This window comes from Populus alba, chromosome 1, assembly GCF_005239225.2.
Source record: "Populus alba chromosome 1, ASM523922v2, whole genome shotgun sequence".
In the NCBI taxonomy this organism is placed as follows: Eukaryota; Viridiplantae; Streptophyta; class Magnoliopsida; order Malpighiales; family Salicaceae; genus Populus; species Populus alba.
In genome coordinates this window covers 37,993,535-38,065,623 of record NC_133284.1, presented here as the reverse complement: position 1 = coordinate 38,065,623, position 72,089 = coordinate 37,993,535, and the positions used below count along the sequence as shown (strand labels likewise).

Sequence of the window (72,089 nt, the reverse complement as noted above, 5' to 3'; positions counted from 1 at the left end):
GGACGGACTCAAAGATTAAATTAAATCATATAATTATTTAAAGAACTACTAATATTAAATCTTTTGTTGAAAACCTTGTGGAAATTGTCATAAGTATAAGGTTATTTCCTTTTTCCCCTAATATTATAGCAAATCTACACAAGCATATGCTTCATGACAGTTTTAATATAATATTCAAATGATGGAATTCTCATCAAAACTTATGGGAATGTAATTGACCATATCTTCAAATTGAAGATCAACAGAGTTAGGACGAGGATGATAAGTACTAGTTGGGGTTGCAAGAAAAATCGTTTGGAGGTCTCCTCTAATGGAATTGAATTAGTTTCCATGTTCTATTCAAATATTGATCAATTTCATCCTTTTTATAAGATGTTTATAACAATTTTATTTTTATGATCAGAAATTTTTAGCTTTTGTAGTCCCAGTTCATTTTTATAAAATGTTCAATTTTTAAGATATTTATATTTTTAGTTAAATAGATTATATTAGTTAGTGGCTCCCAAACTGTCATGAGATTTTTTAGCATTATTATTAAACTCAATCAAGCATATATGGTCAAAATGGGATCCTTCATCTTGTTCTTTGGACCGAGCTGAGTTTCAAAATTAACCATGTAAGAATTGATATAGTATGGCCCATTCGATTTTGTGGGTGCACTTGTAGCTCAATCAAAATCCAGTATGACTTTTTATCCAAAAAAAATTAAAATCTATATTGATTCAATTTTTCTTCAATAAAAAAAAAATAGAATAACGTTTTGGATAGACCTGAGTTAACATGTCCAGCCCATGATCTAAGTCATAATATTGACCAGGTTTATAAACCTTCTTTTTGGAATCCATTTTAATTTTATTAAACAATTTTAAAAATAAATATTTGAATGAAATAAAACAAATAAGACTACCGAGAATAAATGTATTTCTTCAACTTAAATTTCATTTCCTTATGCATCTCTTGAATGTTTGAATGAAGCATGTTTTCTTAATTGTAAGCAATACTTTTTTAAATAAAAATAAATCATGATCTAAAAAGCAAGTTTATTTAAAAAAAAAATACTAAGTCAATGTCTCAATACCTTGAATGAAAAAACTAATAAAAGGGATAAAACAATCCAAAACACCCACCAAGAAATTTCAAGAAAAAAAGAAACATTTTCATTGAATTTTCATTAACAATCTTTGGTTCTTATTCTTGTAACCTAATTTTGACCCATTGGCTTTTAATTTAATTTTACAGGGTTTAAAATATAAAATTAAAATATCAAATATTTATTTTGATCAAAAGTGTGATTTACCAACTTGCGTGAAAACTAGGGATTACAATGTACTTTTGTCATTCTATCTTTATCTTTAAGATAATCCCTATATTCAAGATAATCCTTGTTTTTAAGATAATGATAGTTATCCGCTTTAAATTTGATTCTTAATCAAATTCAAACTTTAAAGAAGATAATGAGTTTGATTGAAACTTAGTTTCTCACACGTGATGAGATTCTGGCACTATAAATACAGATCTCAGTGTATGCACAAGAGGGGGGACAATCAAAAGAAACCTGGAGAGAGGCCATCACAAAATAATCGAGACCAGATAAAAAAGAAAAACCATAGAGGGGGACAAACACAAAAAAACAAAAACCACAAAAGGAGGCCATTACAAGAGAGAACCAAAAAAAAAATAGAAGGAGAAGAAATTGAAAGAGGAGGAGGAGAGCATTCTCCAGCCGGTACCTGCACTGTTACCTTCACCTTCGCCTTCAACTTCACCAAGTAAAGTCTTCTTTTTCTCTCTATTTCTGTGTAATTATTGCAAGAAAACAGTGCGAAGGTAATTAGTGGGCCGGATCTGGGCTTTAGGCCCAGCCAGCCCAAATTATGTTTATTAAGGGCGTGCTGGGCAAAACACACCCTTATGCCTTGGCCATAATTTTTATGTCTATTTTAGTCTGATATTTGGCCAAACAAGCCTCTTTTCGATATCAAAAAATTCCAAAAATATTTGGGGGTCTTTGTTGATTTATTTGCAGGCCCCTCGTACTTTGATTTATTTTTTTCTTTGCGTTTTGTATTTTTTAAAAAAAAGTTATATGCTCAATCTTTGGCCTATTATTGTTAAATGCAAATTTGTCGTGCAATGTTTTTTTTTTCCATTTTAAAAGAGCAAATAATAATAAAGGATAAACAAGAAAAAAATGACATAGAAAATTTCTTCTTCAAATTCATTATTTGCAAAAATATTCAGTGACACCAGAGTTAGGAGTATGATATTTTTTGGATTTGTGCGATATTTACCAACTCCAGAGTTGGAAATATTTGTAGGAATTGTTCACTGACGCTAGAGTCAGGAACATGAAAGGGAGAATAAAAAAGAAAAAAGAAAAACAAATTCTTAGCAATTTTAAACAAAAACAGCAATGCAGCCTACCTCAGATAGGACTTAGGGGGTGATAACATCTTCACTTTTGTGTAACTAGTCCCGTACCATAGAATATCTTTTGACCAGTTACGGTAACTAGTGACCATAACACTAGGTGACGACTCCTTGAATAAGGTATTTTTCTCTAAAAAAATAAAATGTTAAATATCTGTTCTTGTTTCCAATCGAGAGATAATTTTTTAATCGATCGCCGTAATATCTGGATGTAACACTTATTTTGGTATATTAGGTCCATGGTAATTGACAAACAATTGTTAACATTCTCATATAAAAACGTATAATTTATTTTAAAAAAAAAACAACGGAAATATTGGAAGATTATTAAATATCATGCTAATCCCCTCCTTGAAAAATCCAGAAAAAAGTATTTGTTTTAAAAAGACTCTCTTTTTTTTTTTCTTTTTTTTTTTTGGCTCAAGGCATGTTGTCCTCCATTTTCTCTCTTTTTTGCAAAAAGAATAAATAAATTGATGACATTTAGTTTGTTTACCAAGATTTCAATCACCAGAGAGGGAGCCTGAAAAATTGAACTATGGATTTATTTATCTAAGAATTCATTTAGTAACTTATTTTTATCTAAAACCAAAATACTTTTATAACCTTAATAAACTAGTTTATTAATTCAAAATATTTCTAAATCAATTTAAAAGTACAAATTTAAATCGAAGAGAAAAATTTCTCTAAATCATTATTTATTTTTTTCAACAAAACAAAAGCTCAAAAAGACTTTAATGACCTTCCTCTAGTCATGAAGACCACATTGACACTAAATGTGGCTTTTTTATTAATGTAATATTGCTAACTAATTATTTTCTCTTTTCTTTATCGTTTTTCGACAGCTCTCTTTCCTTTTACAATTAAGGAACTGAAATGCGAGGAAAATAAAGTTATGGATTAAAATGTAAAAGTCTCAAAGTAAATGAAAAATAAAGAAGCAAAGCAAAAAAAAATTCACAAGCCAAAATCTCTATCAATTTTGGTCACTATATTTTCATTTTCTTGCATGCAAGAAAATCAATTAAAAAAAAATAAATCAAGTACCAACCTAATATTTATAGAGAAAAATAAAGTTATGGATTAAAATGTAAAAGTCTCAAAGTAAATGAAAAATAAGAAGCAAAGCAAAAAAAAATTTCACAAGCCAAAATCTCTATCAATTTTGGTCACTATATTTTCATTTTCTTGCATGCAAGAAAATCAATTAAAAAAAAAATAAATCAAGTACCAACCTAATATTGGGTATTTACACAATATGACCCAAAATATAACAAAACTAGCAAATCATATGGTATAATTTATAAAAAAAAAAAATATTAAAAGATAAAATTAAAAAAAAAATCAATGTTCCAATTTTAAAAAAATACAATTACAATCCAATCCATAATAATTTGAATTACATGCTACAGTACACTCCACAGTAAAATTATCTTCTCTTATATTTCTGTTAGTTAATTAATTAATGATGCTTATGTGGGTACAATTACAGAAATTAAGTTCATAGCAAGCTCTGAAGAAACCAAGTTCCCTTTCCTGCTATATGTGGTATCACCGCTCCGTGGGCTTCTTTCATCTTGGTAGCGGCTACAATAGGGGATGCAAGATTGGCGTCCTGCACGACGCCGCTGACCAGATATTTTTTTTGTTAAATAAAAAAAAATTAAATAAAAATATTCTGAAAAAACTAAGAGAAAGATATAAATCAAGATATTTAATATTGTAATATAGATAATTTATCTAGTTATGTTTAATGAATTTGTTTATCAAAAAAAATTTGTAATAGAAACCGACACATATATAAAATTTATATATAAAAAAAAACAAATATTATACAAAATTGCACATATTAAAAATCTTACAAAAAATCAATATTATTTTAAAAAAAATCTATATAAAATTTTAAAAAATCACAAATGAATCAGACCAACCTCTTAAAAAATCAAACACATCTAATATAATTAAAAAATAATTGCAAACTAAAAATACTAAATAAGAGAAAAAAAAATCATAGAGAATGGGCATTAATTGAATCATATAACAAAATATTATTTCAAAACACACATATAAAATAAGACATTAATTAAAAAAATCATTTTTAAAAAAGAAAAGGATTAGGCCACACGTATGAAGCAATGACCTGCACGCGAGCTTTAATTTTTTTAAGTTAATCAGGTGGGCGATATGCCATAATTTAAAAAAGAAATGACGCATCACCTATATTAGTAGATGACACGCCTTTTGGGAATCCCCATAATCCAGCTATTATGGTGGCTCAAATAATGGGGTTCTGGATGTATTTGAAAAAAAATATTCATTTTCAACCATTTTTTACCTAAAATACTTATAATACACTTTAAAAACCTTGTTAAACCAATCCATGACCTTTTAAAATGTAAAAACACGATCCAATACTCAAAATTAATTCGGAACCTAAAATCTTCTCGAGTTTAGATAGCTCATGGTGAAAAAACACCTAATCTAAATTCTCATCATCAAAAAGAACAATTTGATACAATAAATTTTGATTTTAATGGCTGGAATCGTCATTAACAACAACTTTTTCTCCTCCCATGAAAAAAAGAACTAAAAAATTAGGAAAATAAAATTCAGGATCCAAATTAAATTTTAAAAAATTACAGTGATCAACTTCCTTATGGATAAAAAAGATAGGGGGATGTAAATGAACTTTTAAAAAAAAAATTTCAAATCCGCCACCCATTCAACATGTCTTTTTCACTTCAATCCCCTGTATTTCAATTCAACTCTCCCTCCTAAACAAATATGTAATTTGGTGCTAATTTGAGCTGAAAATGATTAAATCGCACAAAATAAAAGTTTGAGGATCAAATTAAAAACAAATATTGTTCCAATCTATAGTGTTATATGTGTAAGTGAACAATAGTAACATAAAAACCTCTTTTAGTTTCTTTTAGGACCTACTTGTTTTCGCGTTTTAAAAATGCTTTTGAAAAAAATTAAAATTTTATTTGCTTCACATTAATATTTTTTGGTATTTTTAAATTATTTTTGATATGTTGATATCAATTTTTTAAAAAAAATATATTATTTTTATGTATTTCTAAACAAAAAACACTTTTAAAAATAACTATAATTATATTTCCAAACAAGCAAACTTCTCGTTGTGCTTGAAAGAAAGATAAAAGAAAAGAAAGTAAATACAAGTATGTATTTACGTGGGGAAAAACCCATCATTTGACTTTGTTCTTTTTCTCACTGAACATTACTCTTTTACCTCTTATAATTAGCTAGGCATGAAGTTTTTTCCATAGAAAACCAACATTTTCCCATCATGAAGAGTGTTTTGAACATTAGTATAAAACGCATTTTTCTTCATAGTGAAAGGAATAGTAAAGAAGTAAGATCTTCCTTGTTGCATGTTGCCTGACCATTTAAAAATCCCATTAAAAATAGCTAGTTTGCTATAAATTTCATGTTAAAACTAAAAATGGTGCCTTTCGAGACCACTTGTCTGATTTTCCCTCTCACCACAACCACTTGTCTAATTTTTGACCCCTAAAACTCGGTCAAACAATAGCCCCTTGTCCTTTCATTGGCAAAATGAAACCATGGTTGCCAAGAAATGGCGAAGCATCCACCCCTTTCGCTTTCTTCCTCTCCATGCAACTCGCTGACTTCTACCCTTCCTTTAATCTATATAATTCCTTTCAGCTTCCTCTCTTTCCTTCATTCTATAACTGCGCAGTGTTTCTCTATATTGCTTTAATTGAGAAGTGCTGCATAACTTTATAGAATCCTATCATATTTTTTTCTTATCAAAAACCAAAACAAAAATAAATCACAATGGCACGCCAAGTTCTTGCTCTTGCACTCATCTTTGTTGCCGTTGTTGGGGCATTTGCTGCTGAGGCACCTTCCGCCACCCCTTTGGCTTCACCATCACCAAAGGCCTCCGTGGCTGTGGCTCCCGCTAAGGCACCCACAGCCGATACCCCAAAGGCATCGGCCAGCGCCCCCACCATCTCTGGAGCCCCGAATGGCTCCGCCTCCTCCCCTGTTGCCGACGAGGTTCCCGCTGGAGCCCCAGAAGAGGAAATCTCTTCACCTCCGGCCCCAGCCAGCCTTAGCGCAGAAGGACTGCAGGACCTGCTGCTGGACCAATAACCGATGTTGTCAGCGATGCACCAGCCACACCACCAGCACCCCTGAAAGACGGAGCTGCCACTATCAAGATCTCTACAGCTGCCGTTGTCGCTGGCCTGTTGGTCTTCTTATCCTTCTAAGCTTTACAAGCACTAATGCAATGGAAGGCTCTTGAGATACTGATCATGTTTATTCTTGTGTTTTACTAGAATACTTACTTGACTTGAATTATTCAATTATTTCAATTTAATAAAAAGGTATGAATTTACCAAGCCGATCTGTAGAGGAAGGTGTCTCATAGACCAGGCATTTATCTTATATGTTCGTTAGCTAATTGTGGGATTCTTGTTTGGGTATCCTTTCAAACCTTTAGAACAGAGCAAAAAAAGCTGATTGTTTTGTTAATAATCTCTTGCATGCCTCTCAACACAATTAATTTGTTTACAGAGCCAAATTAATGCTCTTCAGCACCATTCAAATTAATTAACATAGCTCGTATTCTCATTTATAGGACAACAGATTAATATTAACATATAGCAAGATTGCAAACTCAAAATAATTAATAACTAGAGAGGGGGTCGGTCACTGAGGTGAGCATCAGCAGCAAAAAGCATAAAACACAAGTGAATTCACAAAATACAGATGTGAATAGCTAATGTTGTCCTGAATAACCAACCATAGATGCAAATATTCCGGTGCCTGATAATTCCAAAGCCCAGCCACAAGTCTGCCTGAGTAGCAATATGATCAAAAGCAAATTGCTTCAGACACCAACAAAACTACTTTGGCAGATAAGCTACGGAAGATAAAATTCTCATACAGCTAGTCGTTCTTGAATCCTAGTGGTTCCCTGCTTTGCATGGCGATCTGCACAGCAGTTTGCTTCTCATCTGTGCGAGAAAAACTAGGATGACTTATTTCTAAATGTGGAATTGATATTTAGAAATAATTACCATCTGGGCATGAAAATCCTCTCATCATTTCTCAGTACATAGATCTGTTTTCCTATAGGAAGATCCATAGACAGTTTCTGCTAGGATTGCACGCATAGATATACAAAAAAACACGAAAAAAAAAATATTCACACAATTTAATATTGTACTTGTTTCAGCTGTGTTTACGTCTATGGACTAGTAGGAGGAAATTGCACCATGATCAGAATCAATATAGTTTGAAATTTTATCACTATTCTCAAGCACAGATTATTTCTCATAGATCACAAATAATATTGTCTAACGTTCTCTTTGAATGTTCTTTACACCTATAGTACAAAACAGAGTTAAACACTATTTAAAAGATTTTGGCATGTGCATTATTTAAATTGCTTCAAAAAATTTTATTATTTAAAAGCAATAAAAAAATATTACGTTGAAATAGTTTAGATAACACTAGATAACTTTCCCATTGTGCTATATTATAGATCAGATTACATTTTTTTATTATAAAAAAATTTCAAAATAAACTTTTTTTCTTAAGATTTAGATAACCACATATTGGATTGACCTTAATTAATTTGAGTTAAGTTATGAAATTTTATGATCCAGAAAGTTAAACTCAATTGAGTCCAATAACTCTTTTTTTAATTTAATTATATCATAAAAAAAATATAAAGACTAATTTAAAATAAAAAAATATTAAATTGATCAAAAATTCAATGTTCAAATCAATGACTTTCTCCCTTTTCATTATTTTTATGTGACTTTAACTCTTTTCTTTTTTCAGTGATTGAAACATAAAAAAAATGAATTTTTGAATTAAAATTAAAATGTTAAAAAATAGAGACTACAAAGAAAGAAAAAGAGAAAGTATGAAGACTAAAAAGAACTTTTTCCAAGAATTTTTGACTGGCCATATTTTTTCTTCTTATTTTATACTTTGGTATCTTTTTGTTTAATTTTGTCTATCCTCAACAAATATAGACAAATTTGTCATCAAATTAGATATATAAGACTATAATTGACAAAAAAAAAAATAAGGATAAAGATAAAAAAAAAAATATATATTGTGGATTAGTGTAATGTTTTACCCAGTCATTTTAGTATGTTTTGTAATGTTTTATGCAGTTAGTTATACAATGTTTTACCTATTTATATGTTATAAATTGATATTTTTATGTGATAAGTCAGTAAAAACTGCATCCTATTACTATGCTAGTTAGCAAAAATCAAAACAACAATGATAATAATTCATTATCATTGTTGTCCTAATTTTAGTTCAAAATGTTCATTTGTGTTTCTTAATTTGATCCCCACTTGCATCACCACTTAACAATATGCTTTGTATCATTTAATTTTGAACATTAATGGAATCTTTGAAAATATATGCTCATATAATTAAGTACTAACCAAATGCCAGAATATTTTCTCAATAATGTGAAAATCTCATGAAAATCAAATCAAAATAAATTATGAAAATCATTTCAAAATTAATCAAATGTTGAAGGATAAAATTGATTAAAAAAAAGCCCAAAAAGAATTCAATTGAAAGAAAATAAAATTAGAAGATGGAATTTACAAAAAGAAAAAAAGAAATATATTTGACATTGTTATTAAATCGAACTTAACAAGTCAACCTTAAACCTCTCAATTCAATTTCTTGCCTAGCCCGGTTTTAAATTAACTCGCATGAATTGACTCTACTTAAAAAAGTTGACTTAACAAGATCCAAAGAAAAATTAAACAGCAGTAAAAGCTTGGTTTGATTTTAAAAAAATTAAAATGATTTTTTTTTATATTGAGATTGTGACATATTGAATTGACCTAAACTTTACAACTTGTGCAAAGGGATAATATGGTGAATTAAAGTGTAAGAATGAAAATAAAGTCACCATCTAGTTTATAGAAACTAGAAACTCCAATCGATCTTCATAGTTTTAGGGAAGGGGCTTCCTTAAGATAAATTGCTTCATACTTTGTTTTCATGATAAAAGTACATATTATATCCCTACACAAAATAATTTGCCTAAACTTACTTAACATTGGAGATAATAAACTATTAGGACTTGGGAGTGATTTGGGACATATGCTTGGCTATAAAGCTCAATCCTCACTCTTGAAAAGTGGGCATTAAACCTAATAGGATAGAACTTATGAATTGGGATTTTAAACCAATTTTAATTAGTTATAATTTATGAAATGGGATTTTAAACTAATTTCTTAATTATATCCCCAATTAGGTCACAACCATCACAAAAATTTTGGGATTAATACAAATCTGGAGGGTGAGAACCCTTGAACTCACAAATAAGATAGAAAACTCAACGGAATAATTAGTTCAACCAAGAAACCAAAATTATTAAATGAAAGACCCTACCCCTTTGATTATAAAAAAAAACCAAAGAACTAAAATATAAGGATGAATGCCACAGGAGACAAATTATTTGATAAGTTTTGAATAGTTAAATAAAGAACTAAGAGTATAAGTAACCTTGCACATGCATAAAATATTATTCTAAAATAAATCAAGTCTCTAAAAAAATATAAATACAAGATAAATAATCATATTTATAATAAAAAAAATGTCTTAAACAAGTCTGAGAAAATAAAAAAAAATACTACTAATTCAAATAAGAAAAAGAATCATAAACTAATTAGTAAAATAATATAAATCATGTATAGTAGCTTCTAGACTATATTGCAAGACATATCCAATGTCAGATCACTACAAGATTTTAACCATTTAGAAAATAGTGCCTTAGCGTCTTCTAGTAAGATTTTATAATAATCTATGGTCGGATTAAAAAGTTATGTTTATTACATAAAGTTGTGTAATAGAAAAAATAAAGCTCAAAACCATTTTAAGCTTGTTCGACTCTTGCATAGATCAAATTAATTAAAGCTTAATTATTTCTTATTGAATTCTAAAAACTTAACTTTGCCCAGATATTCTAAATAAACCCATTGAAAGTCATTTTAGGCTTTTTTACCCTTGACCTTGTAGTTGCCCAATAATCACTTCTAATGGATTTTTTGTGGTGCTTGTTGATTCTCATCATAGGTCAAATTAACTAAAGTCCAAATCAAGTCATCCTATGTACAAAGAAATAAATCCTGAAACAAAAAAAAGAATCATCACATGCATTCTCGCAAAAAATAAATAAATAATGATTGCTAGCATGTATCCACAAACAAATATTTTAACCATGAATTTAGAAACGTTTGCATATTGAGCGATATTTTTATACAATATTTAGATGGAAACACATTGAAACTATATGGGTCAACTCGGGTTAACATGTGACAATTATGAGAATAATCTTGGAAAAGACAAACTTGGAAGCTAAATATCCAATTAACTTAATTTTGAAGGAATAAATTGTAAAAAAAAACAGCACTCAATTTTTATTTTTATTTTTAAAAAAAAAAAAAAAAGAACAAGTGAACTCGAGTCAACCAATCAAATTTGCAACACAAGTTATGCACACCATCAAATTCAATAAAAATTTTATCCTAAAGATTATTTATCCTTTAATAGATTTATATGAAAATAAAACGCATGTGAAATTCTTTTATATGAGATATTTTTTTAAATAAAAGAAACTTGACTAGTGTGTGGGACTAAGATAGCACAAGCAAATTATTGATAACAAAGGGTAAAATTTATTTTTTATTTTCTAGTTTTAAGTTAAATAAAATAATAAATCATCGGTAAAAATAGTGAAATTGATTTTTTAAAAAAACATTGGTGGACAAAAAAGACATTAAACAAAAAAAATAAAAAATAAAATTAATAATTTGAATGTTGTAGCTTTACTTATCGAACATGCAATTTGGTAATGGATTTAACTGAATTCAATATATTTTTTTATAAAATCTATATTTAACCTAAATAAATAAATAAATAACACCCAAAAATGCCAAAAAAGACCCAACACCCTGGCCTTTGAAAGGAAAAGCCCATATACGCAAGCCTTCAAGTCCATACTCGCAATTTAAGCTTTTTTTTTTCTCTCTCATTTGGAAGGGTAGTTGCCCTGTTGTCCACCCTTCATATATATTTATATATATATATATATATATATATATATATATAAAAGGGCAAACAACACGTCACCCACTATGGATGACGACGTGTCATGTACCAGCTCAAATTTTGATCACTACTATGGTTGACTAGAAAATCAAGGCTATAATTTATTTATTTTTTTAAAACTCATTTCCAACTCATTTTACCCAAAAATACTTTAAAAACACTTTAAAATATCTATAAACCATCTTATCAACCCAATAAAAAAAAAAAATAATAATCAAATTGAATGAAAATTTTAATCCATTTTAGGTATATTTGTAAGTAATATTAAGGCTAAAAACAATCTTTATAAAACATCCAAATAGACCAAATGTTATTAATTTCAACTATTTTGATAATCGAAATAGATATTGGTATATTAAGGCTAAAACAATCTTTATAAACATCACCGAATAAACCAAAATGTTATCAATTTCAACTATTTTGATAATCATAATAGATATTAGTGATAATTTTCTCTTTTTGCATGATGATCAAGTGAATCTCTTTCTCTCTCCTCTCTCAATTGCAGAAGATAAAATATGATTGCAACAAGTATAGAGCAATTTTGGGACCTTTCTTTCAGAATTCCTATTCAGAAGTCAAGGTTGGTTCTTGCCCTAAATGCCAATCAAAGGGACCATTCACTGTTAACATTGAGCAGACAATATACAGTAATTACCCTACACTCCAAGAAAGCCCTGGAATTGTGCCTACCGGTTGGCTTCCAAGATACAAGGAAGTGATACTGATTTGATTGACTGTGCACGTCCTGGGGAAGAAATTGAGGTCACTGAAGAGGGACATATATGTCAAATAATTTTGACTTGTCTTTGAAACACATAAGAATGGATTTCCTGTCTTTTCCTATGTAATTTCGAAAGCAAACTTGATAAATTACACTCTCATTGTCTAGTAAAATAGATAAGCATTTAGGATTCTTTCCTGTGTATCGAAACTTGTGCATCACTATGGGGAAAAAGGGATCAAAGAGAACAATTTTCTAGAAAACAAAATTCTTCGATAATCCTTCAAAAAGAATCAAAAAAGTTGTTCTGAAGACCCCAAGGAACAATCTGGAAAAGTTGACTATCTAGTATTAATTCATCATTGTCCCCTTAAACATTCCATCTCAAAGACCTGGACATGAATGTGTGGGCTTCCTTATAAGTCAATGCTTGTTTTGCATTAGTGTTCCTGGCTCTGGCTATAGTTTGGAGGCAAGAAATTTAAAGAGAATCAAAAAGTGTTGAGGGAAACCACCGGTACTACAGGCGAGGTGTAAATGTGTGATTCTCCTATGCTTGATTGCTAAGGAATTGGCAACTAAATAACACTTGATTATCTACCATCAAGTGACAATCAGGTATGCAGGCTGGACTGAAGTAGGCAAATGGATAAGAAAAATAGGGCCGCATTCATACTCTGATTAAAAGTACTTCTTTCCTTGGTCTATGGATGACATGGTTATTGCTGGAAATGATTTTTGCAAATTCAGTCAAGCATTACAGTACTGTTTCTCCATCAAAGTCGGCACACTTAAGTAGGACCCTTAGAGTTGGCGAGTTTCTCCTCACAAAGAGACTGGTAGTAAACTAGCTACTTTTCCCACTCAACAGCATCGCCTGTCTCAGACTATGGAGAACCTTTACCAGGAGCATCGCTTGATTGGACGTTCTCGACCAGATGTCACTTATGCAGGCAAAAACCATGTGCCACCTTGATGCTGTTGAAGAGTCTTGACAAGATCCAACAGTGATTCAGGATCAAAGCTTATTGTGATGCCGATTGGGCAAGCTGTCCCATGACTCGATGATCGATTACTGGTTATTACATCTTTCTTTGGTGATGCTCCTATATCAGTCCAAGCAGTGCATTGTTCTTTGCTGAAGAATATCACTCTATGGTTGCCACCACTAGTGAACTGCATTGTTACTTGCTGATCTCTATGGCATTCTATGTTGCACTGTGATAATCAATTTGCTTTACACTGCTGTTAATCCCATGAACGCACTAAGCAGAGATCGACTGGTGAGCACTTACAACATTGCCACACAATATGTTCAACACTTTTAGTTTCTAACTCGCAAGTTAGGCATTCAGAATCTTCATGCTCCACCTTGAAGAGGGATCTTAAAAATATAGTTGATTGTCAAGATAGTGTTTATCAAGATAATGTGTATTTGCAGATCCATTTTTAATGTTGTGTTGTATATTAGGATAGTGTAAAGGAAGGCAACCAATGTTGCTGATTCTTCTCCTTAATTGTAGAATGCTGTATATATATTCTTCCGCTAATAGAATAATACATCAGAATTCAATATTTTGTTCTTCTTTATTTCTGCTTCATGTTTTCTTCATAGCCATTTCAAATCACAGGCCAAAGGTGTTAATACAGATTATAGGTCCTATAGCGAGTTTCAAGAAGATCAAGCCTCTGCTAGGTCAGTTGATCCAGAGGTTCTTTCTCAAGATTTGCTGAAGAAGTACATTACCTATGCCAAGTTGAACATATTCCCAAGGTTTCATGATTCTGATATGGAATATTTATGTTGAGCCGTGGAGAGAATCTTCTCATGATTCTGATATGGAAAAACGCACCGTTTCATCAAGTGACCATTACACTCAACGCACCGTTTCATGGTTGGCCTTCACAGTGAGCTCCAAAAGTTCACCCAAATACTCGATAGAAATCCTAGTAGGAACCATGTCATTCAGCATGCAACATCAGCTCATTAAAAAATATTATTTTAAAACAAAAAAATACTTTAAAAAACAATTTTAAATAGTACCGTTAGCTGATAAAAGTACAATAAAAAAGAAAAAAGAAAAAACAGAGGTATGACTTCAAACCGAAAACTTAATGATTGTGAATGTGCTTGCATGCTGGGATTGTTACGCATCCCTCGACAATCCCCTATGATATTCGTCCTGATTATGGAGACTAGACTTATGCTAAGTTGAACCTCCAAGCTTAGGCCCACTTGCATGTGTCTCTCCACGATTGACGGGGTGCAAAATGTGCGTTAGTGGTTGCCTGCATACATTTTTCTGGTCTTTCCTGCGTTTTTTTCCCCGTTTCACATTGTCATAAATCACGGTGGATGACAAAATAAATTGCAGTAACTTCTTTTTAGGTTAAATTGCGGTGCTCGAGCTCTCATCCACAGGAAGCAGTCCCGAATGATGATGGTAAATTTAGTATTTTTAAGCTATTGGGATATTTTTTGATAGCGCTAACCCTTCTCATGAGCAATATCCATGCACATGCAGTAATTTATTTTTGGATATTTTATTTATGAGGTATCTTTTATTTATTTCCCCGACTTTTTATCAAAAATAATTTAGTTGGTGATATGATATTACTTTAATAAAAACACCCATCTATGTGCACCATAAAATCTCTCATTAATATAAGTAAACTATTTAGTTAATGGAATATATTTATATCGAATATATAAAAAATAAATAACTAAATTAAAAAACAATAATAAAATTGAATAATTAACGTAGACGCATGGGTAAATTATGAGTTTTGTCAAAAATAAATTTATTTGTCACTTGAGCTGAGACTGAGATATAAATTTTAACCCAAGTTTTTATAGCTAGCATGGTGCAGACTGCAGATGTTCATCATAAATAGTCTAAAAAAGTCGTGGTAATTTTCGTCAACAAGGAAGTTCGGAGTTGTAAGTGAAAATTAATAAGCAAAATCAATCAATAGATTGGAAAGCAAAGATTGATGCTCCATCGACGTAAAGTACAAAAGCTGAAGCCAAACAGACCTCAAACTTAAATCAACACACTCCTGCTCTTTTCTTACTTTTTCTAACAAAACAACAAAGGGTTGCCATTGCAACAGTTCCAACACTTTCAAAAGCAGAAGACAGAGAGGTCGTCAATACATGCATTTAGATAGTCAAAAAAAGAGGAAAAGAAAGAAAGAAAAACAATCACTGAAGATGCATGACAAACTACTTGCCCGTAATTAAGGCCTAATTAATTTTGACTGTTTTTCCATACTCGTTTGGTAGCCTTCTATGGCTAATAATACTATAGTTTTACGAGCAAGGCCACAATCAGCATCGAGAGCCCTTCCTGCAGTTAAGTACACCGGAAGTCAGGGTCATTGAACCCACAAGAGAAGATGGTCTTGCACTCAGGCTGTAAGCCCTTGCATAGCTTGAAGATGCACCGGCGCCTGATTGCCGGAAGTAGGCACCATTCAACAATAAATCTCCTTCTGACCTCCAGTTCCAGTGCCTCCACTCACTCTCCGGTGCATCCTCATGTTTAGTCACCTGCGTGAATATCAAGATTTTGAAACTAGTAAACCAAATTATTTTGTGTATTACGACAGGGTCGCATTTCGACCCTTTAAGGATTAACCTAAGCAGTAGCTGTGTTTGATTCCATATTATCATAGGACACGAAAAAGAAATGTTGTTCCTAGAAATAAGAATATCCCTCACCCATAACAAAGGGAAGAGGGTTTCATTCATGTATTTATGAGCACTCACCTCCTTGTTAAATCTTCTATTTGGTGCAAGAAATCTATTTCCTTGACTGTTGATTGTCGGAGCCGCGCTCCCACCAATGGCATACATTTCCCAGTGAGTGTAGTCATTGTTCACAACATGAAAGTACCCATGCCTGCACCTGCAAATGCAAAAATTTGATAAAATGTAAAACGCTTTCAAAACGACAAACATTCTAGCAAAAATCATTGGAAAAAAAAAAAACATAAAGGGTAAACAATTGATTAGGATTTCTCATTTTACCTTGGCATTCTTTGCACCAGCCCCTCGCCAAAATGATTAAAGGCAATAGTCACTTGCATGTCTTTGTCTTGTGTATACGAGTCGCTATGGCCCAACAGCATGACCTTGTCATGATGGGTCATGAAGTTGTTGGAGATAGTGATGGCTGTCGATCCATGAATGGCATCAATAAGTCCATCGTGACAGTTAGACAAGGAGCAATGGTCAACCCATATATGCTTGCTAGCAAAGATGGAAACCCCGTCACCGTCCGACTGAGTCCACCAACCAAAGTGGCGAGGAGAGTCTCGTATATCACCGTTCCCTCCTTGCTTACAGTCATGTATGTGTATGCCATGTATGATAATGTTAGTAGCATAATGAATAGTGATGCATGGTCCCCCGGCAATGTGAACGCTAGCACCCCTCCCATCAATAGTCTTGAAAGAGTTCATGACCAGCTCTTGCTTCAGCTGAATTACCATGTCTCTCTTGAAGATGATCCACAAGGGCTCGTCCTGAATTACAGCATGCCTAAGAGTTCCTGGCTTAGGGTTCACCGCATCATCGTTACCAGAGTCGGTCACAACATAAATTCGACCATTTCTACCCCCAATAGCGTTCTTGCCAAACCCAATAGCACAATCAGCTAGCCGCTGGCGATTCCTCTCCCAATTGGGGTCACACCTCCAGCAATCATCTATAGGGTTGCCAGTTCCACATGATAAATAGCCAAGGTTTCTCCTTGAAGCGTTGATGCTCCTGTAGAAACAAAATGTGTAAATTCTCAGCACACCAGCTAGCTGCTATTATACACAACATATATATGTATGAATAAAACACAATTTTAGGCTATATATATAGTACATTATTACCTATGCACCTCCTGTACCACTAGCTCAGGGTCCTGAATTGATGAAGAGAAAACAAAATGTGGTGCTGGAGCAGAGAAAAAGAAAATCAGAAGGATTGCAAGTCTTGACATTTTTTTTCCCTTGCTCGATCTCTGATGAGGGGGGAAAGACGAGGGAGTGAGGTGATAGGCTTGGCTAGGATCGAGTGGGGTTATAAAGGCAAAAAAAAGCCGGGAGTGATGGCGTGATTCATATGAAAATGTGGGGTCAACCTAATCGTAATTTCAGGTATTTGCTTTGGGCTTCAATCTGGTAGTTTAAAACCGTTAATCATGCCCTGAGAAATCCTAACCCTTCTAAGTCAAAACCTGCTGGCTAAAAGGAGGCTATTATGTTCTCATTTATCATCTTGATTACTATATAGCTATATATCTCATTGAATTCAGTTAATAATTGCACTTGAAGTTATCAGCAAAAACCACCAAATATTAAGAAAAATGGAAAATCATTTACTCATATTCAAATCATACTAATTTGACGTATAATTAAAGTGATAAATGATGAAATGTAGACTTTAGAAATATTAAATGGTTGATTATAGCCATATATAATTTTTTTTATATGTATAGAATTGTTCAATTTATAATGAAATTTAAAACTTCTTTTATCATAAGGTGTTGTTTAATTAATTTATGATTAATAAAGAATTATATAAATCATGTCTTTAATCTTTACCTAGCAGCTTAAGTTTTTAGATGAAATTATTTTTTGATATGATATTAGAATCTTATTAATTAAATAGTCACGAATTTGAATCCTACTACACTAAGTCTATTAACATAAACCTGTTAAAAAATTACATAAATTATATATTACACCTATTTAATAATATAAATATTTGGGTGAAATGATTTTTTTGATAATGGCTCATTTATGTTTATATTTAAATAGATTTTGCTCCTGTTTACGTTCAATGTGGCTTGCAACTTGATCAAGTAAAGGGAAATGTTTGCCTTTCGCAATTAAGACAACAGATCTCCCTTTTGAATTAGTAAAATTTTATAGTTCATCCTCTGGATAAAGCTAAAGAAATCTCCTAACCCATGTTGACTTGCTTGGTTCTTAGAAGAAAAACATGGCTCATGTTGAGATCTCTGTACAAGGAGAGAAATTCAGTTGTCTTTTATTGACTTGGCTGGTAAAAGGATTTGATTCATTTTGAAAAAGATTCACCTACACCGTATTATAGCACTCATTTTGGTAATTAACCATATTGATAATCAAGTTTTTTTTTTTTTTTTTTGGTAACCCGGGGTGTCCGGGCCAGCTTACGCGCACCACGACTATTCTTCGGGCCCACTGAACATCCTGCAAGCCCAATAGGCAGGTAAGGCACCGCGGGGGTGACAGGCTGGTACTCTTGAGGATCGAACTCGTGACAGTCGCAAAGCAAGCCTTGCAGTTGACCACTGAGCTAGACCCTCAAGTGTAAACTTGACCAATCAAATATCGATCATCATACTGTATTCCTATATATAGAGAAATTACTGGTACAGTGTCGTCGATCATCATACTGTATTCTTGTACCACAACTGCGGGAATACAACATGACTTCAAAATCATCCATGATAAGCTATCAATATCAACATCGTCGTATAGCACTACATCATGTCCCTGATACGTCATACTTTTATCTGTTCATAGTTAATTACCATGCTTCCATTTGCATGCCCTTGCGCGCGCGCGATGCCTCTTTTATGGTAGCTGTTTGCCTTTCTTCTGCTATGAGATCGCAGCCTTTTACTGTAGTGATATCCTTGCATGTTCACACTATTGGAGTACTTAGGAACGTTTTTTATTTAAGGGCTAATTAGAAGTTCTTATACTACTTAATTCCTTTTTTTTATTTAGTCTTTAAAATTGATTAAACTTTTCAGAATTTGTATTGAAAATTAACTCTATTACTTATAATAACTCTACTATAATTTAGACTTTGTTATTTACTTGATTTCTTGGAAAATCCTACTATTTCAATTGTATTCTTTCATTCACGGAATATTATAGCATAGATTTACATATCTTTTTATATTTTAAAAGTCATTATTTCTATATCAAACTCTCAATTGTAATGAGATGTTCGGCACTATTAATTTTTTCATTGTATTGATTGAATAGGAATGATACAATTTATAGGATACAAACCTATATCAAAAACAAGAATACAAATATTCAAGGACCTATATAAAAAACAAGAAACTAAATATTCAAGGAAATCTGGAAACTAATTCCAGGAATCAATTTTTCTAATTCAAGGAACAAATTTAGAATCTTACACCTACACAATCCCTGATTAGAAGCGTGGGCAAACGAACGTGGCCTGCCCAACTTCTAGGTCTGGCAACTCAAATGTTAAGTGTATGCATCTCTAGGGAATGTGCATCCAGCCATGCTTTTGGGGCCTCTAATAATAATTTTTAAAAATTTTGTTTTTAACAATTATAATAATGATAATGATAAATGTTATTATATATATATGTGCAATCTTTAGTTCAAAATAATATTTTTTAATGATGTTATATTTTTTTCATTTTCATATAATAATTAATAAATTTGGAAACAATTATTATTATTATTATTATTATTATTATTACTATTACTATTAATAAATTTAAAGACTACAACTATTTTTTTAAGATTTAAAAATATAATTCAAAGTATTCATATAAAAATATATAATTATTTATGTTAGTTGATATTGTAAATAATTACAGTGGTGAGTTATTCAGTAGTGGAGAAAGTTGTGGTTTCAAGGGGTGAGGATTTTCCTTTATTGAAGGCAACGTTGCGTGCTGTGTCTAGACCAAAAAAGAAGCAGGTGTTGAGTGAGGAGTTAGGTAATGAGCAGAGGGATGGAAGGAATGTTTGATACGGGATTGTATTTAAGCATTTTTAAACGCATCTGAATTTGATCAGCTTGGGTTGGGTACTATTAGGGGCTGGACCCAACTGCAATAAAGATAGAAGCTATTAGGCCCTACTGGAGCAACCAGGCCCAACAATGTTGGGTCCGGTTGTCAAAGTAGACCTAGTGACTCTAATGTTACCTCTACTTCTAGCAGCCTAAGCATTAGGTGTCAACAGCCTAATCTAATTAATTGTTCTGTTTAGTGTTGCATCACTCTCATCTTAGTGGTAAGAGTCAAATGAGTCATCACGACTGTAATTTTTTACTAAAAACATAAAAAAAAATAAAAACCCACAGCTCCCCATATATTTTAATAAATAGCAAAATAATTGTACAAATCCATAGTTAATTATTTCTTAATCCACAAGACATGCATATACAATGAAAAACCATCCACGCATTTTAGAGTTTTGTTAATGTGAATACTAAAATTACCAATGACAATATATTGTTGAGATATAATTCTAGCATTTTCATTAAATTTAATTAATACATGAAAAGGAAAGTTCAACCATTAGTTCATTTCATTTATAAGCCTCATATTTATGGACGTGGATAAGATAAATAAATAATCTAGTCGTACCCACCTGTGAGTTACGTTTTGATAGTGTAACTATCATTAATAAGCCGTATATTTATTAGCAATGTAATTATTAATTTTAAATTCAAATGATATTATTTTATTTTCTTATAAAAAAAAAATTGAGTTGGCTCATCTAATCTATAATTCAGAATTTTCCCTAAATCGATCCTAAATTAAGTTTAAAACTATGATAAGATATTACATAGTCTAATATATGAAGCTTTAGAAAATAAAAGGGATTATTTATATATTTATTCTCTATGTTTTTTTTATATTTTCTTAATATGAACACTTTACTCTTCTTTTTTTAAATTGCTATACTCAAGAAAATATCTTCATCTTCTATCATAATTTCATCCGATTATAGTTAATTCATGACATATAACCTCCATGTTTTCGACACATCAATTTTCATGAATATCTAATGGCCTCTCCGATAAGATCATAGGGAAATATCTACACATAGCTGCTTAATTTTGTCGAGTGACCAAAATAACCCTATCGCATTTTCCTTCAAATATAAAGTTTTTATACTATTTAGTATACATAAAAATATATATCTCTAAGCTTAAAATAAGAAATAAAGTAAACATTAAATTTTCATTTTTATTATTTAATTTCATTGTTATTATCATTATAAGACACTAATTATCATATCACTAAAATGTTATTTTAGCACTTTAATAATTTCTATTTCATTGAAAACATATTCTCACTAGAAAGTAATGCTTGGTTTATCGCTAGCTTCAAAGGCTAATGTTCTTGCTTGAGAGAGATCACACAAGTTAAAATTCCAAACACCAATATTGGAAAACTTGGACGCGCGGTAGGCAAAAGTCATACAAGATGGAAAGACACACACTCATTAATTATGAGGGGGAGAAGGAAAACTCAAAAATAGAGGGGAAAAATAGAAAAGGAAATTGATTCTCTCTCCCCTTTACTCTCTCTCTCTCTCTATCTCTTTCTCTTACTCCTCTCCCTTACTACCAATAGACACACCATGTGGATTTCTTTTTCAAATATTTTTTTATCTGATGCAGATTATTTCCCCATTCAATGCAATTGGGAATTTTATTTTTTTTTTGTGTATAATTAATATAGCTCGTGAGGATGGCTGTTTGACGATGATGTTGTGGGTGTGTCTATGTCTTGATTTGATTTGATGTTTTGTTATGCATTACTCAAATATAAAATCAATTTCAATATTTGAAAATTGAAACATTCCTTGCTTTTGTGATTGCTTTGGGACTGTGTTTAATTTCTTTGTACTATTGAATCCTAAGAACACCATTTTCTGAATAATGAGTTTTTCACCTATTATCTACTGGTTTATTGAGAAAAAGGCCTTACGAAGCATAAGCTTGCTAGTTTGTAGCTAAGCTAGGCCCAGCAGAGAAGTGGGACATGGGTGTTTAATCGAGCATACAGGGCTAGGCCAGGGATGGCGCCTGAGTGATCAAGCTCAGGCCAGAATAGATGGAAGCACTTTTTACAGTGAAAGGCTAAAGAAAAGCATGGATCCACAGGAGAAGGAAAGATGCTAGCTTTTACCTTTTTTGCCGTCATGAAAACCATGCTGTAGCATTAACTCCCACTGTCCTACTCCGTCAAGCACCCCACACGGCCACCATAGAAATATCACTCCACCGACACACCTTGCGGTGGGTGGATGGGCCACGCAACCAATAGTATAGCTTCATGATATCTACCAGTCAGATAATGCTTTTCTTTGTCGAAGACGGTATGAAAGTTTGAGCAGATATAAATTACTACTGTGATGCAAGCTTTCTATTGTTTCTACTATATTTCTGTATTTTTGTCACTATGCTTTTATTATTGCATTGCATTGTGAGTCCGGTGGAATACCAATACCAATTCAATACAATACAATCCTTATTTGGACTAATTAAAAGCATGTTTGTATTTGTATTTTAAAAATATTTTTGAAAAAATCTGAATTTTATATTTTTTTTTTCTTGCTTCAAGTTAATTTTTTGTATTTTTTGAATCATTTTGATGTATTAATTTTAAAAATAAATTAAAAAATATTATTTCAATTTATTTTCAAATGAAAAATAATTTAAAAAATATTCGCTATCACATTAATAAATACTTTAATAAATAGGAATTTAAATTCAATAATTCAAACTAAAAGATCCAGTTTTTACACCTCCTTCTCAGGCACCCCGTGCCCCCATTTAATTTTCTTCATAGAAAATAAAAATCTATCAAATATATTCAAAATTCAACATAATCAAAGCTAGCATCTTTTATTGTGTCTGGTGCAATTCTAATACTTTATATTCTTTGAGTATCGAATTTCTTACTTTAATTCTAATCCATATATACTATTCAAGTTTAATATTTTACAAATTATAAATTCAATTTTTTCAAACATTATTTTGAACCCAAATAGGTTAGATATATTAGGTTAAACTAAATTTATTATGGATATTACAGATATTGATATGTTAAACTTGTATTATTAATTTTTATGGATTATAGATGTCATAACATTGTGAATATTAAATCTAATTTTATATTTTACACTATTATTAAAGTTTAGTTACCTCCCCTCCTAAGCAAATCGATAATTTATTTCTTTTGTTACACTAAAAAAATATAATAAAAAGCTCACAAAACAAGAAATTTGGTGTAAAAATATTTCTAAATAAATATTTAATACATAAACTATCAAATATAAAAATAAAATAAATGTAAATTATACAAATTAGCTAGGTTTTAAAAATCTCATCCCATAATATCTATTTTTTAATTAAATTTTTTAAATCAAAATTATCTGTAATATTTTTATTATCTAATATTAATAAATTAAATCCGGTAAAATAATATAGAATATAACAGATAAACTAGTTTTTTTTAACACGTCTGATTATAATGCATGCATAGATCTAACAACAAAGTTCAGTTCTCAAAATACCCCCCTCTCTTTCTGTTTTTTACTTGTTCACCCATTGAAAAGGAAATATTTGGCTTTTATTTATTTATTTATTACCTTGAAAATTGGTTGAAAAGAGTGATAAAAGTGGTTGGTGGATTTTATTTTATTTTATTTTGAGGGGTTTCGGGATGGATCTTTGTACACGCACACAAGAAAGATAATATAAAGATAAAGGCAGAGCCGGGCCCACAGTGCACTTTCTCGTGCAAAATTGAGGTGCTTGGCTACACCTCACTCTCTGCATTTCCTCCTGTCCGTCCTGTCACACACACGTGGACGGCCCATTTGCCCCCTATCTCCCACTACTGGTGATGTCATGATGCTGTCTGCTACGCAAGGAGTGTTTTTTTATGGCTCACTGCCTCCTCATTGGCTATATTTTCTAGGTTTTGCCATGTAATCAAAACCAATCTTATAGTTTCATCATTAAAAGAAAGAAAAACATAGGTTATAACTTTCTTTTTTTGGTAGAGCATAGGTTATAAATTACCTTTCAGAATGTTAATATTATAAATTAATATAAAAAACACTTTTTAGCATTATCTCATGATTCAAATTCTTGAATTAAAATAACATTAAATAATCATGAGTTGGAACAATCACTCACTCACTCACTCCATCAAATGATTTTAGAGACTAAAATTATTATAATTTAATGATTGTTTTCAACAATAAAGATATTTATTTTTAAGATTAACTTATATGTCAACTGAAATTAAATCCTTTTACAGATGATCTTATGCATAAATCCTCATATTGATTTATTGCATTAAAAAATTCAATAAATTCTCCTAATTAATGGTCCCAAAATTTAAATATAAGAAATTAATGTAGAAATCAAACCTTTTTAACCATTATACGAGCCTCTTTGAGTTAGACTAAAATTATTTAAACAAGGAGAATATCAACATGATTGCTGAGATATAGCTAAAAAATAAATAAGACTAAATTGTGGGGAGCCTTCTAAACCGTTGGTTAAAAAATCATTTGCTCCTAAACAAATAAAAAAAATTGTATTAACATCCCTAACACAAATTGTTTGATTGATTTAATACGTCTAATCAAATTATGGTTTCTTCTATTTTCTATTAGAATCCGATGTATGCCAGTTGCTTGATCACTTGAAAAATTAACAAAAACAGGAGATTAGCCAAACACTATAGCTTGTGGGAGGAATAATTGTGGATTTGAGTAGTTTTTTATTTTTATATTAAATTGATTTAAAATTAATTTTTTATGATTTGTTTTTATGAACGTGTACAAGGATTTTTTGATGTTGGGAAAATTTTACATTGCTTGATGGTGATTAATTTGGCAAACTAAAATTTAATTTTATTGATTTAAAAGAATTTGAATTTTAAAGTTTGAAATTAATGCTTAAACAAATATTTCATCCTTTCCCCCCCTAATATTGGGGACTAATTGCATGGTTATGGGAAGAGTTTATGTTTCGTTGGGGTCCCTCAACTTTTTTTTTCTTTTCAATATGATATATTCACATTGATTTTATTTGAGATTAGAATTTGTAGTTTGGTTTAGTTGCTTAGATATGAGTTTCTTGCAATGTTGGTGGAAAATTCTGACACTCGATTGATACTCAATTTTATAAAATAAAATAAAATTATGTTTGAGTAAAACAATTAAGATTAAAATTGAAGCTAAAATTGAACATGTCAACTTAGCTATTATGTGGATCACACATGCTAGCATATTGAGGAAGCCCTCCCCATTCAAGTGGTGTGTGCAGCTTTCTCTGATAGCCAAGCACAACCATCCACACTTACTTTTAAAGAGGTGTCGAGGTCTATCGGTTAGGGCAAGGTGTGTAGGTTAAGGAATAACAGTTAGACATAAACGAATTTTTTTTTTCTCCACCCTTTTTTTTCTCTCATTTCTTTTGGATTCTTGTTAGTCCAGCTAAAATTAAAAGGTATCCTATCATTTGTTTCTTTATCAAATGTGATTCTCATTCTTTTGATTTTTATTTTTTTGCTTTGAGTCATTTTTTAAAATTGATTTCTTTTTCAATTTCATCATTTAATATTAGATTGATTAAGAATTAGGCTTTGTAGTTTTTTTTATAAGGTGATCTCAATCTCATAACCTAGAACATAAGTTTAGAAGGCTATCCTGAATTAAAATTATTTTTTATATATATCATTTTTTACATTTTTTTTTTCGTTTCATCATTCATCATTAGGTTTTTCAAAATTAGACTTCATTGTTTTCTTTACTTTCATTTTCTGTGGAGTTATTTTAGTCTCATGTCCTGGTTGTAGATCTAACGAGTTAGCCTAAAATGAGTCAGGTTTTTTATTGTTTTTTAAGATTTTTTTTTTCCTTTCAGTTTTGTCCTTTAACATTTGGTTGATTTGAGAATTAGGTTTATTGATTTTTCTCATTTTGCCTTCTATTATGTTATCTCATTCACCTAATCTAGCTCATGGGTTTTGGTGAACCTACTAGAATTTGTTGGAGTTTTTTCTTTTTTTTTTTCTTTTTTTGGAATGTGTCATAATAATTTATTTTCTTTTCTGTTATGGGGTATTGGGGTTGTCTTGATTTCACAACTTTAATCGTGAGTTTTATAAGCTAACTCAAGTTAAATCGAGTTGTATTTTTATTATTTTTTTTCTAATTTTTTCATTTAATATTGGGCTATTAAGAAATCAAGCTTCGTGATTTTTTTTGGTAGGTTTTTTTTTTCGCATGTCATCATGATCACTTTTCTAAAAAAAATTGATCCATTTACTCATTGATTTTTTTATATATCATATTTTAAATGAAACAAGCTTATTAGACTTAGTCAGGTACATGATCCAAGAGCTTTCTCTTTTCTTTTTTTCTAACAAGTTTCTCTCTTTTCTCTTAGTTTTCAGGGATTGAGATGTGAGAAAATTAAAGATTGGGATCAAAATGTAAAATTCTAAAATAATAGAGACAAATTGATGTGTAAATGAAACTTAAGGACCATACTGAATTTTCAGTCAAAATGAAAAAAAAAGAAGAAGAAGAAGCTTTGTATGTTTTGTTTTGTTTTAATTTATTTTGATAATTTTTCTTTTAATTTTTTTTAAACTATAATTTTTAATTATATTTTGAAAAATTGTTCTTTAATTCAATTTTAGAATCTTTTCAAACTTTTGAATACATTATTATACATAAAGAAAAGCAAATCCCAATATTTAAAATGATACTAGTATACTAATAAAGTATTGGTCTAGGGATTAAGGTATTGCTATATCCCTGCAAAGATGAAAACACAAGTTCGATCTCCAAGAAACGTATTTATTAGAAGGGACAGCCACAAATCCTGAAAGGGACCAATCTCACCTTTAAAATGATCTAAGGATATCCAGGTAAGAAAAAAAAAATACTAATATAATATAAAAAGATAAAATTGCATTAAAATAAAGTTCGTTGAAAAAAAAGCTGCATTTTTCGCTGAATAGTGCTAATAACTTTACTATAGATAAATGTACAGTAAAAATCAATATGTTTTAGCAGACACTTTAGATAAATGGACAGTAAATATTATTTTAGTTATATTGTATAATGCATAATAAATATATACGTAAGCATACCATAATGTATAACTGAAGTTCTACGATTGAACAATAAACACGTTTGCAAGGAACTTTATTTCCTTGCAATTTCATCTTCAAAAATCATATTAGCATGACTTTTTTGTATTGAGATTTGTTTTGTTTTACATGATATTGTATGTGTGAAATGTCAAAGAATATCACAATGTTGAATCAAAGATAAATATTAATAAATATGATTTTAGTTTCCTGCTAAAAATTTTAAAGAATAATGTCCAAAATTAATGCAAAATAAATAAATAAATAAAGCCATTCTTTATTTTTACTAAAGGTGATCTTTTTCGGTTCGGTTTTTATTAAAAAAAAGTAACTAAATTGATTTTTTTTTAAAAAAAAACCAAAACTAGTTCAAACTAACTGGTTTTGATTCAGTTAGGTTTTTTATGATAAAACTGGTTCAAACCGGTTTAGCTTGGTTTTTCGGCTAGCTTGATTTTTCCGGTTTTGGCTCAGTTTTTTTTCTTGCTTTGGGTTCGATTTGGTTCTGTTTTTTTGGTTTCAGGCTTAAAAAATCAAAACCAAACCAAATCGGTCGGTTTTTTTAAAATTTTTATTCGGTTTAATCAGTTTTTTTTTACGGTTTAATTTTTTCTGTTATTTTTTTTCAATTTTCTCAGTTTAATTGGTTTTTCAATTTTTTTACTCATTCCTGATTTTCATTGTATAGAAGGCAAATAGAACTTTCATTTAATCCTTAAAGTTTTAATTTATGCATGTCTAGTTCTAGTTATTTTAAGATTTATGTTTTGGTCACATGAAGTTTTTATTTTTCAATCATATTAAGAAGGAAGAAAATAATCATTAAAAAACAGAGAGGTGAGAAAAAGAGTTTGGTTGATCACATCCCAACTACAAAAATATTTAATTTTAATATTAATAAGTTTATATTAGAAAAAAATATTAAATGAAGGTGATTTTTCCCTTCAAACATGTAAGAAAAGATAGATTAAAGTTTTTTTATTAAGTTATTTTCAATTTTTAATCTAATTAAAAGGTATTTTAGAATTAAAAATGAGTTTATTGAAATTTCAAAAAAATTTATAAATTATTTTTATGAAAAAATAAGTTAAAATTTAATTTTTTAAATCTAAAAAATCATACTTTAGTTTTTTGTTAACCAAAAGTGATAAGAAAATATCATAAGAATTGACCCATTGTATGTTTAAATCATAGTTTTAAAATTTGAACTGGCGGGTCGACTCGGGACCCGGTCAACCCGAGTTTGGAATTGATCCGGGTGGAGGTAAAAACCCGCTTGGAAGTTAACCCGATGAAACTCAATCGACCCATCAGGTTAATCCCAGACCTGGACCACCAGGTCAAATCCGACTGAGACCCGATCTCTTTTTTTTTTTTTTTATATATATATATATTAATAGACGCCAAAACAATAAAAAAAGCCAAAACGATAAAAAATAACAAAGCAGAATTGGGGACACATTGATCACAGAGCAAACCTAATTAACAAAAGATTCCATCATAGCCAATGCAGCTGCAGTCTGGTTCATAAGCTTCTGGCTCTCTTCTTTGCTCTTGCCAATTGGGATTTTTGCGTTTCGAGTGATCGATTTACCCATCAAAGTTGAAGGGAAGGGAGTGAGTTGGTTACAGAGGGAACTCCATTCTAGGGTTTTAAATGTTTCAAGTTGGAGTGAGTGAACTGGAGGATTGAGTTTCGGTGAGTGTGAATCAAAGGGTTTTGTTAGGGCTTTGGAGGAGAAGGGTGGTTTGGTGGTGAAGAAGAAAATCGGGGATTTTTTAATGGATATAAAGTGATTGAAGAGTTCCATTAATGGAGGATTTTTGAGAGAAAGAAGGAAAGGGATGGGCTGTTTGGCATCAGCTTATCCTTTTGAATACAAATTACTAAAACTAATTATTAGGGCTGTGTTTGGGTGTTACAATTTCAGTTTATTTTTTTTTTTAAAGTTTATCCGAGTTAATTTAAATCAATTTATTTAACTAGTGATTTGATTATTTGACTGGATTAGTCATCAAATCAGGTCACAAAACTATGAACCAAATAAAATATATGTTGACCATCCTTTTTTTTATTATTATTTAAAAAAACTCTTGAGTGAAAGTGAATGTCATGTCTTTTGTTCTTTTCCATTCATGTTTTTTCAACAAAGCTAGGTGTACGTGTACTTTGTTTTTTCCTTCTGTTAGTCGCGCATGAGCTTTATTTTATTTTTTTAGTTTTGATTATTTTTTTTAAGTTAACGTTTTGTAATTTAAATTTTTTTTAATGGTAATTAATATTTTTTTTTTTATGATTTCATAGTGACTCAAAAAGATTTTTGCAATTTAACTTTAAATAATTTTTCCATTGAATTTTAGATAAATCAATTATATTTATATAATTAATCTACAAGAACAAAAATCATGTATTCTTAACCATTTAAATTAACCTTCAAATTATATAAAAGAAAACCTATAAAATAAAAGGAACAATTAAAGTAAAATACTGATATGGATATCAATCTTTTAATTATTATTTTTAGAAATATCAACTTCTCGCTTTATTATTTAATTAATATTCATAAATTCTTTTTTATAATTTATAGATTTATTTTATCAAGCACAAGTATTATTTTTTAATAAAAAAATTCATAATATGAAAAAAAAACATTTATAATACCAATTTTTTGCCGTAAAAAATAAACTTGAAATCTAGTAGACTGGCTGCTGACGGCGAAATGAGATGTGAAACTGCATTAAAGGCAAGACTAGTTTATTGGATGACCAAATTACACCCAAATCCTCAGAACCATCACGTAATCCAGATAACAACACAATCCACTCCCACAACCAATCCCTTCCTTCCACGTGTAAGTAGTACAATCCATCGCATCATCTCCTCCTGTACAGAGAAAAATCCTCATTAGGCGCCACAAGGTGTCAAGTGATCATCGAATCAGGGTCTTTGGCTACAGAAAAGCTGCCCTCTTTTCTCTTAACATCTCTTCTCCAAGTTCAAAGATCAAACCAGGAGGAGGAGAAAATATGTGCAGCAAAAGCAGCCCTACAAGACAAAGAAAAAAAGCAGCAAAAGGAGGAGCAAGAGCACTCATACCATCACGAAAAACCAGAAGTAAAACCAGAAAGCCTAAGTATCTCTCTCTTAAACTTGAACTATCTCCCAAAACAAAAACCCCGCAGAAATCCAAAACCAAAATGACCCACAGTAAACAACTGAAAAATCTATTCCCTCTCCATCCAGAAAATCTCGTCCAACAATACAAAGACATGCATGAGCATGATCAAGTTGCCTTTCTCTTGGAAACAGCCAGTACTGACGATACCTCCACCACTCTCCAAGGCCTCCTTGACACCACCACCTCGGAGGACGGCCCACTTAGCTGCTATATTGAGATTGATCGAGAGAGATGTGATGATGGGCGAGCCAGCTTGCTGGAAAGGACAGCAATGAAGTGTAAAGAGAGAGACTTGAGTGATGAGAGGTGGGTGAGTTACTGGGAGGTGGTGGAGAAGAAAGAGCTAGAAGAGGTGAGCAGCTCTTCCTGTAATGGTGTTGCTGATACGCCGGCGAAGATGCTGCAGGCTCAAGATGATAACAAAAATGGGTTGGTTGGCCTGAAGCTCGATTATCAAGAGATATTGAATGCCTGGTCTGATAAAGGCCCTCTTTACATCGAAGGAGAGTCCCCACAAACTGTTCCTGATATCTCTGACGGTTCCAATGTAAGCACTCTAAGCCATTATTTTTTTATTCTTCACGGCATAAATTTTTTAATGTGTGTGTGTGTGTGTGTGTGTGTGTGTGTGTATATGCAGCAGTGGCTTTTGTTTAATATATATGTTCTTGACGGTCATGGTGGTATGGTTAGGGATCTCAGCTGGTGATCAATTATGGGCTATTTTATCATTTTAACACAGTATGTTGAGAAAATGATAGAAAATTATTTAGAAAATAATAGGGTTTCAAATCGAACTGTGCTATTGAGAACAGTGATTGTTTGCTCAAGAAATCAAAAGTAAAATTAATTAATATGTACCAAAATCAACATAAAATGGCATGAAGATCCAATAGATTTAAGATCTAATCATCAAGAAATAAACTGGAAAATACTCTGATACAATACGAGAGATAAATAAAGGAAGAAAAAGAAGGGAAAGAAAGATGAGTCATTGGAGATATGAAAGGCTCTGTATTTTATAATTAATATTTGTTTAAAAGATTTATACGATATGATTCTAATTGTATCATTAAAAATCACCTAATAAAATCATAATTAATTTTGTTTGGGGTTAACTAAATTTTATATTATCTTAACGGGAAACAAAACTATTAACTAATTATGATATTATTTAATGAATTTTTATGGTATAGTTGGAATTGTTTTGTTAAAATATTTATAATGGTATTAGGTGTGTAAAAAATGAGTCTTTGTTGTGTATTTTTTTTCTTTTTTTTTTCCATTTCTTTTTTTTATGTCACATCATCTTATCTTTTTGGTTTTGGACTTTTGAATTTTCAATATCATATCTTAGTTATTGGATCTTATCTCTAATTTTTTTTTTTTTGGACTTTTAGATCTTAAATATCATCATATCTAATTTTATGTTAATTTTTATACATGTTATTTAATTTATATAAGATATATACATTTGATTTCCGAGTAAATAATCATTATTCAAAACATGTATTTATTGAAATTATATTATTTTTTAAATATTTTTATAATCTTATTATTTTACCAAATTTTTTAATAAAATTGTATTATGTTTTTTTTAAAATCCATCAATAATGGTGTTTAATTGTTAGAATTTTTGTTGTCTTTCTTATGATAAGTGTGGTGGAGGGGGTACTGTTTTTGGGCAGGAGGTTCTTTTTTGTAGCTTATGGGAATCTCTGAGGTCCAGGCAGTAAAGGCAATGCTCTTTTTGCTTTTTGGGGGGACCCTGTGCCCCCAGCTAGTTTATGGTTCAATAGTCCATTAAAGTTTCTAGTATTAATTCTAAAGTAGTCCCTATAGTTTATCAAAATCAAGTAATTAACCCTATATTATAAACATAATTAAATAACACCTTGACCCAACCTTTACCATCGTTAATTTTTTTTTTTCAATAAAAATATCTCACCTTTTCCTTTATTTCTAAAAAAATTAAAAGAATAAGATAAATTGAAAAGGAACTGAAATTGATTAAAAGAAACTAAGTTGTCGAGGGGAAACCTCGATGTAATCCTAAACCTATATGCATATCCTCCATTGCATCTAAAACCTATAAACTTTATAAATTAGGTCTCAAACATTTTTTGTACTTTTTTTCAATTGGGTCCTTTTGTCATTTATTTTAATATTCAAGTCTAATGCACATGTATTATTAGGCCTGGGCCAAATCCTAACGTTTCTTCACTTAGGCCTGGGCCTTTCTTGGGGCCTGGATCCAGAAATCAATGAATCCCATTTCTCTGCTCCCAAAACAGAAATTTATGTTTTATTTTGTTACAATTGCTTTAAAAAAGTTGAAATTGCTCTTATATATATATATATATATATATATATATATATATATGCATCATATAAGTATTTAGCTAGGAACTACACTGTTTAAGACTTGTCTTGTGACCATATGATTAATCGAACGATGCGAAAGACAACGAACAAATGTGATGGTAATAAGTGATCAATCATGTTGGTTTTGCTTTATGGGCAGCAATTAAATGACGAGTGGGGGAATTTATGGAGGGTGCCAGACATGCGTGGCTCGAAAACGAAGGAAGGGAAAGAGATTTGGAAATCGGGGCAAAGAGAGGCAAGTGTGTTAAGGTACAAGGAGAAGAGACAGAACAGGCTTTTTGCTAAGAGAATTCGTTATGAAGTTCGGAAGCTCAACGCAGAGAAACGTCCCAGGTTGAAGGTACTCTTATCTCCTCTCTTTAAGAGATGATCAAATCAGCTGTTTGATTCTTGTTTCCATTTTGCTACTGGAATTTTCTGGATTTTATGAAATACATGCATCCATATGATCCTAATACCCTAACCAGCTTCAAAATTCCTTCCAAATCAAAGCCACTGAAGCCCCCTGTTGTTCCTCACAGATTCATGTTTTCCCCCTCCTCTCGATTTCCCAGTATTTTCAATTTCTGTTTCTGCTACGAGGGAGAGCCTCGACCTCTTGGATAGAGGGAGATATGAGAGTTACAAGTTCATTTGTCAATATTATCCATTAGAGAAGCGTGCCTGTTTCTTTTGGTGCTTCTTCCTTAGCATTTCATCATGGTGCATGCTCATCCTGGGCACTTCCCCTTTAACATCTCATCAGGGCTTGGCACGTTAAAGTAAATCACCATTAATGTCTGCAAAAAGCTATACAAACTAATTGAACTTGTGCATGCATGCATGCATGGGCACTGACTAACGCAAGAGTATTGCTGCTGGACGAGGTCCTGTTTCTTAACAAACACCTTTCTCTGAAAAAGAAAATGGATTGTTGCCTAATCTAGCTTTGGCAGGGTATTTCATAGAAACCATCATGAATTTTCTCATTTCGGTTTTGGCAGGGTCGATTTGTGAAGAGAAGCTGGGAAATGTAATTTTTTTGGACATCACTAATTATGAAGAGCATCATCATCATCTGTAGAGGGGTTTGAAATTGGAATTAGTCATTTGTCTTCTTTTTTCTTATATTTTGTTTGTGATACAAAAATACTGGGCGCACCGCTCATATGCATGAAATTTAGGGAAGTAAAATAAGTGCAGAAATAAAGCAGAAAACAGGAAAAAAAAAGAAAAAAGAAAAGGGTTTTAAAATGCTGTACAGGCACTGGATATGTGCGCGACAGCATGCGAAAGTACGGAACAATATGCTTCTCAAACTCATTGGAAAGTTTTTTTTGTTTATTTTTGTGTTTTAAAATTATATTTTTTAAAAAATAAAATTTTAGAATAGCTTAGCTACAGAACTTGCTTGTTATCTTGCATGCTTGCTGCCTGATTTGAAAAGTTTGCAGGTATCTATTGGTGTATACAACCGTGCAAGTTTCAATTTTTTTTTTTTATTATTTATATTAGATGTTTGGATCAACTTGCATGTACTTTAGTTAATCACTATAAATTCTAAAATTAATAATTAGGTAAGTTTCTAGTGGTCATTAATATTAGCAATTATAAGATTTGAACATGAGATTATAAAAAAAGTAAATTGTAAATTTGTTGATCTTAAATTTTTATCACTGACCACCTATGAGATGACTATATTTCAATTTTTATTTTATCCAATGGTTGAGGTTTATTTGTTATTAGCTACTTGGTTGTGCTTATCCGTAGCTGGATAATTTTATTTGTTTGTTATTTCATCATTGCAAATTATGTTGGTGTTGTTTTATATGTTAGAGTTTATTTTTTATGTGAAATGATTGAGAATAATTTAATATTAAATTAAAAATCAATATTATTAAATAAAATTTATTTTATAGTTAAAAAAGTAAAAAGACAGTGACCTAAATTAATAAAACAAATAGGGAGTTTTTCATTTTTATTGTTCAAAAGGTGTGTAAAAATTCATTTTGGTCAATGAAGTTTCAATTTCTGTATATTTGGTCTATTATTTTAGGATTGTATGTTTTGGTTCTCATTTTATTTTTTTTTCACATTTTAATCCCTAGATATTAAGAGAAGAAAGAGAGAATCATAAAAAAAAAAAAAAAAAGAGATAAAAAAAAAGAGTTTTAGTGACCACATTCTGATAATAAAAAAAGCTATTCTTGATGTCAATGAATTTATCTTGAAGATAAGAGTTCCACAAAAATGATTTTTCTATTTAGATGTTAGATTTAGGCTTGTGAATTATTTTTGTATTTTGTTTAAGTTTTGGTTTTTAAAGTGATTAGATGATGCTTTAGTATTAAAAATAGATTTAATAAGGTTTTTAGAATGTTATTAGATATTTTTAGGTGAGAGCAAGTTGAAAATTATATTTTTTGAATCTAAAAACTCAAAAATTAGTATTCTAGTCATCAAATGTGGCTGGAAAAAAAAAAAAAAAACTAATGGAAGACATGTCATATACTCAAGCTCAAGACATGTTATCCATTCTTTAAAAAAAATTGGGTGGTTGGGATGTTTTTCTTTTTAAAAAAGTGGTTGACTAGTGCCCTTTTATTAAGTGAATTTTGGCCTATAAAATTCTATTTTCTTATTTTAAGAATTTTTAAAATTTATTCAAATTAAATTATTAAGATGTTATTAAGAAATTGCCCAGTTATGCAGTTAATTTTAAATAATAATATAGATTCCTATGATAATATTAGTGATTGTTTTATGAATAATAATATATAAATCTAATATGCAAAATGTTTTTAAAACTTTATTGGGGAATATTTAGTAATAATATATTATATATTTTTATCATCAATTTTTATATATTTTTTAACAAATAATTCATTCTTCTATTTGTTTATATAATGGTGTAAGAAATATTTAGCCCCAATTTTTTTTTATTTTTAATTGAAACAAAGATAAGGTTTTGTTTAAAAAACCTAAAGGCATGTTTTTTTTTTCTTAACAAAAGAGATAACTTGAATAGAAAAAAGAAATTTTGACTAAAAAATATGTTTTTACCAGAGAAGATAAACTATTAAAGTTATTATGAATATTTATTTTAATTAATTACCATAAAACTAAGATAATATTTATTTTAATTAACCACAAAAAAAAAAAAAAACTTATTCCATTTTCCATAAAACTTGAACTAACAAAGGTCATCATAATAGACTAGACAACCAATGCTTGTAAAAGAGTTTTGCCTTCAAGTCTGGCCCTCCTATTATTTCCTCTGATCAGTGCTAATGCACCAACAACCCTTTTTTGCCTTCTCTTATAGCTTAGCCTGGAGCTAACTCCACCATCACTGGGAGGCCACTCGAAGACTAATCCCCATCGCCTTAGGGCCACAAAGAAAGATGCTTGAATATATGTCCCAAAGCCCTTCCAAAAAAAAAGTTGATACCCATAACCTAATTGAAAAGTATCCTGATAAATGTAGGAAAAAAAGTTTGTAAATAGATAGGTAGAAGTCACCACCACAAGGCAGGGCATGTTGAGAGAGCCCTTAATTATGAGAGCAGATTTGACAATAAAAGATTAGATCAAAGGCATAACATGACAAACAACTATGATAATATAGCCAGGGAGAAAAACAAATAGATCTAAAAAAGTAGAGAAAAAGGAAGCATAATTAGAGAAAAATTAAAAGGATAAAAGAGAGTAGATGAGATAGGAAAGGAGAAAAAGAGAAAAGATACGTGTTTGATAAATTTTTTTGATTACGAGTGTGTTTGTTTTTGAGATAGCTTTTGTGATTGTAGTTTTAAAAAAGTAAGTTTTAAAAAAATATAGTTAGCTGTGATTAGTTGTATTTAGATACGTATTTGGTAAAAATTTGATTGAGGTTTATGTGCAGCAAAAAACATGTATAAAATATTTGGTTATGACTGTTTTTCAAAAATATTTTTTACTTGGATATGCAACAAATTGACCTGAAAATATATATATAAAAACAATTGAAGTAAGGAAAAAAATTAAATTTTGAAAAAAAATACTTTTAAAATGAAAAACAAATAGAGTTTTATGAAACTCAATTAAAAAAAACATATAAAAACTGTGTTTTAAACTCAATTTTTTAATGAACTCCATAATATAAAACACAATTTGGTATATTATTAAATACTCAACTATATTTTTTACACCACAAAAATAAAAGTTGAGACTAAACAAACGCAACCTTACGCAGCTGTGCTCTCTATCTTCTTTCAACGAAAGCACCACGCAACAACGACAAGAGAGAGGCCGTCTCTACTGAAGACTCTTTAGAACCAACCTCGTAATATGCCGCCCCCCCCCCCCCCCCCCCCCCCCCAACAATTACATGCAATCAATTATATGTTTCTTCAAAACAACTATCAACTCATCCATTTTTAAATATTACTAGACTATTTTTTTAGTGATGGTAAACTTTTCCAAGCAAAAAAAATTGACGACAAATTTGAAAGAATAAATAACAAAGTATCTAGTGTAAATAAATAATATAAGAATTAACCAATGTAAATAAATGAAAAAACTTAGCCAAATATTGATAATTGTTTTTTGATTTATAAATAAAATGAAAACCTTAATTATAATATAAATAAAAAACTGCCTGTGTACATAATTTTAAAAACTATCAGATTGAATTTTGTATTAGCTTTTTAAGTTTTAATCATTTTTTAATTGGAGCCAGTATAAAATCACCTCATGTCACTCCCATCCTTCCACGGTCAAGGTTAATGAAAATTAAGCTGAGTACTTTGGATGAGAGACCAACATGACTTGTCATCTTTATTTTGTTGTGGGTAAGATTTTTTTAAATATAACAAATAAAAAAATATATTTTTATGATAAACATAGTTATCAAACCTGGCTTGGAGGTTGGCCCAACCAAGAAGCCGGGTCCTGGATTACACGGGTTAACTCGGGTTAAATTGAAAAAAATAGAAAAAAATATTTGAGGTTTTAATATTTTTTATAAAAAAAATAAAAAAATAATCTATGTAGATATAGACTATACATATTGTAAACAATTAAGTTTAAAAGATTCTTTCAAAAGGTTTTTTTTATCCTCCATTGAAAAAACATAACTTTTTTTTTTATGAACAAATAGTATATATACTAAAAGGCTTCAAATTGCACATTGAAAAAATAAAATATTCTTCTAGTATTTATATAGTGAATGTTGAAATGAATTAGCAACCAATTGAAAAATATGAAAAAGGAAGGGTCTCTGGTTAGATGAAAAAACACATTTTTTTTAAAAAGGGCCTCCACTGGGTTTTTTCCGGGTCACCCGGGTATCGAATTGACCCCTCAGGTCGACTGTTTTTTTCCGGGCCAATTGCAAGTCCAAATTTAAAATGAAACAGAACTGGCCAACGCTGTTGAGTCTTGTTGGTAGTATGACTCAACGCTATTGGGTCCTGGTGGCATCAGGGCCCACCGTTGCTTGGCCTAAACGTTGTTGGGTCTTGCTGCTCAACAAGTCCCAGCGACGTAGGGCCCTACTGGTCAGCAAGACTCACTATCATTGGGTCTGGTGGCAAAGCCAAACCAAATAAACTTGGGTCTGGCTGTGGAGCCACACCCAACTAGAGCCAATGCTGCTGGGCAATAGAGCCCAGCATCATTGTGTCATGCTTGGCAGAAGGACCTAGCAGCGTTGGGTCTTGCTAGGCAGTAAGACCTAGCAGTGTTGGATCCTTTTGCCAAGCATGACCCTATATCCTTATAATATTACCTAAAATAATATTTATATTATAATGTTTATGAATTGTTTGTTAATGGATTTTACTGCTCACAAATCTCTTATATAATACAAATATATAAAGTATACAAGGTTAATAAAAATTTTATTTAGAGCTCCATCAACTTTAATATAATAATAATAAAATTATACTTTTTCTGAATGTTTTTTTTAAGAGTTCATTTCGATTACATGTGAGGCATGTATTAAGAATATGCACATATAAAATTTTTATGCCACTATTTAACTATTTTTTGAATATTCATAAAGTTTGTTAAAATATATAAATCATTTAGTCTATTCTAAAAGAATCAAAGATAATACACTACAATTACCAAGATTTTTTTTTTTTAAATAATATTACTAAATAATTCCCTTTTAATGTCCATTAAAGAAAACATAATCCTTCAATAGGTGGGACAACTTTCTTCTTCTTCTTTTTTTTCCTTATTTCTTGAGTTTTTTTTTTTATTATTGAAATAGATTATGCATATAATCTTTACCATTGTTAATATGCTAGCATTTTTTAAATGCAAAATCAAACATGTTTTAATAAGAAAATTCAACGCAACCTCAAATGAAAAAAATTATCATCACCCAACTTTTATACAACATAAAAAGGTCCCATCAATTTCTTTTCTCTTTATCATATAAAAAAAAATTACATAAGAGAAAATGAAAAAAAATCAAGAGAAAAAAAAATCTTAATTTGAAGTAAAAAGAAAATAATTTTTTTAGAAGCATTTTTGAAAGGAAAAAACAATCTTGCTTTAATAAGCAAATTTAATCTAACCTCAAATAAAAAAACATTATCACTACCCAATTTTTGTACAATATAAATTTTTTTTCATCAATTTATTTTCTCTTTACCATATTAAAAAAATAAGGGAAAAGAAAAAAAAAATTAAAGTCTTGGGTCCTGCTTGGGGAAGGACCTAAAGTTGTCTGATAGGTTCTGCTTTCACAGGACTCAACGCTATTGGGTTATGCTGCATCGACCTAACAACCCTTTTGACTTAGAAACAAAAAAGACAATCCCCTCACAAGCTCTACAATGTTATCCACAGTGTAATGCCAGAGCAATAACTAAAAGCCATGAAAACCAACTATGCAAGTTTACAATTAACTGTATCTTGATACACAATACATGTACAGTAGAAATCCCACATGTTTAGATTTTCTAGTAATTAAGCTATATGACACGCGATAGGATATTTTTTTTCTTAATAAAAGAAATAAATATACAAGATTTTTTCAATGTATTTTAAGATAAAAAAAATTATCAATCACAAACTAAAATACTTACACACATATCTAATTAGATAAACCAATATTTGATAAAGATATAACTAAAATTAAGTTAATTAATTTCACAATATGGGTCATGCACTTAGTTGTGTCTAATAATTTTTTATCTTAAATTAAATCTTTTGTTCAATCAAACAATTATCCGCACCAATAAAAGAAAAAAAATCATCAAATAAAAATAAAAATATGAAACCCAACTATCCAATAACTCAATATTGAATGACGAAACTGGAAAAAAAAAGTAATGAAAAAAAATATAAGCCAACCTTGGTTAAGTCACTAACCCCATGACCATGGCCATAATATTAGGATAGAATTATAGAGAGGAAAATGAAAAAACAAAACCACAAAGATCAAGTGACTGAGGCCAGGACCAACCACATAAAAGACAAACTAAAAAAATAACAAAGAAAAAATCCCAATAAAAAAATGCTTAGAGATGAAACAAAAAAAATTAAAAAGAAAAATAAAATCTAACTCAACATGTGATTAAGATAATATGATATAAAGAAAAATAAAAATAAAAAAGCGCGAAGACAAACTAAAAAAATTAAATGTTGAATGATAAAATTAAAAATAAATCAATTTAATAAAAGAACCTTAAAAAAAAATCAAAGTCGATGTTAATTTTTAAAAATCATGATCCTAGTCATGAGACTAAGACTAACTCCATAAAATAAAAAAATATTTTAATGAAAAATAATATAAATTAGAATTAATAAGTAAGAATTGACGCTTTTAATTTTTCATTAATAAACAATTTTGACACTATTTTGTAAATATTTATTTAGTAAAGTTCAAGTCGTTTCTTACCAATTATATTTATGACTTTTATTTGAGTCAAAAGCTAAAAAATAATCGAAATCATTTTGCAAAACCTTTATCTTTATGTAATTACCAAACTTTTTATTTTTAGGATTGATCTTTGATTCTTTATATTTGTTGCTATGTATAACATTATTTTAGCATAATTTGCAATTAGAGTAAAAAATTTAGTTTTCTAAGAGCTATATTGATGTGGATATCTAATTTTCCTTTTTTTCCCCTCAATTTTTTAAAACTTGTTCATATGCTCCATATTTTGGAGAAGTCTAAATCATTATCATCAATATTTTGTTGATGCCAAGTTTGAGCAATGGATTTGGATGAATTAAAAAAAATCTAGTAAATTCAAATATAATGATAAGATAAGCATTGGTTGTCGGCTTTGTAGCATTGTATCAACTTGTAACTTAAAAAATATAATGATATATATATATATATATATATATATATATATATATAGTACAAATAAAAATGAAAAAAAAAAATTGTAAAGTAAAAGAATAATCAAGCTTTCCCTTGAAGGAAAAAGAATAGTTAGCCCCGTAACAAAATAATTAAATAAAAGTTAAGCTCCAGAATGTCGTAGAACACTTTAAATCTTATCTTAATTAATCCAGAATTATGTAGCAGCCAGAAGAAGATGCAAGAAAGTTCAAGACAACTATCCACCTCCCATTTAAATACACGCACTCATCATTCCCCTTCTCCACACATTTTTTACTCAAAAACACTTGCCCAAACCCTAAGTCTCTTAAACTTTCCTATTTTACCTTTGTCAAACAAGCATGTCACTCATTTCCCAGCTTTGTGGTGATGAGATTTTTGACCCCTTCCTTTCAATGATCAACAAATGTCCAGTCCTTAACACCCCAACAGATTGGAAAGAGACCCCAGATGCTCATATATTCGTATCCGATCTTCCAGGCCTAAAGAAAGAACAAGTGACGGTAGAAGTGGTAGATGAAGGGAAGGTGCTTCAGATAAGCGGAGACCGGAAAAATGAGGAAATTAGCGAGGATAACAAAAATGATAAGTGGCACCATGTTGAGCGTTGCCGTGGTAAGTTCCTTAGGAGGTTCAGGCTGCCAGGAAATGCAAAGTCTGATGAAGTAAAGGCGTCTATGGAGAATGGAGTGCTTGTAGTGACTGTTCCTAAACAGGAAGTCAAGAAGCCAGAGAAGAAGGTGATTGAGATTGAGGAAATAAAGGGTTCAGAGTGAGAGTGAGGCATTAGTGTGATTCTTCAACAAGAGAAGCGGGTGTTAATCTCTTGTTTGCTTCGAAGAATGGTTCATTTCCGAATAGAAAATAAATTGTGGTTAATTTGGTTCTCGGTGTTTGCTTTAGTTTGTTCATCATCTGTATGTGTTGACAAAAATAAATAAAAATATTGGAAAAAATAAAGTTGGTTTGAATCTTTTACTGTGCTGTTAGTAATTTTCCATCAGAATTCGAAGCTTGGTTTGATCAAGAAAATTAATGCTTCCTTTTCTGATAATATAATATATAATCATTTTGAGTGATTTTTTGAACATGATATTACAGTCTTTTTCTACCAAGTGATTATCCTACCACTTCTTAGACGTGTAATTTTTAAGTTTTAAAAAATTTTATATTAATTTTTTTCTAAATATCTTATTTAATAGAAAAAGTTAATATAGAATTGGGAGTACGAGATATAATAATAATAATAAAACTCGTAAAAATTTCCTAAACATTAACAACTCTATAAAATTACTAAATTACAAATAAATATATAGAATTCATCTCATGAGGGATATGTTGCTGAATGTGGGACATAACTTAGATTGTTCTATAAACCACTAAGGTCACAAGAATATGGGGAAGAAATTGTCCAACACTTATTGGAAAACAAACAATTAAATTCATGGAGAACATGAGGGAGAAAGTACCCCACTATATCATAAAAAATAAAAATGATAGTTTTGCCTTATAATTAACTACACATCTTTTTCTATAAATAATAGGTTGTAAAGTCTTAATTAGTTGCTTAGCATGTAGGTTTTATACATATCACACATTGTGTAGTGTGTATTTTCTTTGTTGAGATAATAAAACAGGTTAAGAATTTTTCTATATTTATTGTGCACTATTATATCTAGTTGCTTGTGTCAATTCCATTTACTTACAACAAGTTAAAGTGTGGGAACCTTCTCAGGTGAGTAAAACATATAGTTGTAGGTAAATACAAGCAAAAGAATGAGAAAAGGCTTAGTCTAACGGGACTAGATTGTCACATAGGAGTTGGAAGTTTAAGCTGAAAATTCATCCTTATGATAATTGTTATCCATAATAAGGGTTGATATCAAAGTATGATGGGCCCTTCAAAGTCAAGGAAAGGGTGAGAGTTATTACTTATACGCTGATCTTACAAAAAAAAGGTTGAAACTTCATCTCATATTTGATGTAAGTTACTTGAAACCTCATTAGGAAAACAATGAAGACCCAGACAAAAATAAGTAACAATGTGCCCCACCAACAATTCTCAAACATTTTGATAATGACATTGTCAAGATTATGGATCATCGTTGACTCGATCAACATATAAGTTAGTACATGTAATTAGACAATACCAAGATTAGAATGTTAAGGGATCCGGTGGAAGCCTTCATGAGGCAATATAAATTCAAAATGGATATTGCCTCTGACATGTCGAGCTTGTGAGTTATGAAAATAGATAACAATGATTTTATCCGAGAATATGCCTAAAGGTGGCGTGAAGTAAATGCTTAGGTGAATCTACCACTATTAAAAGAGGAGATAATTAGTACATTCTTTAATATTTTTAAGACACCCTACTTTGATTACTTAGTTGGAAGTTTAGTCTAACACTTTACTAACCTAGTGATTGTGATTAAAAGGATTGAACAAGCTATCAAAGTAGAAAAAATCAAAGGTCGATCCATGAGCTCTAGAGTCATGACAGGAGATGAATTTGAATATGACCCTCAATTGAAGTAAAATAAGACAAGTTTAATTGGTGAATGATAATGGTATCTACCATATTGTAACTAGATCATCTTCAACATAACAAGTGGTTAGTAAATGTTGATGAGACATATATATTACTGGGGAATTCAACCTAAAAAAGAGTGTTGCATTGTCAATCCTTTTGTTATAAAAATTTGATATTCTATAAGTATATTTTCTATATGTATTGGGATCACATCACATAATTTTAAGGAAATATGCCTTTTATTTATCTCTTTTTTCGTTTTAAAATCAAAAGATGTTTCTGTGAAAGTAATACTTGACATTTTATTATTGTTTATAATTGAATAAATGGTAAAAATAGTCAAACCTCAAGGTGTAACATGCAATATCTTAGGAAGCAATCCCTATCTTTTTTATACTCATAAAATTAACCTTCATAACTGATATTATGACCCTGTCTAAAATTTTATGAGCAAACAAGTTTTGTAAAAGAATTTTTTTTTCCAAAATAATCTTTCAAAATTGAATTTGCTTTTAAAAATAATTCGATATTTACTCAAAACAATATTTAGACACCCTTTTCATAAGGTGACAAACAAATCAATCAAAAAATTCTCACATTGAGCTAACCAATAACTTGAACCAAAAAGAAAATAAACAAAAACCTTTAATAACCCACCCACCATGATGGAAATTAACATTTAACAAGAGAACAATGACTAATTTAACAGGAGAAGACATCAAAAGTTGTTGTATGACGATGAAAGTGGGGTTGAGATTCTTGCAATATATGTGGTGTTTAAATTCAATCTAGCTTGGCAGGTTGACTTAGAACCTAGTTGATTCAGCCCCTTACCCAGTTTGATATAAAGCAAGTTTGATCGACTTAGAGTTTCAAAAAATTAAACTTAAAATAGAATTAGTTGACTTGACAAGTCCACCTAGAAACCGATCAAAATTAGCTTGTTTAATTTCTTTATATATATATATATATATATATATATATATATAATTTTCTTCTTCAAAATCAAATTATTTTAACTTGTTTAATGATGCAACTATATTATTCGATAATTTCATCCATATTTAACTAGTGTTTTGCCTATGTTTTATATATAAAATAACTTGATATTCTTCGTTTTATGTTTTGAAAGTACTTTTGGATGAAAGACGCAAAAAGGAGGTAATTGACAGATTTGACCTTCAGTCGATGTTTTGTGCAGAGTGTGAGCTCTAAAGGTCCAAATGATGTGATTCCAATGGAATTAAAAAGCTAACATCCATACCTTCCAGGAAATCTAAGGCAAGAAAATAAAATAAGGAAGAGCATGGAAATCGCAGCCTTCAAAGTCAAATCTCGCAATCTGCCAATGTTGACCTTTGGCTATTCTGACTTAAATATCTAGAGCTACAAAAGTCCAATTGATGCAAAATAAATTTTATTGGATTCCTGACTTAAAGGGCTATAAAATTTCCAAATTTCAGCCAAAAAATATTTTATATGAGGGAGATATGAGTTTTCAAAGGTGATAACTGAATTATGCCAACAAACAGGTTTCATGAAGAAACCAGTCCAAATTATATTCCGAAGCATCTTAACCAATATCCAAGTTTTTATTTCAGTAATTTAGCTCCTCTAATTCAAAGCTTGAAGATTTCATGCAATGCTATTTCTCATGTTTTAGGAAAATAGTTATTGAAGTACTTAAATGTAAACAGTCTACTTAGGGGAGGATTATTTTGTAAAATAGAGACTAGGGTTTCCTAGGATATAAAAAGAATAAGAGAAGAGAAGGGGGGCAGCCAGCCAAGAGGAGAAAAACCCCCCCTACTCTAAGAAACCCGAAAACATGCATTCCTCCATCTTTTTGATTAGTTGTTCAACAAATATGCAAGGCTAAACTCGTTTTCTTGGTTGCAAGGACACAGAAACCTTCGGATTTTAAGAACTATGAGATTTATTTTACCTTTTTTTTTTTTAGTTTATATGATGAATATGTTTGTTCTCATATACTTATTTTTCCTATGATTGTTTATTTTAATTGCTAGAGCGGACTCTAAGTTTTTATTGTAGACAATCTATTGATAAGTTTAATATCAAAATCGGAGTTGTGGTATATGAACTTGTAAAGAAACTGAGTTTAATAATTGTGGTGGATCTACGTTATTAATTTTAGGAAGAAAACATTCAATCAAATCAAACATAAACTGTGGACAATTATGTTTTCTTGATTAATCAACTTATCTAGTTCTTAAAGCTGCCATTGAATTAAATTACTAGTGCGGACACTGTGGTTGTTTGATGGTTAGGGTTAATTATACGACAGATCCGTTAATTAACCAATGTTAAGAAGAGATAAATATTCAAAATATAATTTGATATTTCATTTTCATGATCAGTTCTGATTTCTATAAGTGGATGTGTGCTTATGATCAAGGTTTGTTTTTTTGATAATTTTCTGATTTTATTTAATTTCGCTTGACAGTTTTCTATTTTCTTTTTATTTAGTCTAGATAACGTCCAAACCCTTTAAAATTGCATATCATGTACCATAAAAATCTGACTTAAACTTTTGTTATGGAATTGATCCTTTGCTTGCTATATACTATATTGTATGTTGTATTTAAAATTATGATAATTAATTTATGCGACAAGAACATGGTAACATGTAACTTAAAATAACATCAATTTAATTAAAACTCATCCAATCCCTAGCACGAGCTTCGTAGACTAGGTTCGGTAAGAATCAATAGCACCGGGGTGCTTTGATATGGCGAGTGAGATTTTGTTTTTTAACCCTAAGGTTGTGTCACTGTCCATGTCTGTCAGAAATAGGGGCACACCTTACGTGTTTAGGATGTGCCCTTTGGATTTTTTTTTTTTTTTTAATTAGTTGAATGGGCTAGCCTACAAGCGCATGCCTGGACTGTCCAGGCCTGCCTCCTTTTTCTTAATGTTTTCTCATTTTCCTTTTCCAGCACGAAAGCGATGAAAATCCGGTCATTACGAGCATTAGACCAATACTTTTATCACAACACTTCAAAGCATTATGAGCCTCAGACCAATATTTTGTTCATTCAAGGAATGATGACTAATCCTTCCTTTCGGCTTAAGCATTCTAGCTTGGGAAACAACAAAACTGCCAGCGCTTTGTCACTGAACTGTCCTTGCTTTTATGACCCACATTTTGCTTTTTACTCCATCAACATATATATATATATATATATATATATATATATATATATATATATCTTTGTTCGTGTGCACGCCTGGATAATTACATGAATCATTGAAAGAGACGAACATCATTATATTAATGAACTGAAAAAACCAACAGTTTTATAAACACAGTAAGCTTTGCAAAATGACTCGGATATGCATCAGCTTCCACATGTTAAATTCACAATAATACAATTAATCCTTGATTAATTAAGTCACTCACTACTCTAACCAAGAACTGAAGAGAAAGCCATCACCAAATTACTTGTGGGCTATTCTTTTGGTGGTTAGCAGCACGAAGATCAATAACATGCTTTGTAGTGGTTAGCAGCACAATGATTAATAACATTATACACTTATGGGACGACAAGGAGTCCCGATGGCTTGGCCTCCTGCCAAGCCATGAAGCTTCCTTTCCTTGATCGCTGGATCTTCTAACAAGAGCACCTTGTCCTTGTCTCTAACCCCAACCATGTGTAAGTATTCACTGTTGTCTCTCTCCTTTCCTTTGAACAGTAGCCTCTGTTCTTTTGGCTCCAAGCTAGTTACCAATGACAATACCATCTTCAATTCCCCTGATGAGTTAAAAATATACAGATTAATCCCCCTTGTAGATTGATAATCGATGAACATATATATACACTGGTGAACAGAGGAGAGGGAGGCCTCGTCGTTTGATTTTAGTTAGGACTTAAGATATACATAATTGAGATATATATATATAGCTTACCGAAGGTTGAAGTTGCTTCAATGGAGATGTCATGCCATTGTGAAACAGTTGAGACCCTCACTGTGATTAACTCTCCAACACTCTCTCCACTTTCTCTCTTTTGAACAAGCATGCCACCAGGCCTAAGCTCCCATTTGATTTCACCACTATGAGTGCCTCCACAGGACCCTCTTTCATTTCCTTTGACAGCAGTGTTGCCTCCAGTACCGCCACCATTACCACCAAGTTTAAAGCTGCCTCTGCAAAACCTCTTTGACCTCAGCTTGATCATGTTTGCTGACTTCTTACTTTCTCGCAGCAGATTAACTCAAAAGGGAAGACAAAGGGTTTGAGAGTCGAGACTACCGAGTTATATAGTAACAGAAGCATGCATCCCGACAAAAGAAGCCTCGGAATATATAAAATACAAGCAGCCCTTGATTTACGAAAAATGTAGACATTATGTAGCACAAAACAAATGAGATCATGACAGATGGTAGTGTATTACGGGCAGCATGGTTGCTTGTGCTAATTTTAGGGTGGGGGACCTGAAGGCACATGGGGGCGGGCGCACGTTAACACGCTTGCTTGATTAGCGGGCCAAACACACTCGCATCACATGGTGAGTTGGTCACTGAAGAAAAGTGTGTCTTTTTAATGACTTGGAGAGTTCTACTTCATGGGATAATACTAATTGCTACTTTAAGACTTGGGTTTGCAAACCGTCAATTTAGGGCTTGTTTGGGAGACTAATCCCACATTAAAAGAGAGGCAAACCAAGAAGGCTGGCAATATTATAACCCTTTTCCTTTCTCCTGTCACCATAACTTTTTTTTTAATAAGTTAAAGAATCAATTTAATTTAAAAATTTAAGTGGTTACATAAAATTTTAAGATATTATTTATATTATTTTTTAATATATCCTTTGAAATGAAAGTTTTTTAAATTTGAAATTTGCATAGATCTAAACTATTTTGTATTTAATTTTTATCAAATAAATAGGGATGATGATATTCAAATTCATGATCACTTAGCTATAAGACTCTGTTACTATATTAAATAATCAATTCAACTAAAAAACTTAAGTTAATAGGTGAAATTCAAAATTATAATTTATATTATTTTTTAACACAATTTTTTTCTTTAGTTTTCTAGCAGGAGATTTTCATATATTTGCTAATACACAAACATCTATGTTTTATGTTGGATTACATGATAGTATATTTGAACACAAAATCAGTGCATTTGGATTCGAACAACATTTAACCCAACAATTGAAGGTGACAATGTTGTTGAATGCCCTAGCTTACAAGTACGTTAAGATATGTGCGCGTGCTGTCCATCCCTTTATGTTAAAGACCAAGATAAAATGATCTCAACTCTTGACTCATGCTAATGTGACGATAACATGTAGCTTTCTTTTGATGTCCATGCCATTAAGTAGATTACCTAACCATGCCAAACAGGCTTTACAATGTCTTACTCGCCCAGAATAAATAGAAGACTCGAGATCTCGAAATAATAATGCAATAGAATATATGTTCTACGAAACAGGTTCAGAGGCTTTTGTCTTCACTTGCGGGCCTGTGATTTCGATAAATGGTTACAGGTTTTGTTAGGTAAATCGTTTTAGAAATCTCTCCGCCGCTTACAATATTCCGAGGGTGGTTGGCTAGTCCATGGAGGTATCAATCCATGTGGAGGAGGTAGAGAATACTATAATCCCTCCCTCCCTCCCTCCCTCCCTCCCTCTCAAACCGTCAGAATATTGGATAATCATTTTCTATTCAATTTTAATGTGACTTTTCTCAACAAAAGCAGGCTCTTTAATGGAATCAAGGAATAAGCAGCCCAACTTAGCGACAGATATTCATCAAATCTCATTACTTGTTTCCCTAGTGCGTGGATATATGTATGATTTTTGGGATGAGAAAAAAAAAATAATCAACCCATAAGAGGCCCCTTAAAAGTGGAATATTCATTCTTTCTAGTTCCAAAGAGCTTTCCACCAAGAAAAAGAAGAACAATGGTACGTGTGAAATGCCTCCCGGCACCCCAGATGTTTGAAGACGAGACATGTTTGGGCACAATTAGTGGTTAGCCATGAGCACTTGCTCGATGTCTTTTTGGAATGCACATGGACGACAACTTCTGTTGATGGGCCATTTGTTCAACGACATATATTCCTCATGTTGTGTCGTTTGTGCATGGGCAAATTATGCCCTAATTAGGGGCACCTTCTTCACTAATTTTGTGGCTTACATAGAAGAACAAGATCCTTGGCCCTGGCTAATGTATCGCCAGATAAATAACTTCGTGCATCCTAATCAAACCCATTAGCATTTCTTATGTGTCAAGATCTGCGCAGGCGTTTCACTGTGTAGATTTTGAGTATTTAGTGCATGATTCAATGAAGATTTGCAATTTGATGGCCTTCAATAGCTGGATTATACTAGTTTAAACAAAGTTAAATAGAAAAAAAAAAAAAAAAAACAAAAAAAAAAAACAAAAGTTGAGTTTCTGGAAAGAGTGAAGAAATGACATGTTTATCTAGGAAAACAAGAAATAAAGCACGAGATGGATCCTTTCACAGCTCCTACAAGATCCGCTTCTTGTTGGCATGCTCATCAGAAGATATGGCTACAGATTTTATGCGCATCGAAATGATTTTTATCTCCAGCGTACAGCGTTGCAGGCTTTGAGGTAGATTTATATATTGTTATTCCCTTCTTGTTCTTTGTACTATATATATAGCAGTTAAGAAGCCCAGTCCTTGTTTTATTACACCTGCACTTGATAATTGCCAGCATTATCAAAATTATATATTTTTTTTTTTATGTAAAACATGTTTATGGTTATTGATGTGTTTTTTAATAAAAAAATAAATTATATAGAAATTGATTTGATATAATCTAATTGATTTGATTGATTAAAAAATAACTCAAACGACCGATAAAAATACAGTTTAATTAAAAAAAATCAAGATATTATTTTTATAAAAATATATTAAAATGACAACATATTAGATCGACTCGGATCAACTTAAATTAATCTGTCAAATATTAAATTTTTTTATTAATATTCAATTCAATTATTTTTTAAATTATTATTTAGATTTAACATAAGAATATTTAACAATCAAACATCTACTTTAATAATTTGATAAATTTTGATTTACTTATAAGAATTTGATAAATTTTGATTTACTTATATTATTCTTAGATTTTGATTTACTTTATATATTATCTCTTTGTTTAAGAACTTTAGGTTTTTGACAATTAAAATTAAGAGCCATATGCATATATTAAATTATAAATTAGTCTCTCCCTTTAATTAAAAAAAAAATTAATTAGTCTCTCTTGTTTAAAAAATTAATTATTTAGTCCCTGAATGGTGTTGACCATCCTTGATTTGATATTCTTTTATTTGTTTTTTTTTTTTAAAATATTATTTTCTCATCAATATTTTCATAATATTTATTTATTTATTTATTTTCTATATTCTAAATCAAAAAATACAATAAGTTGAAAAATAATGTAAAATGGATAAAAGGACTAACTAATTAGTTTCTGAAAAAAATGGACTAATTTATAATTTACTCCATATATACACACACACATAATTTTATTAATATCTTATAATTCACGTCTATAATATTATTGAAGTTTTGAATACAAAGTATTCCTTAAATTCTCACTCTTTGCATTCTATTAAGAGTTAAGAGTGTATTTGGAAATATAATAAAAATTAAGATTTGTTTTTGAAGTTCATGAAAAAAAAAAAAAAAAAAACTAGTTTTTAAAGGTAAAGTTTGTGCAAAGTTGAATTGTTGTATACGTTCCCAAACACACTGACACAACTAGCAAGCCTAATCATGGACCTAGCTAAGTCACGCCTAGGTAGGAACCGATCTGTCGTTACATGGCCTAGTCCGGCCTAACTGTTCTTGCTGATTCCCTAGCCCAGGCATGGACAAGAGGTGCCGCGAGTTTTCGGTCTCCGAACTTATATAATGAAAAGAAAAAAAAATCATAAATGTATTTCTAGCCAATTTCAAAAGACCAATATTATTCAATATCATTATAAAAAAAAAAAAAAACTAAAAGAGATCAGTAATGTATTGTCCTGTGAAGACAATTCATTGTGGATTAATATAGAGAATTGTTTTTTATGCCTTTCTCTTTACAAAACAATTGTTAGTTCACAGGGTAAAATTATCTTTTCTAAAAGATAAAATGGTTATTTCTAAATAAATTGGGATATTTTAGTTAATTTTTTTTATCCAGAAAATTTACTTTCTTGTCTTTAAAAACAAAAATATATGTAAGCCTTTTGTCTGGGTTTTTTTTTTTTTTTTTTATCTTTTTCATTTTTTTTTGCACAATAAAATAACATGGATACCCTTCAAAATTAAAAAAATATTAAACTTTCATAGAAAAGTTTTTTAGTCTTTTCATATGTTTTGTATAGTTAAATGACAAGTTTAATCTTGATATAAAATATTCTAAGGCTAATTTGACATAGCATTTTGGTCTTTACCACATGGTTTTTTTCATAATATTCAAAATTTTTAGAGGTTGTTTAAATATTGACATGTGCTTAGCATAATCAACTCACGTTCTATTTTGGAGATGTGTGGGGAGTTGATGGCTAAAAACAACCAATTGCAGTGTCATTTGATGCGGCTAGTTGCAACATAATTGATGGGGTGGCAAATGTGGTCAGATTTTTAGCAATTCAATAACAATGAACTTTTTTTACCCCCCCCCCCTCTCTTTTCTTTCTCCCTGTCTAGGTATCTACACTCAGTCTTCAAAAATTCAGTTGTATCCTCTAGCTTGAACTGAATTTATTTCAAATTAATCTTCATTTTTTTTATTTTTTTATTTTGATTTTAATGTTTTTTGTGAAATTTATTGTCATTTTCTACATTTTTTTTCCATTTAATCTGTAATTATTTTCTTTCACTTATTTTTTGCACAAGATTTGATCATCATTGTTTTTGTTTTTATTTTTATTTGTTATGGTTTTAAATTTTTTATGATTGGAATTTTTTTTTTTATATAATGTTTGTCTTCTATGAGGTAATTCTGATCTTATGATCCAGGCCACTGGTTTTGAAAATTAGTTTGGTTTAAGTTCGGCCTTTTTTTTGTTCTTTTTAAATTTTTTTTTATTAGTTTCATTATTTGACATTAAGTTGTCGGAACTAGAGCTTTGTGATTTGTTCTATTTGTTTTATGGGGTTATCTGTACCTTATATCTCAAGTTTTTGGTTAGTCGGGTCAACACAAGTTGACTCTGTTTTTTAAAAAAAATCATTTTTTTTTTCAATTTTATCCTTTGGCATTAAATTATTAGGCTTTAAGCTTTGTTATTTTCTTCACTTTCTTTTATGTAAGGTTATCCCATGTGCAAGTTAGATAAAATCTATAATCATAAATTATCCGATACTATTAGTATAAGCTACAACAAAAGCATGAGTTTAAATTAAATTTATAATTACATAATTCAATGTAAATTGACATTTAGTTACAAATGATAATTATTACAATCCTTTACAAAATTAACAAAAATCTCTAAATATTTATTATGTTGCTCGAGGCTGAGAGGTACTTGTAAATTAATATATGAGCAACAATTTAGTATGTAACAATAATTTACTTAGGCAATTAAAATAAATGCAGTGACATGTTTGACACTAGGTAATTCTAAGTTAGTCTAAGTGCAAACATTATTTCCACTTACAAACAATCTAAATTCTCTACCCATTACTAGGTAAATCCCAATACTATAGCTTCTTTTGTATCAACACGCATATCAAATTTTATTTTTATATTCGTTAACAAATAAATTCTCATTTTCAAATTGAAGAACAAGAAAACATGATATTCACTTTTCATGAGACCATGTGGCCCAAACAATAACTATAATCAATGATGTTTAGCTTACATGCCTAAACGATAATAAATTAATTTTTTTAAACACTTAAATAATTTTATACCATCCCCCCTAAATCTTTTAAATAGATATGTTTGGAAGACTTTAGCTAGCAAAAATAGAGAAAAATATTTTACAGTGTAAATATTATTTTTTTATGGCTACACGTGCATAAAAAAAGTTATCTTTTATGTCTGTGTGGTTATAAGAAACTTCTCATAATTTTCATCAACGTTGTCGTAAGGGAAATAAAATCTTTGTGTATGGCTATATCATGTTGATATCATTAGCTCCCAATTTACTTTGGACAAATAATCAAGTTCACCATTCTTTCTTTTTCTTTCACCTTATTATTTCTCCATTTATTGTTCATGATTTATGTTTCCAAAGAAATTACAATTAATAAAATTTAAGGGAAAAACATTAAATATATCAAAGTGTAGGATGCTTACCTACTACACAAGGTGTCTTTTATCAAAATAAAACAAGTTTATTATTATCCATTTCTATAAACTTAGGAACCCTAATGAAGTTCCCTAACAAAATTTTTCATCATGGTATATGTCACATTCTGAACTAGACATTCTCATTTTTCATAACCATAACTTTTATTATCTTTCATGTAAGTTTATTGACTTAATTTCCCAAACATCTAATTGCCTAAATTCTCCCCACATTTCCTTTTCATTACTCATAATTGATTATAATGTTACAAAATTATACATCAATTATCTAAAATAACTTCCTTCATTTGACTAACCCCAAGGGTCTTAATTTTTCCTAATTTGTTTCTTTTCAATTATTTTCATCACAAATCATCTTACCAATATTACTCACACCCTTTATAATTCAAAACACAATCTTACATATTTATCTTACAAAATTCTCACCCCAAATACTATAACAATCCTACCACAACTAGATATAATCATTAATTTCATCCTAAATCACCATATTTACATCAATTCTTATCAAAATATACAATTTCTATAAGTTTAAAATCATTTACCAAATTCCCCCTTAAAATTGGTCGGCCGTAATCATACAAAATTACCAAATTGTTTTGTTCAATTATTCATGATTTGAAATCATTTCAATGTCTTTTCACTCGAACAACATCATCACATAAAGATTTCACAAAACCTTCAATTCTCACATAAGAACCCTAAATTCAAGAATTAAGAATACAATCTAGAAAATCAATTAAACTTTTTGATAATTGGTTAAAATAAGCTTGGAGCACTTTATCACATAATAATATGCACTTTGAAAGCTAACTAGTTAGAATTTCTTCAAGCTTTCTTCTTTTTCCTTCACCTCCCTAACTTTTTATCTCTAATACCTTACTTTCCTCTCACTAAATCTTTCTAATTTCAAGTGATTGAATGTTTATTCTAGTAAAATCTCACACTTCCCCTTTAAATCTTTATGAATGTTTATTCTAGTAAAATCTCACACTTCCCCTTTAAATCTTTAGTTTTCCCTAGGTTTTCACAAGATTAGCCTTAAGAAAATGAACTTTCATTCCCTCCTTCTTTCCATTAAAGGTAGGCAACACAAATGCATATATATATAATTTTTTTAATTCGCAATATATCTCTCTTTTACATTTTTTTATGTTTCTCGAGTAATGTTTTTCAGATTCTATCACTTGTTTATACTAAATTTAGGTTGAACTGTTTCAAGTTTCATTGAATTATATTCCAATACCTTTTTTTTTTCCTTGTGTATCCTTTCCATTAAATTTTTATTTGTGTTTCTATATTTTTCTATATTTATTTATTTATTTATTTATTTTAATCTTTCAAACTTATTTCAATTTATTCAATATCTTCTTATTTTATTTTCTAATTAACCACTATATTCTTAGATTAAATTTGAATTTTCGTTAATATTAAAAATTTAGGCCAGAGGTTTACACCCTCAACACTTAATATTTTTAAATTAGTCTAATTGTGTTTTATTTTACAAAACCGAGTAACAATGAAGCACCAAAAAATTCTCTTGCTATTGCAATATCCCTGTATCAAAGAAGAAAAAATAAAAAACCAAGTCAAATCTCAAATAAAACAAATATGCAGGGATCAAATTGAAAAAGAAAGTTCAAGGAACAAATTATAAAAATGGCCTTTAGCTCTCCTTGACTATGAAAAAAAGTTCTTGAAGTTGGAAAAAAGGGGTTGAAAATTCTTTCAACCTTTTAATTTGGTACTTGAAGTTCTAATTTTTTAAAATTAATAAGAATGAATTTTATCTTACAAAACCAAGAATTAACCGGGCATTTCAATACATGTGCCCACATGGAAACAAATCATCAACATCAATCACAAATTAAAAAATTAAAACAATATCAAATAATCAAATTAAAAAAAAAAAATTGATTGACCAAAGCATAACAACTTCTAGAGACTTAAAATAGAATAATATTGTTCTAATGATTAATGAATCTCTTCACATGACAACAATGTTTTACTAAGATATTTTTTATAACGGCTCAAACCGCAACAAATTAATTATATTTTTTTTTACCATCCGAAACCATTGTTGGAAGCATCCCTGAGAAGTGGATATCATGTTTTCTTGTTCTTTAATTATTATTTTCTATTCTAGGTTTTTTTGTTCATTGCTAAAGTATCTCTCAAAATGCAAGCTTTGAGTGTTTTGCCGTTGAGCGGTGGCTTGTGTGTAGTGCGCCATTTGGAGTTTGAGGTTGATTCTTCTTGTCTTTTAAGTGCAAGAAGGAGGAGAAAGAAATGTGGTTCTTTTTTCTGTGAAAAAAATGGGTATAAAGATGGGTTGACCTCATACCTGGTAGCAAGGTTGTCAATACCGTTTCGGCAGGTGTTTCGTTTTTTCAATTGGAACGGAATGTTTCGATTTCGGAGCGTTTCGGCGTGCCGTTTCGGAGTTGTACTGTTCACATATATATTTATAATTTATAAAATATATAAAACTCAAACTAATAATTTTTTAAAAAAATAAATTTAAAATAAACTAATTAAATTATATTTTTCATGGCTTCGTCCTTTCGGCTTATAATTAAGTGATAATTAATGACATTAATTTTGAAGTTGTTCGATACCACAACAAATTAATTAATCACTACCACTGACAATGAGATGACAATAATTAGGAACTTTCTTGTGTGTAATTAAAGAATATAATTCTGCCTGCTATGAGTAGAATTCAAAGCTTTGGCGTGGTTAACAATCAAGAACTTTATTTATTTATTTTCAAAGTTTCAAATTAAAACGACAAGGATCAGAGGCTTTGCAATTTAAAATTAGTGTGTCATCATCCTCCCATTTGGAGATTAATAATTTAATATTGCTAATTGTCCAAGAAACGACAAGCACTGGAGTATTATTTGTTGACCCATGATAAACAATAATTTATCTGCACAAAGGGTTAGTGCTGGAAGGACGTTTTTATATTTTATTGATTTGAACTTGAACAGAGAAAAGAGAAAAGAGATCGCACCTTAGCTCTGGATGTACTGTGCAGTTAATGAAAAAGAACCGGGTTTAATTTCAAGTCTTTGACTCGATGGCTTTAACCCGAAACGGAACACCTGGATTTCGGCCGGAACGTTCCGGCCGAAATTTGACCGGAATTTCCGGATCAACCCGAGATTTTAAGCGAGGTGAAACTTGTTCCGTTTTATTTCGGTTTTTTAACTGGTACGAGACGTTCCGGGCATTCCGGCCGAAACGGAACGGTATTAACAACCCTGCCTGGTAGGGAATATTGTGCCCATTATCCCATACATATCTGGAGGGACCCCCACCGCACCTATGTCGGAGCCGCAGCCAAGTTAACCACCAGATACCAAGAGATGGGGTATTATTGACACTCTTTTTCATGGTGCAAGCTCTGTTTTCTTTACGGTTTAAAACAATTCGAGGTCTGATTTAAGTGGGACTTGTTGTGGAAGCTTGGAATTTGGTATGAAAAGTGGGTTTTTCTCCGAGTATTCAAAGATTAAATATGTTCGTTTTTGTGAGCCAAAGGAAGGCTCTTTTGGTTCATCACTGGCTTTGGCTTCGACATTGGGGCAACAAGAAATTGGGTATGGGTTTCATAGAGCAATCTCAAGTTTAGATGATCGGTCATCCTTGAAACATGAGAGAGATAATAGTGATAATGATTTAGAAAGAAATGATGATAGTAGTGATGAGGGGGGAAAAATAGGGAAGCGAAAGTGAGGGAGAAGTTGGGGAAGAACAGGATAGAAAGATTGATGTTCTTGCGCTCGCTTGGAGCTTACATTTCACGAAAACCGTGGATGATATAGAAGAGTGTCCTTAAGAAACTTAAGGATGTGAATTGCCAGTTCAAGCGTACTCGTCCATGATTAGATGTTTTGGCGGCTGCGAAAATGGAGTCTATTGAGTGCAGTGAAGATGAAGAAATGGAGAAAATCTTGGAACAAAGGATGGGTTGCTCGAAATGTGGTAACTTGTAGCATTTTGATGGTTATCTATGTCAAGCAAGGACAAGCTAAAATGATCCTTGATGTTCTTGAAGAGATGCGTATGAAGGGTTTTTCCCCATCTGCTGGCTGCATCACAGTGTTCTGCTTTGTTGACTTATCGAGAAAAGGAAGGCGGGAATGGAGCTCTCAAGTTCTTTGTAGAATTAAAAGAGAAGCATTTGAAAAGGGAAATTGGAAAGGATGCTGACGAAGATTGGAAACGGAATATGTAAAACTTGAAAACTTCACAATTTGTGCTTGCTGCGAGGCATGAAAACTTGAACACAATGTGTTGAAGCTACTGACAGATATGGATAAAGGCCGGTCTTCAACCTGGTCAGGCAGATTATGAGCGCCTTGTATGGGCTTGTACCCGTGAAGAACACTATTTCGTAGCAAAAGAATTGTACATTAGTCATAAGGATTAGAGAAAAGGTGCTCTCTGATATAAGCCTACAGTCTGCAACCATGTGATTTTGTCAATGGGGAGGGCTAAGAACACACACACACAAGAGTTCGTTAGGCCTATTGGAAACGGGGTGTCGGTTGCTATAAAAGATGGAAGAGAAAGGCTTACAGCCATAAAAAGTAGGGAATGAAGAGCAGTTCTTCTCGCTTATTCCAAGGCTTCAGAACCCGCAGCCCACTCGTGCACTGTTAGTGTTTAAAAATATAATAATGATAATGGTTTAAAATGTTTTTTTTTTTATTTGAAAATATATTAAAATAATATTTTTTTTATTTTTTAACATCAATATATTAAAATTATTTTAAAATATAAAAAAAATTCAAATAAAAAAGTTGTTATAATTACAATATTTATATTGCATCAAAGAATTGTTCCTAATTATTCTTGGTCAATGCTTTATTAAGATTAAACATTAATTAGAGTTGTTGAAAATAATACATAGTATGTTCTTTCCTTTATAAAAAAAATCAGTTGTTCTTATAAGCTGAAGTATGAGGAATACCTATAATTAATATGTAAGTGCTTGTCAGAAGACATGTACACTAAACTAACTTGTATGAGAATTTCATATGGAGAGATTATTTGTATTTATGGAGAGGCTTACATGACAGTTATGTAAGTGATCTTTAGACTTCAAATCACTAAGTTATCTTATATAGAAAGTATTATGTTTTGTACCTATTACACATGGTTCTAATCAAGGGTAACAAATTGACTTATATTGGATATAACATGAACTATATAAAGGTATTTAAATAATCATGAGAGCATTCATCATTTTAGGTGAATTAGGAAAAATGATACATCTGTTCTTAAATGGTATTGATTGTAAATCCTTGTGCAAGGTGGAATGAGATTTGAAAAGAGTTTCGAATCATATAAAAAAAATAAATGACTATGGTGTTAAGAATAAACATGATTTGACATAGTAGACAACTCCATGCTATAATATCTAAATAAAAACATTATTGATAAAAGAATAATAATTACTTTGAGAAATTGATCATTAAAAGATGAAGTTAAACCACTTATAACTTATCTAATATATGGGGGGTCATGATAGGTTGCTAGACATTATATTTAATCTTCAAATATAAATCAATCAATTGTTGAATTGACAATAAATTAATTTGCTTAATTTATTTAATTCTATTTTATTTAGGATTATGATTTATATTTGGGTCAATTTATTAGGAAATCTAATGGGTCACATATATAAGAACCATTAGTTAGAAATTAAAATATGATAATTAATCAAGTGTGACTTAATTATAAATAAATTTTAGAAATTGAGGACCAAAATATAATTAATACAAGAAATTACAATTCTATACCTAAAAACAATGAAGTAAGGATTTGATTGAATAAATGTCTAAAATTAACCTGAAATAATATGTGTGATATTATTTAGGAGGCAAATTGATATTTTATCACTTATAGGGTTCTTAAGTTTTTCTATAAATAAAAAGTTATGCATTTTATTTTGTATGAATGAAGTATACTATAGAAATACCTAAAACTTAAAAGAAAAAAGTTAGCACAGTACAAAGGTATAACAATCCTTTTTTTTTTTTTTAAAGAGATTCAAAGATTTCTCACTAGCGATTTGTGTGAATTATCATGAACGGCTAAACACTTGGACGACTTATGGTTTACGTCAAATTTTCAATTGCCATTGGCTGGTGGAGTCAATGGGCATTCTTTTGATGTCGTTCTCCCTGGTGGTTCTGGACAGGGTTCACCCCCCTCTAGCTCCCCACCAATTATTTCTTTATCTCTTATTAATGAAGATTGCCCTAGGGTCACTACATTGCCCACCACTACCTTTGACCCTAACTTTACTCATGCTTGTTCATTTCATAATTTTGATGTATGTTCTCTGTTACATGAAGATTTCGGTGAACTTAGAGACATTTGGAAATTGTGTTTAATTGGATATTCAATTGGTAAAACTCATGGTTATACTATTCTTGGGAAATTCATGGCAAATTTATGGAAATGCAATGCCACTCTGCACATCGATGTTTCAGGCTGGTTGGTCTTCCGTTTCTCTTCTGCAACTAATATGGGCAGAGTGTTTCGCAGAGGCCCTTACTCTGTTCAGGGTAAACCGCTATTCATTAATCCGATGTCTCCTGACTTTGATTTTGGCAAACCAGATATGTTGTTTGTGCCAGTTTGGGTCCGTCTCCTAAACCTTCCACTAGAATGCTGGTCACCGGCGTGCTTGTCAAAAATCAGTAGTGTTATTGGCAAACCTATTCGATGTGATGACCTCACTCTCTTCATGTCTCGGGTGTCCCCTGCCCGAGTCATGATAGAATTGAATCTGTCTGCAAACTTGCCTCGTTTTATCAGCCTCTCTATGCTAGATGGAACTATTATTAAGCAAAGGGTCATTGATGAATACAAGCCTCAATTCTGCTCCATTTGTTGTATGCCTGGTCATACCAGCAATGTATGTCAGAAGCTTAACTCTAGCACTAAGGATACCTCTGCTTTTGGGATGATAAAGCAAGCATCTACCTCTCCCCCTAGTTCTTCTGCTGAAGATAATGGTCAGCCCTCAGGGGACTGTTGCCCCAATCTTTTAGGGGTGGTATCTGGGAGTCGAAAAGCTATTTAGGGGGGGAAGCCCATGCTATCTCCCCAGCACAATATATCACCCCAGCATGAATATAATGATATTTGTTCTTTTGAACTATCTGCTGCAGTGCACATTGTCCTCAATAGGGAGGTTACTGAGAAATGTGACACTACTTGCAAAGAGCTTCCTCCTCAGCAGGCAACACACCATGCTTCGGGTGGTAATGTTATCACACTTTCTAACGATTCTTATGGGGCTGACACAACTGGAAATGGCAAACCTGCTCTTGTTGCTAAGCGTAATTATATGACGCAAAGCAAATGCTTACCTTATGATATTGGCCATGGTATCCCATCGGGTAAGAGTCGAAGGAAATCTCGCTTGAAGATAGTTAGTTATCCACCTATTGGTGGTACTGACTGTCGTTAACTTGTGTTTTGTTCCTATATTGTGGTTATGGGTTGATGAGCTGGGATGTCTAGCTTGAATTGGATATTAGCTAATTGTTCTGGTTTTGGAGCTTTTGTGTTTTTTTATGGTGTGTTGGTTGAGTTCTTCTTCGGCCTAGGGTGCCGCAAGGTGTTTCCTAGTGTGTCGTCCTCTTCCTGGTGGCTGTTGGAGCTATTCGGGTTATTTCTCGGTGTTTGGCTATGTTGGCATTTGGGGTTTCTAGTTGCAGATTATGCTCTGCTATGGCTTAGGATTGTTTATGATGGGATTTATGTTTTCAAGGAGTTTGTTCCCTGTTTTTGTATATACCTTATCTATCTATAGGTTATGTTCTGCTATATATTAGGTTGTTTATTTTGGGATTTATGTCTCCAGGGAGTTTGTTCCCTGTTTTTTATATATGCTTGTACAATTGACCTGCTGGTTTCCAGTGTTGTTTCATTTTGATCTATTAATACACTTACATTTTGATTTAAAAAAATTATTCAAAACTTAAAAGAAAATTGGATCTTAAGATAATCTTCATATAAATGCCAAACAACCCTAAATCTATCTAACAAGATTCTTGGGACTCCTAAAAAAAATTTAAATTGTACAATTTCCGCTACATTGATATGTTTTGGGAAACCCGATAGTGGTATTAGAGCTATCATTAGACAATAAAATATGTTGATTTTATATTTTAATTATTATTAACATTAAATGACAATTAAATTTGTGTACAAATTTTTTTTTTCTCATTCCTTAAAAAAAAAAAATTCCTTCGCTTATTGTTCCCATCAAATCTGATCAGAATCCACCATTGAAATTAAAAATATATATATTCATATATTGGTGGGAAAAAGCGCTAGTGATGGCCAAGTTGTCATCATAAGAAGGACAATAACCAAGGGTTGCTTCCTTGCCATAGTAGCACCAATAAGCTGGCATTGCTTGTGGCACAATCTTGCATTTCATAGGAGGCAGCACGAGGGCTGCTTCTTGCTTGGTAAGAGTGGCGACAACCTTGGCTATCGCTGCCAGCTCTATTATAAGTTGTTACACCATTAGTTGTCACTGCTAGCACTACCAGTGTCAGATGGAAGAGGAGAAGATGAGGGGTAGAATTATGATTCGACCGCTCCATCTTTTATTATATTACTTTTAGGGGTAAAAATACAATTATACCCCTACACCTTATAGCCTATTACATTATTGTTTTTTGGTGTAATCCAATGCATTTACTCATGCAACCTATTCCCTATCACAATATGGTATATGAGATAGGATTATGATTATACCCCATTCTTATATAAAATGTTGATTTTATATCTTAAAACTAAAACCTAAATTAAATTAATTATAGAATTAATTTTTCTAATAGGATTATGATTGAATTAAAATGTTTAATTCAAAATTGTTTTGTTATCCTAACTAGATTAGGATTTAATTAAATTGTTTAAATAAAATAGTTTTAAAAAATAGTTTTTCTAAATAAAATATTTTTAAGAAAAAACTAGAAAATTTATTTAAATGATCCTAAAATAGTTTAGGATGTTAATAAGAATTTCAATATGATTGATTTATTTATTAAATTTTGAAAAATATTTTTCACAGAAAAATTGTATTAAATAAGATTTATTTTATTGTGTTTGAGAAATTATCAAATTGGAATTGATTTAATATTTCTAAGTATTAGAAATATTATTTTAAAATTGCATATAAAACCAATAATTAGAATTGAAGTATGCAATGCATTTAATTATGCATATTAATATGTTCTTATGCATGATGGATAGTTATGAATATTTAAAGACCAATGTGATTTTGTTTTTATGACTGAGTGATTGATTGTAATATTATATAGAGCATGCTTGTCCTTCCTTTTCTCTATTTTTCTTATGAGTTGTAAAAAAAATTTCTCATGTAATTCGTATAGAATATAACTCGAGGTTTATTATTTAATTATGTAAATGTTATGTAATTTAGATATATAGAAATTTAGATAAGAAAAACTATTTTGCAATCCAAGATGAAGAAAGAACTTATCAATCCTTGCAACAACTACCTATGTTTTAACCATCTAATTTCTTTTGATGGCTTGAGGGAATTAGTTTAGATATATTCATAATCATCCAATTAGAATGACATGTTAGGACTACATGCTTATATATAATTATTATGTATGATATATCACTAATTTCATGGAATGAAACTTAATGAAAATAATAAATCTCTCATTAATATAGTATGTGCATGTTGAGAACATGATTTGTTGGCTTTTGATTTTATATCCATAAAACCATAGTTTTATTCATGGATAACTTGTTGAGTTACTAATGTTATCGTGAATCGAATATGTTTAATACTATAAAATTGGGTCCTACTTAACTAACTTATATGATTTGGATGAGTTACTTATGATTATATAATATTAAAAGGGGTAGTTAGACCAAACATATATGATATGTTTAGACAATAGTTGTCACCTAATTGATTTAGGTGTCATATAAAAATATGATTGATAAGCTATATTATCTACCTAGTTTAATTTATTTTAATTTATTGAGTTACTTAAGGTCATATGAATTAAATGAGATCCTAATCCACTAGAAGATTTAAGTGAGATTTCCTGAATTAATAGTGAGAGCAAATTATAATTAAAGACATTATATAAATTTGGTTATACATATTTATGCATGAAACCAAAACTATCTATCTTTACATTAATAGATTGATATATTACCATGAGTGAAATAAATATATCCCTACGTTGCATACTTAATGCTAATAAGTTAATTAAGCCAAACTTTTTGGACTAGTACCGAAATGTGAGAATTTTTTTAAAACAAAAAAAAAAAGGATTGTATGTTTTTGAAAATCTAATTCCTCTTGTCCTTAATGAGAACATTGATAATGTAGTTAAGACTAAATATCAATATCATATTGATGACGATGAAGAGACTACATATGTGATGTTATCCATCACATCACTTGAATTTCAAATATAGCATGAGAATATGGATGCCCGCAAAATAATTATGCATCTCAAAGAGTTGCTTAATGTGACTAGTAGGACTGAGAGGTATGAGACTTTTAAAGAATTGTTCCACTGCAAGATGATAAACACTTATGTGTTGAGAATGATTGGATATTTTAAGAAATTAGGTCAATTAGGCTTTATCATGGACCATAAGTTAAACGTTGACTTGGTCTTGCAATCCAAGCATAAAAACCTACTTGCAAAATGAAGAATAACATGGGAATTTATCATCATTGTGGCAAAGAAAGTCACTATAAGAGGAACTACAAAGATTGTCTTGCAACCATGAAGGCTAAAAAGGTTATTAAAGCTTCTACTTTATGCGAGTTTATGCTTGAATAAAGGTAAAACGGACCTATGTGTTGGTAATAAATCAAAGGTTGTTACATTAACTTTGCCAAGTGAGTTGTCATTAGAACTTGATAATTGTTTTTTTTTTTTTTTTGTTATAATACTTTCTAGAAACATTGTATCCATTTTTTAATGGATTTAAAATTATTATTAAGGGAAAATATTTTTCCTTCTATAATAATGATATTTAATATGAATATAATACTTATACAAATGATTTGTATATATCTGATCTTGAAATGCCCAGGTTTAATATAAATTGCAAGAAGAATAAATTAGATAATCAAAATCCATATTATTTATGGCATTATAGATGAGGTCATATCAATGAAACAAGAATATTAAGTTCTATAAAGAAGGATATTAGATCCTCTTGATTATGAATCATATGAAATTTATAAAGCTTGTGTATTAGGTAAAATGACCAAAACACCCTTTACTAAAAGAGTGAAAGATCTAATGAATTATTAGGTCTAATTCATATAGATGTATGTGACTAATAATGATTCATGCCATAAATGGATATACATGTTTCATCATTGATGACCATATTGGATATGGTCATGTGTATTTGATGAAAGTTTGAATCATTTGAAAGGTTCAAAGAATTCAAAAATAAAGTTAAAAAAAACAAACTAGAAAGAGTATTAGTATACTTCAACCAAGATTTTCAAGATTATCTTTAAGAAAATGAGATTATCTTATAATGGACGCCTTTTGAAAGGATCAATTCCATTCTATTGGATATAATGTAGTCCATGATAAGCTATATAAACCTTCCATATTTATTATAGGGTTATGTCTTGCAAACTATTGCTTCCTTATTAAATAGGGTTCCATTAAAATCTATTGATAAGAATTCATATGAGATATGAAATGGTAAGAGACCAATCTTATTAAAAGATTTGAGATGTGATGTTTATATGAAGCGTATTTTATCTAAAAAAAGCTAAAAGCTAAGTCAAATAAATATAAGTTTGTGGGATATCCAAAAACAACTATTAGATATTATTTATATCATTTCGTTGAGAAAAAAAAGTTTGTCTTAAAATATGCTACTTTTCTAAAAAAAGAATTTATTCTTGAAAGGAGTAATGAGAGGAAAATATAACTTGAAGAAGTTCAAGAATAAAAAACTGACATCTAAATGGAACTTGAGCCTAAGGCTATAGCATTGGATGTTGAGCCTGAAGCTTAAGAAACATAAAACTCTGCAAATTTAGTAGAATATGTCATGCACCAATGAGATTTTAAATTTTCATAAAAGCTGAAAATAACAAGTTGCTCATACTTGTTAAGCTTACCAATTACATAAAACTAGTATTTGATATTGATTCTAAAAAAACAGCTTAAGAACATGAAATCTAAAATTGATTCCATGTACACTAATCAAGTATGAACCTTAGTTAATCCAATTGAAGGGATAAAACTCATTGGATATCAGTGAGTCTTTAAGATAAAGACTGACATAAATGAAAACATATAAACATACAAAACTAGATTAGTAGCCAAATGATACAAACAAAGATAAATAGGTTGACTTTGATGAAACCTTCTTATCAGTAACTATGTTAAAATTTATAAGGATTTTGTTTGCTATAGTTGCATACCATGATTATGAAATTTGATAAATGGATGACAAAACTGTATTTTTGAATGAGAATTTTCAAAAAAATATATGTGTGACACAACTTGAAAGTTTTGAATCTAAGGAATTTGTCAATAAAGTATGCAAGTTATAAAAATCTATTTATGAACTTAAGTAAGCTTCAAAAAGTTGAAATATTCATTTTAATATAGATGAGACTTGTGTTTATAAAAAGGTTAATGGGAGTGGAGTTGGTTATCTAATATTTTATACAGACAACATAATATTTATAGAAAATGACATTTCTTTACTATGGTTAGTAAAAATCTGGTTGTCTAAGAATTTTTCCGTGAAAGGTATACTAGGAATAAAGATCTATAAAAAGAGATAAAAAAGGTTGCTTGTATTGTTTCAATTCATGTACATAGATAAGATGCTGAAATGATTTAGCATGAAAAAAATTCAAAAGATGATACTTATCTATTTCGCATATGATACTCTCTCCAATGATGCATGCCCTAAAACAAAATTTGAGAGAGATAGGTTGGAAATGATTTCATATACTTAGATATAAGATCCATAATATATGTGATTCAATATACAAGACTAAATGTATCTTATGCTTTAAGCATAATGAGTAAATATCAATCTAATCCAGGTGAGAGTCACTAGAAAATAGTTAAAAATATTCTTAAATAATTATAAATAATTAATAATGTTTTTTTTTTTGTTTATGTAAGAGATGAGTTAGTAGTTCATGATTATTCGGATGGTAGTTTTCAATAAGATATTGAAAATAAAAAAAATCAAGTCTAATTGTATTTTACTTTAAATAATGGTGTTGTAAGTTCGAAGAGTCTCAAATAAAAGACTAAAATAGATTTTACAACTAAAGTTTAATACACATATGTGTTTGAGGAGACAAAAGAGGTTGTTTGGACAAAGAATTCATCACTAAATTAGGTGTGGTTTATAACATTATTGATCCAAGAGCCTATTGCGATGTGTCGCAGTCACACAAATTAATTACCCTAGTTTAAATAAACAAGATAGTATAGAGAAAATAAGGAGTCGATCCCATGAGAAAGGTTTAGTTCAGATTTTTATGTTAAACGATATCCAATTGGTAGGAATTTTGAGGTTATCTAGGCTATAGCAGAATAAAATAATCAAACTAAATAAAATAAATCAGAAAACTATCAAAAGAATAAACATTGGTTTCAAGTAGACATACACCTACGGAAATCAGAATCGGTCATTGAAATGATACATCAAGTTATATTTTGAATATTAATATTGGTTAGTTAACAAATATGTCGTATAACTAACTCTAATTATCAAACAACCACAGTATCCGCACTATTAATTTAATTCAATGGTAGCCTTAAGAACTAGATAAATTGATTAATCTTTAAAACATAATTGTTCGCAATCCATATTTGATTTGACCAAATGTTTTTCCTAAAATTAATAACCTAGATCCGCCACAACTATTAATCTTAATTGCTTCACAAGTTTATATACCAAAACTCCAATTTTGATAGCAAACTTAGTAATAAATTGTTTATAATAATAATTTAGAGTCCGTTCTAGCAATTAAAATAAACAATCATAGAAAAACAAGCATATTCATTATATAAACTGAAAAGAAAAGGTGAAATAAATCTCACAATTCTTGAAATATGAAGGTTTCTGTGTCCTTGCAACCAAGAAAAAAAGCTTAGCCTTGCATATCTATTGAACAACTAATCAAAAGGAAAGAAGAATGTATGATTTCGTGTTTTTAAAGGAAAAAATGTATTTTTCTTCTCAATTCAAGCAGCCCTTTTTCCTTTCTCTCTTTATTTTTATTTAATAGGAAACCTTAATCCCCCTTTTCTACAAAATAGTCCTTTTCTATATAGACAATTTACATTTAAGTATTTCAATAATTATTTTTCTAAAAAAAAAGAAATAGCCTTACATAAAATCTTCAAGCTTTGAATTTTGACTTAGAGGAGCTAAATTGCCAAAATAAAGACTTGGATGTTGGTTTGGATGCTTTGAGAAGTAGTTTGGACTTATTTCTTCACAAAACCTGTCTGCTAATAAAATTCATGTGTCATCTTAGAAAACTTATATCTCTCTCATATGAGCTTCTTTTCTATTGAAATTTGGTATTCTAATAGGTCTTCGAGTCTGGAATCCAAAAAATTGAGTTTGCATCAAATGGACTTCTCTTGCTCAAGTTATTTAAGTTGGAATGGCCGAAGGTCAACATTGGCAGAATGCGATATTTGTCTTTGAAGGTTACGATTTCCATGTTCTTTCTTTTCTTATTTTTCTTGCCATATATTTATAGAACATTATGTATGTTAGCTTTCTAATTCCACTAGAATCACTTCATTTTGACCTCTAGAGCTCAAGCTCTACACAAAACTTCGATTGGAGGTCAAATCTGCCAATTATCTCCATTTTACTTCTTTTTGAATAATTCATCCAAAAGTGCCTTCAGAACATTAAACAAAAAATACTAAGGCATTTTATATATAAAACATAGGTAAAATAAAGGTAAATATGGATAAAACTATCAAATAATATGGTTACATCATAACCCTATATTGTGAACAATAACATAGAAGGTGTGAGAAAGGGGATGAAAGAGCCATTGGCCAACAGCTACATCAACTTCCCACATGTTTTTAACTTTTTCTATCAGATACATGTAGGAATAGCATTTTGGTAAGAGAAAATGGATTTTGGCTATTGTTTAAGCTATCTTGTTGGAGTTGCTAAAAGAGGAGAAAAAAGCTAAAATGATAGATATTTGGGTTTGACTTTTTTTTTTTTACCTTGTACATTGGAGATGCTCTAAAAGTCCAAAACATCTCACCAAATGAAATCACGTATGTTGATTAAGGTTCTTGCAATGGATGGCAAACAATACTTGTATAAGATTTATATTTAAGGGCTTAAAATGAAAGCCTTAAACTCTCTCTGAAAGCTAATGACATAGTTATGAATTCTTCTTATACTTATAAGGGCTATTATTGACACAAGTGTTTTAAGACCTTGGCCACCAAACAGAAAAAACTAAAAAAAAAGAGTTCAATTTTGTAAGACTTTGACTTAATTATGTAACTTGGTTGATGTTATATGGAGAAGCATGTCTTTTAACAATATCATAGGACTATAATGCTTAAAAAGTGTTTTTTGTTGAGAAATTTACTTATATTTTTAGAGAGAGAAATCAAGTTGCAAATTATTTTACCAAGCATTGAGTACATAGAGAGATAGATTTAGTTGCATGGATTTAGTTTTTTTTTTCTTTTCAATTTCATAGTTTTAATTATGCTTAGTTTTGTGGGTTAAAAGGGAAGTTTTTTTAAAAAAAATTGGTTCATGTTTTATTTGTAACGTATTTGATACTTTGTTTATTGTCTTCTTCTTCTTCTTCTTTTTCTCATTTTGCTTAGGCAATTTATAATGGCTATAAAAGATAATAATAAAGTTTTCCTCTTTTATAAAATTAAAAAAAAAAGAAGAAATTTATGACTCACGGTTGGAAGGAGATGATGGGTGTGTACCACCATATAATAGGTTGATAATGTATTATTTCCAAGCCTTTGTACATTTGGCTTCATAGGTAACCGTGACACTACAATATTTTAGTTTCGGTCCTTAAAAATATAGTGATCTTTCTAGTATTAGGAATTATACAAACTTGACAATTAGCTAACCGCTAATTTAATAGGCAAAATGCGATAACTCGATAAGAAATAAAAATCTATTCAAAGTCCAATGAGCCTTTTATATATAAAAGAAAAATATTGCTTTGTTATTGACTTTAGATTCTAATTGCACATATGGAATTTAATAAATGAAATGGTCAAATTTTGGTCATGCACTAGTTGTCCATTATCCACAAATGAAGTGCGACTAGAATTACTCTTTTAAGTTGCCTATTGACTATATTGGATTTTTGTTATTCATGTCCAAAATTTAAGATCCTATGGACAAATGAATGTCTTTTATCAAACTAGCACATTTTGCTAAAAACATTTAGTATATATTACAAGATAGAGAAATATTGAGAAAATAGCATAATTTTACTCAGTCGCTCCTGTTATGGTCGCCAATCCGACCTCACCCACCACACATTCACTAGCATCACATACATAAGTGTGATTTGAACCTTGCAATTAACATGTCTGAAAGTCAGTACCATTTCGTTACGGACAAGTTTTGATGTTCATGCCCATATAATTAACTTGTGTCAGTTGGGATCCAGTTTTTACATTGTTAGCTAGGTCGACGTTGTAAAATCCAAATGAGGTTACAAAAATATTTTAATTTTATAAATTTTAAATAAAATAAATAGTAATACAACGAAAGAAAAATCATTGGTTTAAAAACATTAAGGGTTTGGCGTGAGAATTGGAAGAGAAAAAAATAACCAAATTGACGGTCCATTGACCACACGAACTGCCCGAGCATAGAGGAAATGCAAAGCACTTTCCAGCAATGCCCCTAAATATAGTGTTTAGCCAACAAGTGACGCAACACGCACCACACAAAACCTAAGGGCTCAACTCATGCAGAGATATGTACAGTTTTTTTATCATCCATTTTTTTTAATAATATTTATATTTATTAAATTACCAAATCACCTTCAATCCATATGAAAATTAATTAATTATATATATATATATATATAATGAGAAAAAAAATGAAAAATCCCTTAACAATAAGTTAATATTATTTTGCTTTTAAGGATAATTTAATTATTTATTTATTTTGAAAAAATAAAAAGATTAAAGCCCCTAAATGATAGGGTAATTTTTTTTTCTTTTTAAGGGGTAATCAAATCTTTTTACTATGCTAAAGGAAGTAAAAAGACCAATTTAGCTCTGGTGAATGTGATAACACCAAATGAATCTTGTGAAAAAAAACTATTTTGCCTCTCAATTTGCACTTTCTTAGCTTATATTATAGAAGGCAAAACTATCATTACATTGTAGCAATATACAATGTAATAAGTGTTAATTCATAGTGATTTATTAATTCCTATTAGATTTTTTTTTATAATAGTATATATATTATTCAAAAACTAATACAGTGCAACATTTTATTCCTCTTCCTCGTGCACAAGCTGTTGTGCAACTCTTCTGCTATCATATAAAGCAAAAAACAATTTGATCCAAATATATTTTTAATTTTTTTCAATAAATATTTACTAAGAGAAAGGTTTATTTATATTTTCTTTAAAATACCTATATTTTATGTTATTTTTAAATAAATATAGGATCTTGTAATAATAAGAAATTATTTTTGAAACAAAAATGATTTCTAAATTAAGGACAAAATTATCAAGATTGTTAATTCAATTCATTTCCATATATATATATATATATATACACTAAACCACATAATTAAATTTAATTATATATATATATATATAATTAAATTTAATTATGTGGTTTAGTATTTTATTTCAAATATAAAAATTGTAAAAAGTTATTAATTGAATTTAAAAAATTTATAAATTAAATTAAATTCAACATGTTATTTAGTTACAAGCAAGTTGTAAAAGTTTCATGACAGAATTTTTTATAAT

The 72,089-nt window shown here is 30.4% G+C and overlaps 4 protein-coding genes across 4 annotated transcripts; 2 read left to right on the top strand and 2 right to left on the bottom strand.

Annotated features, from left to right (window-relative positions):
* Window positions 1-15,262: 15,262 nt before the first annotated feature.
* Window positions 15,263-17,368, bottom strand: LOC118058140 (pectate lyase). Its single transcript, XM_035070850.2, has 4 exons — window positions 17,198-17,368; window positions 16,344-17,084; window positions 16,083-16,221; window positions 15,263-15,863 (listed from the first exon to the last, which is right to left on the bottom strand). The coding sequence occupies exons 1-4, from the start codon at window positions 17,305-17,307 to the stop codon at window positions 15,642-15,644; spliced, it is 1,212 nt and encodes a 403-aa protein (XP_034926741.1). The 5' UTR covers window positions 17,308-17,368; the 3' UTR covers window positions 15,263-15,641.
* Window positions 17,369-30,146: 12,778 nt separating this feature from the next.
* Window positions 30,147-34,163, top strand: LOC118058139 (uncharacterized). The gene is made up of 3 exons (XM_035070849.2): window positions 30,147-30,999; window positions 32,977-33,180; window positions 33,824-34,163. The coding sequence occupies exons 1-3, from the start codon at window positions 30,301-30,303 to the stop codon at window positions 33,854-33,856; spliced, it is 936 nt and encodes a 311-aa protein (XP_034926740.1). The 5' UTR covers window positions 30,147-30,300; the 3' UTR covers window positions 33,857-34,163.
* A 7,262-nt stretch (window positions 34,164-41,425) lies between these two features.
* LOC118058138 (17.8 kDa class I heat shock protein) lies at window positions 41,426-42,150 on the top strand. The gene has a single exon (XM_035070848.2). It carries the CDS (start codon window positions 41,514-41,516, stop codon window positions 41,946-41,948), a length of 435 nt encoding a protein of 144 aa, XP_034926739.1. The 5' UTR covers window positions 41,426-41,513; the 3' UTR covers window positions 41,949-42,150.
* A 4,823-nt stretch (window positions 42,151-46,973) lies between these two features.
* On the bottom strand, window positions 46,974-47,995 carry LOC118058136 (BAG family molecular chaperone regulator 2). The gene is made up of 2 exons (XM_035070847.2): window positions 47,634-47,995; window positions 46,974-47,478 (listed from the first exon to the last, which is right to left on the bottom strand). The coding sequence occupies exons 1-2, from the start codon at window positions 47,902-47,904 to the stop codon at window positions 47,252-47,254; spliced, it is 498 nt and encodes a 165-aa protein (XP_034926738.1). The 5' UTR covers window positions 47,905-47,995; the 3' UTR covers window positions 46,974-47,251.
* Between the last annotated feature and the right edge of the window lie 24,094 nt (window positions 47,996-72,089).

Excerpts from the sequence above, each read along its gene's own strand:
- LOC118058140 (XM_035070850.2), bottom strand. The coding sequence starts at position 17,307 with ATGTCAAGACTTGCAATCCTTCTGATTTTCTTTTTCTCTGCTCCAGCA. Across the intron at positions 17,085-17,197 it reads GTGGTACAGGAGGTGCATAG|GAGCATCAACGCTTCAAGGA; the intron begins GTAATAATGTAC and ends TTGTTTCTACAG. Across the intron at positions 16,222-16,343 it reads CTGGTGCAAAGAATGCCAAG|GTGCAGGCATGGGTACTTTC; the intron begins GTAAAATGAGAA and ends TTGCATTTGCAG.
- LOC118058138 (XM_035070848.2), top strand. The coding sequence starts at position 41,514 with ATGTCACTCATTTCCCAGCTTTGTGGTGATGAGATTTTTGACCCCTTC.
- LOC118058136 (XM_035070847.2), bottom strand. The coding sequence starts at position 47,904 with ATGATCAAGCTGAGGTCAAAGAGGTTTTGCAGAGGCAGCTTTAAACTT. Across the intron at positions 47,479-47,633 it reads TGAAGCAACTTCAACCTTCG|GGGAATTGAAGATGGTATTG; the intron begins GTAAGCTATATA and ends TTAACTCATCAG.
- LOC118058139 (XM_035070849.2), top strand. The coding sequence starts at position 30,301 with ATGTGCAGCAAAAGCAGCCCTACAAGACAAAGAAAAAAAGCAGCAAAA. Across the intron at positions 31,000-32,976 it reads ATATCTCTGACGGTTCCAAT|CAATTAAATGACGAGTGGGG; the intron begins GTAAGCACTCTA and ends CTTTATGGGCAG. Across the intron at positions 33,181-33,823 it reads AGAAACGTCCCAGGTTGAAG|GGTCGATTTGTGAAGAGAAG; the intron begins GTACTCTTATCT and ends CGGTTTTGGCAG.